This window comes from Ambystoma mexicanum, chromosome 2p (genome assembly GCF_040938575.1).
Source record: "Ambystoma mexicanum isolate Mex_15411 chromosome 2p, UKY_AmexF1_1, whole genome shotgun sequence".
In the NCBI taxonomy this organism is placed as follows: Eukaryota; Metazoa; Chordata; class Amphibia; order Caudata; family Ambystomatidae; genus Ambystoma; species Ambystoma mexicanum.
Window position 1 is genome coordinate 179,752,285 of NC_090923.1, and position 72,089 is coordinate 179,824,373.

Consider the following 72,089-nt stretch of genomic DNA (forward strand, 5'->3'; position numbering starts at 1 on the left):
CCCCACCATCGCTCCTCCCTAATCTCTCTGTTGAGTTAAACAGTGACCTTACTAGCAGAACGAACAGTAGTCCAGTTACAGGAGGCGAGTAAGCCACACACGATGGCTACACTGGACCAGTAATTGGCTCATTATATCCCCTTATGGCTTTGACATGGACGTTGGCCAGTATGTTCACTCCATGGTGGTCAGAGTTTAGGTTTATCACTACCCCCATTCAAAATGAAACGATTCCAAACAGTCGTTCACCACAGCAGACAGTTTCTCGTATGTAAATATGTCCCATAGTTTGTTCAACCAATCATTTTTGGAGGGTAGGGAAGCGCATTTCCATTTCTGGGCTAATGCCACTCTCCCCGCCCTCAGTATAGCTTCAATGAGTTTTGGGAACCTTAGCTTGTTCCTTTCTTCATCCGGAGCAGCCAGGAGCAGTTGGAGAGGTTCCAGATCTGGGGGTTATTCCCACTGTGTCTTTGATCCAACTGAGGACATCCGACTAGTAAAGCCTCGCCTTTGGGCAGGACCACCACATGTGGAACCATGAACCAGTCTGTCCACAGAGTCTGGAGCAGAGGGGGGAGGATCCCAGGAACATCTTGGGAGAGTCTAACGGGGGTAGGTGCCAGCAGTGTAGTATTTTAAAGTTGTGCACCATTGCTGAGGTGTAAAGATAGCCAGAAAACATTAGCTTATAAATTGTACCCCAGTATTCTTCAGGTATTTCCCGCCCTGCCTGTTCGGCCCAAAACTGCTTGAAATTCTGTCTCCCTTCCAAGTCAGACGTAATCATTACTTTATGCTTTTTGGACAGGATTCCCTTTCTTGATGTGGCTTCATTAATGAGTTTCTCAGAGGGAGTGAGGGGTCTAGATATCTTGTGGAGCAACCTCAGGTCGGAAAGGATACCCTTGAAGCGAAGGTACTCAAAAACGCTAATTATATTCGCCCCGAGAGACTCGGACAGGGGAGTGAACTCAGTAAATTGGCCTTCCGGGAATAGTTGACCAGCTCTCCAGGACGTTGTCGGACCATTTTTGGGAGTGGTGAAAGCACCTCCCACCAATCTCCAACAGGGAACCCCACACTTAGCTCAACGGAGAGGATTAGGAAGAGAGGAGGTTATTACCTCTGCCCTTTTTCCATAAACTGCATAGGAGTGGGATGCTTCCTAATGTGGTCAGGGATAGATTTTGTTGGGAACCACAGTAGGTCCTTGACTTTCTTTGGGTGAGTCCTCAGGTCTTCGATGTATGACCAGTATGTGTCTTAGTCGTCTCTAAGGTGTTCTAACATGACTCAAAGTAGGCCCACCTTGTAGAACAACCAAAAATTAGGGTGCCCAAAATCTCTAGGCAGGATTAGGTCATCATTTTAATTCCATATACATTTGTTTATCATCGCCTTTAGTTTGGCAAAACAGGGTTCAGGGAGAGGGGTCAGGAGGGTGGTAAAAAGGAATAGCAGCCAGGGAAGAACATTCATCTTAATTGTCACTATTTTCCCAAACAAAGAGTGCCAGGGGGCCGAGGGGGTTAAATTTGATTTGATCTTCGCCAACATCGGGGAGAAGTTGTGGTCTAAGAAACGTTGCGAAGTCCCTAGGGATTTTAATTCCCAGGTATGGGGTCGTTATGTTCTCAATTCTCATCCCACTTATGGTTCTCTTGTCTCTAAATGCAGAGTCGTCAGTTCCAATGGTCATTATGCTAGACTTGGGAATATTTATTTTCAGGCCTGAGAACCGACCAAACAGGTTTATTTGAGAGAGCAGTTCAGGCAAAGAGTTATCTACGTCTGTCAAGTATCATAGGATATCGTCTGCAAACAAGGAGAGTTTCAAGTCTAGAATACCATAGCAAATCCCAGTGATTTTTAGATTTTCCCTAATTGCAATGGCCAAGGTCTCCATCGTAAGAGCATATAGTAAAAGGGGACATGGGGCAGCCTTGCCTAGTACCTCTAAAGAGGTGGAAGGGGTCTGAGGTAGTGCCGTTAACTGCCACCCTAGCCAGCAGCTTGTCATAAAGGGCCAAGATCCATTGTCTAAAGTTGTTATCAAACCCCATTTTTTGCTGGACCATCCCCATATAGCTCCATTCTACTCGATCAAAGGCTTTCTCAGAATCAATTGAGACCAAGTAAGCACTCATCCCCTTATTTTGCGCCTCATGCATTAAATTGATCGATTTCCTAATATTGTCTGAACCCTGGCGGCCCGGGGTAAACACTACTTGGTCCCCATAGACGAGGTGGGGGGGGGGATTGCGTGGTGGAGTCTATTGGCTAAGACCTTTGCCATGATCTTTACGTTGGTATTCAAAAAAGAGATGGGGTGGTAAGATTGGCATAACGATGGATATTTGCCGTCCTTTGGTATAAAGACTATGAGGGCTGAGAGCATGGATCTCGGGGAGGGATCCAGGTACAAGGGCATTATTGAACAGCTTGTAGTGAACAGAGAGTGTGTCAGCGGAAACAAAATTCAAGTTAAAGTGGTGACCGGCAATGGGTTGGGGAGAGAGGGGGCCCCCGAAATTCGGAATCACAGATCAGGCCATATAAACCAAACAATAATTGAAAAACATGAATATTTTATTTAAATATCATTTGTTTTAAACATACATATTAAATTTTAAATTTTGTTACAAGCTCATCTCTAAATAGCAGCATATTGTTGTAGAATAAAGTGCATAGTGAAACAAAGTGCCAATATAAAACCAGACTGAAAATTCAGTCAGTATTAACTTCATGTTGCTCAGCTGTCTGAACCTCAAGTCGGCTGAAGCAGTGGTCGAAGTGGGGGAAAGATAGTAGTGGAGCTATGGATTTTGTAGTACAATTGGTATTTCCAGTGACGGCTGCTGAATTTTATAAATGGGTGGGACTGGAATACATTTTTTTTTAAATAATCGGTTAAACAGTGCTTTTTTGCAGCACATTTTCAGAGAAAATTGGGTAAAAAAATACAAAGTTTACAAACAGATTTCTAGGGTAAATTTGATGCAGTCACAAAAAGTCACAGGAGCATTTCCCAACACATTTTCGTGATACATTTTTGTTAACTTTAGAAGGATAAAAGTGTGCTAGTCATATTGGGAGGCTATCCTTTGTTTACATAACATTCTCTGCAGTCGCCACATTACCCTCCTTTGATCTATTTATAAAGATTGCATCCCCCACCCATTACATTTTCTCCCAAAGAATCAACCCCAGAAACTTTCTCTTCTCCCAGCAATCCACTCTGGAGCAACACAAAGCATGTAGTGCATTACAAAAAAACAAATAAATAAATGAAATAAGCATCTGCTGAAATCCCATATCTAAGCTTTACACGTAAATTACTTTTGACTGTGCAGGTCCCCAATAAAGTAACAAAAAGTTCAAGATTAAAGTGGGTGCCCAATAGCTTCCAGTTGGGGGTAGCTGTTAAGTAATGGGCTGCCCTGCTGCAATGGGGACTATGCAGTGTATTCCTCATGCACGTTGATCAGACTCACATCAGCACATTACGACATGCATCCATTTTAAATTATGTGTTCTTTCATTATTTCGGCAAGTACTCTGTTTTGTAGGCTGCTGTCCTTTTAGAACAGGTTGTGTGAGAGTGCTATAGGGGTGCACCCTTCAAATACTGGAAGAGGCCCTAACTTCAGAGACGGTAGAGGAGTGGCAAACTTATTTTTGTAGGGGAATCTAACTTCATTACTCATTGTAAGGAGACTAGTCTAGTGCAGCTTCAATGTTACAATCAGTTAACTCTCTCCTTTAAGTCTGAAAATACCCACTTCTTGCAGAACCTGACGGTCTTAGAAAGTGTGAGAATGGCAGATGGTGTGCAGTGAAAGACTCAATATATTAGCATAGCAGGACATAGCAGAGCTTGAGGTAGTACTCTGGATGAACCAAGAGACTTCAGTGGCTGGGAGCAACAGGGGAGAAAATGTAATGTTGGCTCAACCACAGTTAGTCTGCTATACTAGAATCTCTGGTGCGCTGATTGGCTGGTGGGACTATGTCTACCTGTCAAATCAAGTCCTATTGTACGGGTGTAAATGTAATCACTTTTCCCCAACTGGAAGCTATGGGGCACCCACTTTAATCTTGAACTTCTTGTTACTTTATTGGGGACCTGCAAAGTCAAAAGTAATTTACGTGTAAAACTTAGATATGGGATTTCAGCAGATGCTTATTTCATTTATTTATTTGTTTTTTTGTAATGCACTACATGCTTTGTGTTTGTGAATTCAGGGTGAGATTACATTATATGCCCAGGATCACACACTTATGCTAAACAGTGAACAGGGATTTTAACCCACTGTGTAATTTGGGCAGAGCCACCTTCTTCCACGCTTCACTTGGAACAAATATTTAAGTTTTGGGTGTCAATCAAGACCTACAATAATACTGTTCTATAGAGTTTACTTGCAAAATACACAAATTGCACAGTAAAGCATCATGACAACATGTAAATTCGTATAGCAGCATTTTGGGCCAAAATAATATCTGTGTACCTTTTATTTTCCACATCCAAAATGGGAAACAATAAGATGCAAAAGGCAAAATATCTATGTACCCACTTCATTTTCAGCGATTTTAGACACACTCACAATAAAATATGTTGTGTCATAAACTCACTTAGGTTTGGAGATTTGTCACAAACCTCTGGCGTGACGTGTTGTTATGTTGGTTTTAAGAATATTCAACTAAGGACATCAAAGCAAACTTTAGTTATTAGACATTATGGGTGGTCTGGCTGGACCCTGACCTCCCGCCAGCACCCTGCCTGGGCGAGGCTGTTCATCCCAGGAGATGGCGTTGGTGCTCTGACTTGGGGCGCCTTGGATCAGTGTCCTCGGGGGCAACATGAGCAAACTATCTCAACAACCCCACCCACGCCCTAAAAATTATTCTCATTCTAGCTGCATGGGACTGGATTAAGGTAAGAATCACTTCACATTTACAGAGGACTTTGAAAATGTGTAATCCATTTACTCCCATTATATTGTAAAAAAATAGGGGGCGGGGTGGGGTTGTTAGTATTACCCAGTATAATGCAGTTAAATTATTCGCCTGTGTGTTTGTTCGATTTTAGAAGCATGTTTATAGTGCCAGATTGATGGATAGCTTCTAGGCGCCTGGCTCTGCTTGCATAGGTAAGAAAAGCAATGGATGCCCTCAGTCTGCGAATGCTCTGGGTTCATGTGCTCTCCAGCTTCAGCCATCCGCTTTCAATTGTATTATCCCCCTGTCTGTTCTAGGCTCACCCACAGCCTAAACTGTTCTTGACAGCCGTGGTGTCCTGCTGTCCCACGCACGTCCATTCTCATGCGTGTTCTTTAGTCTCCAGCTTTGCCACTGGTTGCACTTGCCCAGCACACTCAATGTACACTTTTTGGGTCGCAATCTCACCACATCTAGGGGCCAATTCTGCAACAAAAGACAGAAGAACCGGTGAGATAGCACACCTGTCTCACTGCCGCAGAACTTTGGAAACATTCAGCTTTTGGGCGCTATCCTCTGAACTCAATAGTTCCCAATTTCCAGGGCAGATAACATTTCTGGTACCAACAGGAACTCCTAAAAGCTGCTCCACCACGCAGGCATCCCTGCAAGCGCTACGCAATACCCTTCAACACACAGGGTCGATTTCCGTAAAGTTCAAATACTTTTAATACTGCCCAGTGTCCGCAAAGCCTCAGGGCACAGACACTGGCAGCTGGCTGTGGTGAGGCAGTGTCTCGCGCGCTCTCACAGCGCCTACAGCATAGCACCGTCAGGCCTAGAAGCTGAGAAACTGAAATGCAACATAGCAACCTGCCCCCCCAGGTCACACTGGGTGTCAAATCAAGTAGCCAGGACCCAGACCCAGTTTCTGGCTTCAAACCTATCCAGCTCACAAAATGCAGCTCTCCTATGACTCTGAGTAACGTGAACATCGCCTTCTGCTTCCCCTGGGCCCCTAATGAGGACAGGGCTGCACCGCATCCACCACTTGATGGAGGTGAGCGGGCTCTCATTATACTGCAATTAATCCCATCATTTGATGGGGGTTCAAAGCTGCTCCACCACACAGGCACCCCGAGTCATAAACAGTGTGTCTGGGCAATAGCTGAGGGGTGGCCGAAAACAGTGACTGGATCCTGGTGAAACTTCCAAAAATGTGCCACAGTTTTAAAGACATGCAGATAACCTCGCTGGCGGGCATTAATATTATTTGCATTTCGTCTGTAAAGCTTGGTTTTCAAAGTGGTGTCTCCTTGGACCCATGGGTATGCATGTTGCTACATTAAATAAGGGCTCCAGCTCCACCCTTTTTGCCCCGGCCTTTTCGTGGCAATTGCTTAAATAGCGCTCGTGTTTGGGTGTGTCAATGTGCTGTGAAGTGAACAGAAACCGGGCCTTTATTCTCTTTAAAGCCATGTGCCTTTTATGATTTAGTTTCTGTGCTTTTTGCAAAAAACCCAAAGCTGCAAGGTAATACCGACCTGCGCAGTCCATGATATTTCCCCCCAGTATGGTATGGGGCGTTTGGAAAATAGAATGGGGTTGGAGGTGAAGGGAGAAAATGAAATGTGTTTTTATTGAATAAAAAAACTGTCCGCACAGCCGAGATTAGAACTGCATGCTGGGCCCTTATCTGTATGCCAGTAACCTGCGTGTAATATGCTCGGGAGAGAGGTACGCACTGAACCGTCCTTCTCTCCCAACCCCAGGCACCTGATCTGGCCCAGTGGCCCTGACCTCCCGCCCACAGCCTGCACTGCAGACTACAATATGGTCGGGTTGGGAGAGAGGGTCAGCACTGAACCGTCCTTCTCTCCCGAGCATATTACACGCAGCACCTGGCCTGCCTTGACCTCCCACCTGCACCAAATAAAATATGCTCGAGGTCGGATAGAGACTGACGGCACTGAACCAACCGTCCCTCTCTCACGACCCACTGCACTCACCTCTGTCTGTGTCCCCCTTTACCTACCTGTCTTTCAGCGCAGCCTACAGGTAACAAAATTCTAGGCCTGGTGCAGTCCAACTCCGACAGAGACTGCTGGTCACTGGCCCACGCTTGCGCATAGTGTTTATAGGCTTGCACCTCAATGCGCAGGCGTGGGCCAAGGCTCTGCCATCAGCCTACTGTCTGCAGTCTGCATCAGGCAGTGCAGTGCTGCGACCGTTCCTCTACTTTTACCTTAAAAAGGAACGCTCCGGAGCGGTTTCTGTTTACAATAAAAGTATAGGAATGGTAATGGAGAAAAAAAAGTATAGGAGCACCGCTCCCATCCGCTCCCCCTCACTTCCATCACTGGGCTGAAGAGGGTCACCCGGCTGGTGGTCAGAGGCTATGGCCACATTTTACAATGTAGAGAAAACCACAAAAATATATGGACAAGGCAATAGTAGTTCCTAATTAGAAAAAGGGGTGCCATACGTCGACTACTGTACTGTCATGACCTACTATATACTCTAGGTCTGACATATACACAGGAAGTAGTTTCGATGGTGCGGAGCATCTAAGCTGTTTCACGGTTGATGCCCATCTTCTTCAGGACGGCGCACTACCGTTGGAATATTTGCCACTTGAAGGTTTTAATGTAGCAATAAGGCAATAATACATACAGGAATATAGAATTATGCAAACTGAATCCATAATTTTACCTAAAAGAACCAAACAAAAAAGAGGGAAAAACAAATAATAAACAGTAAATACATAATCAAAACAACACCAAGGATACATTGTGTATCGACCTGCAAAGCTAATCAAATCAAGAAAACAGAGGGCATAATGATTAAAACATACTGATCTGTGATTGACGAACAGGTATAAAGACTATGAGGGCTGAGAGCATGGATCTCGGGAGGGATCCAGGTACAAGGGCATTATTGAACAGCTTGGTCATAGAGGGGGCCAGAGTAGAGCAGAATATTTTAAAGAATCACACCGTGAAGCCACCTTCCCCCGGCGCCGTGCCCTAAGGTATCAAGAACTTCCTCTTTGGGAAAAGGGGCTTCCAAAGTGGCTACTTTGTCTGGTGACAGGCAAGGGATGGGGAGGGCGTTTAAAATTGGTCAATGTGGGGACCTTCCTAATTATATTCAGTGGTATAGAGAGTTTCATAATATTTACAAAATTCTTCTGCTATCTGGGCGTTGTCTAAATGTTTTTCTTCTCTTGCTGGTTGTATTGCGGCTACCCTTCTAGAGTTTCTTTGCTCCCTCAACCTCTATGCCAAGTTGTTGTCGGCTCGCTCCCCCTTATCCATGTATTTTTGTTTTAGGAACGCCAATTTACGTTCCGTTTGGTGGATCAGGAGGGCCTTTAGTTCTGCATGGAGTTTCTGAAGCTTCTCCTGGTCTCCAGGAAGCATTTGAGACCTCACCTTTCCCCCTGGCTGCAGTTTTTCTATCTTGCCCCTAACTGCTGACTCTTGTGCTGCTCTTTCTATTTTCTTTTTGGCTCCCATTCCTATTAAGACTCCTCAGATAGTTGCCTTGAATCCCTCCCACACTCCCGGAACCCCCATCTCACCATTGTCATTGAAGTGAAAGAATTCTTTGATGGATTTCAACAGTGTTTGGGCTATCACCTTATCTTTTAACAGGTTGATGCATGACCATTTTGTACTATGTTTATCGGAGAACCATTCACCTAATCTGATTCTGACCATGTCGTGGTCCGACCATGGTATGGACTCTGGTTGATTCCAACACCCTGTTTTTAAGAGGGCTTTCGATTAGGAGGTAGTCTATCCTAGAGAGTGTGTTGTGTACTTTAGAGTAGTAAGTGAATGGGGGGTCTCGCCCACTCACATGGGAGAAGGAATCCACCAACCCCAATTCTACATTGGTTTGTTGAAAGCAGAGAGCTTTTGTGTACTGTGCATGGATGGCTGTATGTTTGGGCGTCCTTTTCCTATCTATGTCAGGATCCAGGACCATATTAAAGTCGCCCCTATAATCAATGTACAATCAACAAACAATTGAATCTTACCTTTCAGTGAATCCCAGAATTGGTCTTGTCCTCCTTTAGGGCAGTACACTGAGACCAGTGTAACAGCATTGCCTTTAATTTCACCCTTGACTTTTACGTAGTGACCATTGGGATTTTTGACTCTGACTTCAGGACAAAGTTTAGCTTGGTAGCCACCATAATTGCAACCCCCTTCTTTTTAGACTGGTTAGAAGCACAAAATACCTTACATATATCATTGGCTCTAAGGGCCGACTCCTTTCCTCTCTGCCAGTATGCTTCCTGCAGAAACATGATGTCTAACTTAGACCGGTGGGATTTGTGTGTTGTTAGGGATCTCTTGTTCGGGGAGTTTAAACCTCTGACATTCAATGAGCCCAGTATCAAAGTACAGAGTGCATTAGAAATTCAAATCTGAACTCGAGCCATATACCGTCCTCTTGTCAAGATTGCTTAACCTGTAGACTGGTGTCATGAACAACGCTCTGTTGTATTTTGAAAACCCAACCTTCTGTAGAAGAACAAGTTACTTACCAACTGGTAAAATTCTTTCGACTGGATGTAACTCCAACACATTCCACATCTTGGAAATGTAATGTCCACAGCTGTGCACTTCGGAAACTTTTTCAGCAGAGGGCGTCCTGCGTCAATGGCGTTGGGTCCATGTCCCACGAGGGCCTCCGCCGAGGACGACATCTCAGGATGTTATAAATAGGACGCACGGCGCCCGTAGCCTCAGTTTAAGTTTTTTCCCCAGAACGTGTGACACCAGTCTGATGCCTGCTGGACTGCACATAGCCTTGCGAAAACGGAAGCTGCAATGGAATAGGAAATTCTCCCGAGGGGCAGGCTGGGAGGGCGATGTGGAATGCGTTGGAGGAACATCCAGTCGAAAGAACGTTATCAATTGGTAAGTAACATGTTATTCAAATGGATTGTGTCCTCCAACGCATTCCACATCTTTGACAGACTCCCAAAGCAGTACCAGTAAATGGAGGAGGGAAAAGAATTTAGAGTACCCAAATAGATTGCGGAATAAAGAACCGCCTTCCCAAAGACCATATCCTGACCATGGATTGTATCCAGGGAATAATGTTTTACAAAGGTATGGATTGAAGCCTAAGTAGCGGCATCACAAATATTCCTAATAGGAACACTGCGCTGAAGGGCTGTGGAAGTAGCCACGCCCCTAGTGGAATGAGCTCTCAACCCATCAGGAGGGTCTTTACCTGCCAACCGGTAGCACTCCGTAATGGTAAGGATAATCCACCTGGACAAGGTCTGTTTGGTAACAGCCTGGTCCAATCGGTGTTCAGCATATCCTACAAAGAGTCGATCGTCCACTCTGACCCTGGACATTCTAGAAATGTAAAAGCTAAGAGCTCTCCTAGGATACAACCGATTTAGACGCTCCTCTTCCTTACCAGGATGAGGAAGAGGGTAGAAAGATGGAAGAACCACATTTTGACTCAAATGATATTCAGAGACTACCTTAGGTAGAAAAGAAGGACGTACTTGCAGTACAACCCTGTCCTTGTGAAACACAGTAAAGGATGGCTTAGCTGAAAGTGCCTGCAATTCACTCACTCTGCGAGCGGAAGTAACCGCAACCAAGAACACAGTCTTGAAGGACAGTAATCTCAAAGGACAAGAGTGCAAGGGTTCAAACGGAGCACCCATGAGAAATCTCAAAACCAAATTGAAATCCCAAACCGGCACCTGGAGATGGACGGCGGGAATACATTAGTCAGTCCTTTAAGAAACTGGGAAATCAAAGGAATCTTAAATCCCAAACCGGCACCTGGAGATGGACGGTGGGAATACATTAGTCAGTCCTTTAAGAAACTGGGAAATCAAAGGAATCTTAAAATAAGAACATTCTTCAGATGAGCGCTTAAAGATAGACAGCGCCGCCAGGTAACCTTTAATGGTACCCACTTGAAGGCCCCTGTGGGCCAAAGAAAGCAAGAAAGACAAAACCATAGGAATGGAGCTCTGGAAAGGATCAACATTGTGATCCCTGCACCAGTCGCAGAACTTACGGCAACAGTACAGGGATTTAGTTGCAGGCCGCCTGGCCGAAAGCGACACCTCTATCACGTCATCCGGGAGGTCCCAATCCTTATACCTCAACCTTTCAGATACCAAGCGTGAAGGTTGAGAGTCTTGACCTCTGGATGGAGAACCTGACCCCCCAATCCTCCGTCCCTCCTGTCCCCCATCGCGCGAAAGCAGATCCTCTCGGCAGGGAAGATGGCGTGGAGGGCAGATGGATATTTCCAGAAGGTCCGGGTACCACGCCCTCCTGGCCCAATCCGGAGCAATGAGGATCATGTGGGAACCGAACCTCCGTAACCTCCACAACACTTGAGGAATGACGGGGACTGAATGCATACAGCAGCGGGAATGACCACTCCACCACAAACACGTCTCCCAAGGCTCTTCTTAGAGGAAATTCCCTTGAGCAGAATCTCTCGCACTTTCGGTTGACGAAGAGATCCACTTGCAGGGTTTCCCAAAGGTCGAAGATCTCCTGAAGAACTTCCTGAGCCAACTCCCAGTTGTGGGAGACTGTGCTCTGCCTGCTTTCTGCCCGCCGCCGCATTTTCGGCACCGGCCAGATGAACTGCTGAGATTGAAATTTCCTGCTGGATAGCCCAGAACCGGAGCTGTGTTGTCCGTCGTGACAAGGACACTCTTCCCCTGTACCGAGGGCAGAAAAGCCTTCATGGCTAGCCTGATGGCTCTCAACTCTAACAGATTGATGTGGAGTCTGGACTCCGACAGAGACCAATGACCGCTGGTGGTCAAGTTGTTGGCATGAGCGCCCCATCCTGTGAGGGAAGCGTCCGTCACTACAGTCACCTCCGGCCACGGTTGCCAAAACGGTTCTCCCTTCATCAGGTTCCCTTCTTTCACCCACCACAGAAGGTCCCGGGAGACCGAACATGGGATCTGAACAGCATCCGTCATCTTGCCGGAGAACTGCGACCACTGAATCTTGAGGACCCATTGCAGGGATCTCATCCGCAGCCTGGCCTCTGGCACCAGAAAAATGCACAAAGCCATGAGGCCGAGCAACCTTAAGAATTCGAAAGCCGGGAAACTCTGGGCATGTGGAAACTTGTCCACCATCTGTGCAATGTGATGAGCCCTTATCTTGGGAGGCGAACACTTCCCCAAGGACGTGTCCAACACAGCCCCGATCTACTGGAGCTGTTGGGAAGGCATCAGGTGCGACTTCTTGAAATTCAGGGAGAGGCCCAGCCTGTGGAGGGTGCGGCAGGTGACACTGAGATGATCCACAGCTAGCTCGGGATAGCGCCCTGGATCAGCCAGTCGTCCAGGTAGGGGTAGACGTGAATCCCCCCTCGCCTGAGGTATGCTGCCACCACCACCATGAGCTTGGTGAAGACCCTCGGGGCGGAGGACAATCCGAACGGCAGGACCCGAAACTGAAAGTGCGAGTCGCCAGCCGCAAACCTCAGGTACTTCCTGTGCGCTGGATGGATTGGTACATGGAAGTATGCATCCTTGAGGTCTAGAGACATCAACCAATCCTGAAGTTGAAGGGCCTGGAGGACTTGAGAAAGAGTGACCATCTTGAACTTGTCCTTCATGAGGAGTTTGTTCAACCAACACAAGTCCATGATGGGTCTCAATCCCCCATCTGACTTTGGGATAAAAAAATAAGGGGAATACCATCCCTTGTTCCTTTCCACTACAGGCACCAGTTCTATTGCACCTTTCTCCAGCAGGGACAAGATTTCCTGCGCAAGGAGCGGATCCAGACTCTTCAAAAAGTGTTTCCCCGGTGGATTGTCGCAAGGCCGCTGAAGGAAGGGAAGGCAGTAGCCGTGGGCTATGGTATCCAGAACCCACGCATCTGAAGTAATGGCACGCCATTCTTCGAGATGCTGAGACAGTCTGGCCCCAACCGGCAAACCATGGGACATGGCCTCACGATTGTTTGGAAGCGGCTGCGGCAGTGCCTGAAGGCAAGGAGGCAGCTGCCTGAGCAGCTTTGGCCCCATGATTTCCCTGACCACCACGGGTACTCTTTCGCTGGCCCCTTTGACTGGCGGCCCCTCTAGAATCAAAAGGAACCTTCCCTCCACTGCTGTCCCCTAGAATGAAAAGGCAGAAGATGACGCAGCATGGCGCTTAAAGACTTCGCCGCAGATTTTAAGGTCTGCAACCTCTCAAGGCTCTCGTCAGTCTTGCTGCAAAATAAATGTGCGCCATCAAAGGGCATGTTCAGAAGACGGGCTTGCACATCCGGAGCAAACCATGACTTCCGCAACCACGCAAATCGAAGTATGACAGTGCTCGCAGCCATGGACCGGCTCACACTGTCAGTCGTATCCAAACCCGACTCAAGGGTCTCACACATGGCATCCTTGCCATCCTGCACGATAGAAAGGAAACCATCCCTTTCTTCCACCTCGGGAATACGCTCGGCCGCAAAAGCAACACAAGACCACAGAGTGTGTGTAAACCTTGCCAAGGCACACGTAGAGTTGGCCGATTTCAAGGTCATGCTCCCAGCAGAAAACACCTTCCGTGCCCAACCGTCAAAGCGATTGTCGTCTCTATCTGGAGGGATGGTAGGGTACACCGCCTGCCTCGAGGTGGCCGTAGCCGCCTGTACCACCAAACTCTCAGGAGTGGGGTGAGTAGACAAATAGCTGGGGTCGCTAACGGAAGGGCGGTATTTCTTAGTAAGATTTTTATTCACAGCCAGAAGAGATTCCGTGGACTGCCAAGCAGCTGCCATCCTTTTCTGCAAGGTAGAATGAAACGGCAAAACAGGGTCCGAGGACGGACCTTGGTCCAAGATGTCCATCAGATCATCTTGCACAAAGTCTTCTGGGGGACTAGACCAGCCCAGATACTCCGAGACTCCTGCCATGAGTCTCCTATAAGACTTGCATCATGGAGGGACTGTCTCACTCCTCCAACGGATTGCCACCAGAAAAAAATGGAGCATCATCAAGGTCACCAGGTTCCTCAACCTCAGACCGCTCCTCCTCTTCAAAAATATCATCCAGAGGGGGTTGAAACCCAGGTCTGGGGACAGAAGAGGGCCTGGAGCCCAAGACCGGCCTCACCAACTTCAATGTAGCCTTTCTTGGAGGATCCACGATATCCGGGAACTCCAAAGGCACGCTCCGAGAAAAATTCCCCGACGTCGAGGTTGTTGATGTCAAGAGCGTCGACAACCTTGACGTCGTGAGCGCCGAGGGTTTCGGCGTCAATGTCGACACAGGTGCCGGCAGCGCTGTGGGCTGGTATGAGGGCAAAGCGTCGACGTCCGAGTCCGACGGACACGGCGCCGACCGAGTTGACGCCGGCATCGAGCCCTCCAGAAGGTAGCTGCGGTCTTGCTGGAGACGAGGACCGAGACCTCGAGACACGACTCTTGCGACCCCTCAAATCCTTGTCTGTACGGGACCTTGACAGCTCCTGATGTGTTTCGCGTCGCAAACCCGAGCCTTAAGGCGTGCGAGCCACGGAACAATACCGATCCAGGCCGGCTTCGTCAGAAGGCGCGACCGGACCTGTGTAATGCGATTGAAAAATCACCATCATGGATTTTTTAAACGGCGCCCATTCCTCCGGAGTTGAGGACTTCGTAGGGCACGTAACCTTCCTCGAAGCACCATCCTCCGAGGAGAACGGCGACCGGTGAAGGCGCTTCCGTGAGTGCCGGGACGAGGACGAGTGGCGGGAACCACTCTGGGACCGAGATCCCCGGGATTCCTTCCGACGCGGAGAGTCGCCCCTCGAGTCATCGGTGGAAACCCCCTTGGATTTGGACTTGGAAGTCCAGGACTTAATAGGTTTCGAAACCCTACCTACCTGGAGCTTCCCCTTCCACTCCCGCAAGGCCTTTGCAGTCAGCGACTGGCATTTCGAGCAGTCATCGGTGTCATGCGACTCGTCGAGGCACCACAAACAAATGCGGTGGGGGCTTGTGAGCGACATTTTAGGCTTTCAGTCCCGACAGGTCTTGAAACCAGACCGCGGAGTCGAAGAGAAAGACATCTTCAATGAAGAAAACACACGAGGCACGCAAGTCTCACGAAGTGAACACGTTCGCGGAAAAAAACGGAACTGAGGCTACGGGCGCCGTGCGTCCTATATATAACATCATGTGACGTCCTTGACGGAGGCCCTCGAGGGACATGGACCCAACGCCATTGATGCAGGACGCCCTCTGACGAAAAAGTTTCAGAAGTGCACAGCTGTGGACATTACATGTCAAATATGTGGAATGCGTTGATGGACACAATCCATTTGAATGGTCATAACTGAAACATTGAACATGTTAATCCCTGTGCAAACAACCCCCACAACTTCGCCCCCTACACCACCCCTGGAGCCTGGACTCCTGACGACATCCTGGACATCGAAGGGCCAGACCACCATTAAGAACCCCACCCATGGGCCCTCCAACACATTTCCACCATTGAGCCCCCGTCAGTAAGCCCCCTTCTTGTGTCCTTGACATGGCATTAAAACGTCTTAAACTTTGTGGAATCAATGCTGAAAAAAAAAGAGATGAAAAGAAAACATCAGACTTTTGCGGCTAGGGGCGTCCCCCAGCGCTCATCAGGTCAGTGAGGACATGGACGTCTCCATAAGCTTAGGTAGATCAACAGTCTTCTACCGCACGCCGCAGAGGTATACACCATCCCCTCAAGATTGTGGTGGGGATGCCGGGTTCATCTTCTTAAATTTGCAGAGCCCTTTGACCCTGCGCCTGTCTCTAGGGTCTTTTCTTTTCTTTTTTGGTTTAACCAGATCTTTATTGATTCAACAGTGTTCACATTGTAAACAGCATATAAGAGATTCATCATAACAGATTCCTAATCTACATTATATATATCAGATTTACCATCATTTCCCCCTGTCCTCCCTCCCCCTGCCCCCACCAGTACTTACAGGTGGCCCCTTGAGTTCCTTGAACTGCTGCTCAGTCCTCTCCCCCGTCTAAGATTCCCAATGCCTGCAGTCTCTTCGAGATGCACAGGTGTACTGTATCTTTAATTGCATAATTTATGAAGGGTGACCACATCTTACTAAACTTCCTCAGAGAGCCTTGTATTGTCGCCGTCATTTTTTCCACATCGATCGTTTCCCATACTGCGTAGTACAATTGTATAATGGAAGGTGGTTCTTTCTGTTTACATTGCTTAACTATGCACCTTTTTGCAGCCATCATTAACTTAGCCCATAATCTTCCCCCTTCACCCACCAAGTCACGCTGCTCACTTAGTGTTGTGCCTAAAAGCAGCTCTGTTGCAGTGAATTCCCTCTTTACTCCCAGTATGTCAAGCACTTTTGTTTTCACCTCTTGCCAAAAATACCTGAGCCATTCGCCTCACCATCAGATATGTTCCATCGTTCCCACTTCTCCGAACCCCCTCCAACACTCTGCTGACACAGAGGGCAACATTCTATGAAGCCTTTCCGGGTTGTAATGCTACTGGTGTAGCACCTTGTATTGTAGCTCCCGTTGTTGTACCGAAGTGTATGATGTGTGCCAGTTCTTTAATGCTGCCTCCCATTTCTTGTCAGTGACCCCTTTCCCCCTCAGTCTCACCCATTTGTCCCACAGTCCCGTTCCATCCTCCTCCTCCCCCTTTAGTATTATCTTATATATTGCTGATATTAATCCCCAGTTGTCTTCTGCGGATGATGTCAGCTTTTCCCACTCTGTGCGTTCCCTTGTGGCCCCTTCCATCATGGTAGTGGGGCCCGCTCAATGTCTTAGCTGCTGATACGCAAACAAGTCCCCCTGTTTTAAGCCCAGTTCTCTTCAGCATTCTGTGAATGACTTGAAGTGCGATCCCTCATATAGGTCCCGTATCTCCCTTATCCCTCCGTCCATCCACCGTTTAAAACTACCATATTCCCTACCTGGGGGGGAAGGCGGGGTTACCAAAGATGGGTGTCTTCGGGGATGACCAGGGGGAAAGTCTACACTTCTTGTTTAGCTGGTCCCAGACCCTCACCGTGTTCCTTGTAATCGGGTTCTCCCCTAGTCCCTATGGCCTATACACCACTCTCATCCCTGCTATTTTCCATAGATGCTCGACAGCCACTGCCTGCTCCATACACACCAGTGTTTCTTATTATTCGCCCTTCCGCACTCTGCCATTGCTCTCAATTCTGCAGCCTGTTAGTATTTCATTATGTTGGGCAGGACACGCCGCCCTATGCTGTACCCTTGAACAGTGTCTTTGTCCCAATCCTTGGCTTTTTCCCTCCCCATATCAATCCCATAATGCTTTTCTGAATGTCCTTCATCATTTTCCCCAGGACCACCAGCAGGATTGCCTGGAAGAGATACAGGAGCTGGGGAAGTATGTTCATTTTGACTACGGCTATCCTTCCGAACCATGATATGTATAGCCCTCTCCATATCCTTAGATTTGCCTTGATTTGTTTTATCAGCGCCGGGTAGTTTGCCCCTACAATTTGTCGTATAGATGCGGCTAGGTTGACCCCCCAGGTATCTAACTAGTCCCGGCGCACATCTGAACGGGATGAGAACTATCGGAGCAGGTGAGTGCAGTGCCCATTTGACCTCCTTTAAGTAAAAAATTGGCCTGTGTTTTTGTGAGAAAAGGTTTCTCTGAGCCCCTGTGTGCCGCACACATCCCCTTGCCGCTTTGCTTCCTGGTTCCCTCTCCCTGCCAGCCCACCGTCCCTGATTGTCTTATTCCTGTTGTGCTCCGAGTCTAGCGACCCGTGTTTGTCAGCCTGCTCCCTCTTGAGAACCATCGGAGCAGGAGAGTGCAGTGCCCCTTTGACCTCCTTTAAGAAAAACATTGGCCTGTGATTTTGTGAATAAGGGCTTCTCTGAGACCCCGTGTTCTGCATCCCCTTGACGGTTTGCTTCCTGATTCCCTCTCCCTCCCGTTAATCCCACCCGCCCTCCGTCCCTGATTGGCTTATTCATCTGGTCTTAACTGACTCCCTTGGGCAGCCCACTGCCCGACAGCCCCGCTGATGGATATTTGCCGTCCTTTGGTATAAAGACTATGAGGGCTGAGAGCATGGATCTCGGGAGGGATCCAGGTACAAAGGCATTATTGAACAGCTTGGTCATAGAGGGGGCCAGAGTAGAGCAGAACATTTTAAAGAATCACACTGTGAAGCCACCTTCCCCCGGTGCCGTGCCCTAAGGTATCAAGAACTTCCTCTTTGGGAAAAGGGGCTTCCAAAGTGGCTACTTTGTCTGGTGACAGGCAAGGGATGGGGAGAGCGTTTAAAATTTGTCAATGTGGGGACCTTCCTAATTATATTCAGTGGTATAGAGAGTTTCATAATATTTACAAAATTCTTCTGCTATCTGGGCGTTGTCTAAATGTTTTTCTTCTCTCGCTGGTTGTATTGCGGCTACCCTTCTAGAGTTTCTTTGCTCCCTCAACCTCTATGCCAAGATTTTGTCGGCTCGCTCCCCCTTATCCATGTATTTTTGTTTTAGGAACGCCAATTTACGTTCCGGTTGGTGGATCAGGAGGGCCTTTAGTTCTGCATGGAGTTTCTGAAGCTTCTCCTGGTCTCCAGGAAGCATTTGAGACCTCACCTTTCCCCCTGGCTGCAGTTTTTCTAGCTTGTCCCTAACTGCTGACTCTTGTGCTGCTCTTTCTCATTTCTTTTTGGCTCCCATTCCTATTAAGACTCCTCAGATAGTTGCCTTGAATCCCTCCCACAGTCCCGGAACCCCCACCTCACCATTGTCATTGAAGTGAAAGAATTCTTTGATGGATTTCAACAGTGTTTGGGCTATCACCTTATCTTTTAACAGGTTGATGCATGACCATTTTGTACTATGTTTATCTGAGAACCATTCACCTAATCTGATTCTGACCATGTCGTGGTCCGACCATGGGACTCTGTGGTTGATTCCAACACCCTGTTTTTAAGAGGGCTTTCGATTAGGAGGTAGTCTATCCTAGAGAGTGTCTTGTGTACTTTAGAGTAGTAAGTGAATGGGGGGGTCCCGCCCACTCACATGGGTGAAGGCATCCACCAACCCCAATTCTACATTGGTTTGTTGAAAGCAGAGAGCTTTTTTGTACTGCGCATGGATGGCTGTATGTTTGGGTGTCCTTTTCCTATGTATGTTAGGATCCAGGACCATATTAAAGTCGCCCCTATAATCAATGTACAATCAACAAACAATTGAATCTTACCTTTCAGTGAATCCCAGAATTGGTCTTGACCTTATTTAGGGCAGTACACTGAGACCAGCGTAACAGCATTGCCTTTAATTTCACCCTTGACTATTAAGTAGTGACCATTGGGATTTTTGACTCTGACTTCAGGACAAAGTTTATCTTGGTAGCCACCATAATTGCAACCCCCTTCTTTTTAGACTGGTTAGAAGCACAAAAGACCTTACATATATCTTTGGCTCTACGGGCCGGCTCCTTTCCTCTCTGCCAGTATGCTTCCTGCAGAAACATGATGTCTAACTTAGACCGGTGGGATTTGTGTGTTGTTAGGGATCTCTTGTTCGGAGAGTTTAAACCTCTGACATTCAATGAGCCCAGTATCAAAGTACAGAGTGCATTAGCAATTCAAATCTGAATTCGAGCCATATACCGTCCTCTTGTCAAGATTGCTTAACCTGTAGACTGGTGTCATGAACAACGCTTTGTTGTATTTTGAAAACCCAACCTTCTGTAGTAGAACAAGTTACTTGCCAACTGGTAAAATTCTTTCGACTGGATGTAACTCCAACGCATTCCACATCTTGGAAATGTAATGTCCACAGCTGTGCACTTCGGAAACCTTTTCAGCAGAGGGCGTCCCGCGTCAATGGCGTTGGGTCCATGTCCCTCAAGGGCCTCCGTCGAGGACGACATCTCAGGATGTTATAAATAGGACGCACGGCGCCCGTAGCCTCAGTTTAAGTTTTTTCCCCTAGAGCGTGTGACACCAGTCTGATGCCTACTGGACTGCACATAGCCTTGCGGAAACGGAAGCTGCAATCGAATAGGAAATTCTCCCGAGGGGCAGGCTGGGAGGGCGATGTGGAATGCGTTGGAGGAACATCCAGTCGCAAGAACGTTATCAGTTGGTAAGTAACTTGTTATTCGAAAGCATTGTGTCCTCCAACGCATTCCACATCTTTGACAGACTCCCAAAGCAGTACCAGTAAATGGAGGAGGGAAAAAAATTTAGAGTACCCAAATAGATTGCGGAATAAAGAACCGCCTTCCCAAAGGCCACATCCTGACCATGGATTGTATCCAGGGAATAATGTTTTACAAAGGTATGGATTGAAGCCTAAGTAGCGGCATCACAAATATTCCTAATAGGAACACTGCGCTGAAGGGCTGTGGAAGTAGCCACGCCCCTAGTGGAATGAGCTCTCTCAACCTATCAGGAGGGTCTTTACCCGCCAACCGGTATCACTCCGTAATGGTAAGGATAATCCACCTGGACAAGGTCTGTTTGGTAACAGCCTGGTCCAATCGGTGTTCAGCATATCCTACAAAGAGTCGATCGTCCACTTTGACCCTGGACATTCTAGAAATGTAAAAGCTAAGAGCTCTCCTAGGATACAACCAAATTAGACGCTCCTCTTCCTTACCAGGATGAGGAAGAGGGTAGAAAGATGGAAGAACCACATTTTGACTCAAATGATATTCAGAGACTACCTTAGGTAGAAAAGAAGGACGTACTTGCAGTACAACCCTGTCCTTGTGAAACACAGTAAAGGGTGGCTTAGATGAAAGTGCCTGCAATTCACTCACTCTGCGAGCGGAAGTAACCGCAACCAAGAACACAGTCTTGAAGGACAGTAATCTCAAAGGACAAGAGTGCAAGGGTTCAAACGGAGCACCCATGAGAAATCTCAAAACCAAATTGAAATCCCAAACCGGCACCTGGAGATGGACGGCGGGAATACATTAGTCAGTCCTTTAAGAAACTGGGAAATCAAAGGAATCTTAAAATAAGAACATTCTTCAGATGAGCGCTTAAAGATAGACAGCGCCGCCAGGTAACCTTTAATGGTACCCACTTGACGGCCCCTGTGGGCCAAAGAAAGCAAGAAAGACAAAACCATAGGAATGGAGCACTGGAAAGGATCAACATTGTGATCCCTGCACCAGTCGCAGAACTTACGGCAACAGTACAGGGATTTAGTTGCAGGCCGCCTGGCCGAAAGCGACACCTCTATCACGTCATCCGGGAGGTCCCAATCCTTATACCTCAACCTTTCAGATACCAAGCGTGAAGGTTGAGAGTCTTGACCTCTGGATGGAGAACCTGACCCCCCAATCCTCCGTCCCCCCTGTCCCCCATCGCGCGAAAGCAGATCCTCTCGGCAGGGAAGATGGCGTGGAGGGCAGATGGATATTTCCAGAAGGTCCGGGTACCACGCCCTCCTGGCCCAATCCGGAGCAATGAGGATCATGTGGGAACCGAACCTCCGTAACCTCCACAACACTTGAGGAATGACGGGGACTGAATGCATACAGCAGCGGGAATGACCACTCCACCACAAACACGTCTCCCAAGGCTCTTCTTAGAGGAAATTCCCTTGAGCAGAATCTCTCGCACTTTCGGTTGACGAAGAGATCCACTTGCAGGGTTTTCCAAAGGTCGAACATCTCCTGAAGAACTTCCTGAGCCAACTCCCAGTTGTGGGAGACTGTGCTCTGCCTGCTTTCCGCCCGCCGCCGCATTTTCGTCACCGGCCAGATGAACTGCTGAGATCGAAATTTTCTGCTGGATAGCCCAGAACCAGAGCTGTGTTGTCCGTCGTGACCAGGACACTCTTCCCCCGTACCGAGGGCAGAAAAGCCTTCATGGCTAGCCTGATGGCTCTCAACTCTAACAGATTGATGTGGAGTCTGGACTCTGACAGAGACCAATGACCGCTGGTGGTCAAGTTGTTGGCATGAGCGCCCCATCCTGTGAGGGAAGCGTCCGTCACTACAGTCACCTCCGGCCACGGTTGCCAAAACGGTTCTCCCTTCATCAGGTTCCCTTCTTTCACCCACCACAGAAGGTCCCGGGAGACCGAGCATGGGATCTGAACAGCATCCGTCATCTTGCCGGAGAACTGCGACCACTGAATCTTGAGGACCCATTGCAGGGATCTCATCCGCAGCCTGGCCTCTGGCACCAGAAAAATGCACGAAGCCAGGAGGCTGAGCAACCTTAAGAATTCGAAAGCCGGGAAACTCTGGGCATGTGGAAACTTGTCCACCATCTGCGCAATGTGATGAGCCCTTATCTTGGGGGGCGAACACTTCCCCAAGGACGTGTCCAACACAGCCCCGATCTACTGGAGCTGTTGGGAAGGCATCAGGTGCGACTTCTTGAAATTCAGGGAGAGGCCCAGCCTGTGGAGGGTGCGGCAGGTGACACTGAGATGATCCACAGCTAGCTCGGGATAGCGCCCTGGATCAGCCAGTCGTCCAGGTAGGGGTAGACGTGAATCCCCCCTCGCTGAGGTATGCTGCCACCACCACCATGAGCTTGGTGAAGACCCTCGGGGCGGAGGACAATCTGAACGGCAGGACCCGAAACTGAAAGTGCGAGTCGCCAGCCGCAAACCTCAGGTACTTCCTGTGCGCTGGATGGATTGGTACATGGAAGTATGCATCCTTGAGGTCTAGAGACATCAACCAATCCTGAAGTTGAAGGGCCTGGAGGACTTGAGAAAGAGTGACCATCTTGAACTTGTCCTTCATGAGGAGTTTGTTCAACCAACACAAGTCCATGATGGGTCTCAATCCCCCATCTGACTTTGGGATAAAAAAATAAGGGGAATACCATCCCTTGTTCCTCTCCACTACAGGCACCAGTTCTATTGCACCTTTCTCCAGCAGGGACAAGATTTCCTGCGCAAGGAGCGGATCCAGACTCTTCCACAGAGTGTTTCCCCGGTCGATTGTCGCGAGGCCGCTGAAGGAAGGGAAGGCAGTAGCCGTGGGCTATGGTATCCAGAACCCACGCATCTGAAGTAATGGCACGCCATTCTTCGAGATGCTGAGACAGTCTGGCCCCAACCGGCAAACCATGGGACATGGCCTCACGATTGTTTGGAAGCGGCTGCGGCAGTGCCTGAAGGCAAAGAGGCTCCTACCTGAGCAGCTTTGGCCCCATGATTTCCCTGACCACCATGGGTACTCTTTCGCTGGCCCCTTTGACTGGCGGCCCCTCTAGAATCGAAAGGAACCTCCCCTCCACTGCTGTCCCCTAGGATGAAAAGGCGGAGGATGACGCACCACGGCGCTTAAAGACTTTGCCGCAGCTTTTAAGCTCTGCAACCTCTCAAGGCTCTCGTCAGTCTTGCTGCAAAATAAATGTGCGCCATCAAAGGGCATGTTCAGAAGACGGGCTTGCACATCCGGAGCAAACCCTGACTTCCGCAACCACGCAAATCGAAGTATGACAGTGCTCGCAGCATGGACCGGCTCACACTGTCAGCCGTATCCAAACCCGACTGAAGGGTCTCACACATGGCATCCTTGCCATCCTGCACGATAGAAAGGAAACCATCCCTTTCTTCCACCTCGGGAATACGCTCGGCCGCAAAAGCAACACAAGACCACAGAGTGTGTGTAAACCTTGCCAAGGCACACGTAGAGTTGGCCGATTTCAAGGTCATGCTCCCAGCAGAAAACACCTTCCGTGCCCAACCGTCAAAGCGATTGTCGTCTCTATCTGGAGGGATGGTAGGGTACGCCGCCTGCCTCGAGGAGGCCGTAGCCGCCTGAACCACCACACTCTCAGGAGTGGGGTGAGTAGACAAATAGCTGGGGTCGCTAACGGAAGGTCGGTATTTCTTAGTAAGATTTTTATTCACAGCCAGAAGAGATTCCGTGGACTGCCAAGCAGCTGCCATCCTTTTCTGCAAGGTAGAATGAAACGGCAAAATTGGGTCCGAGGACGGACCTTGATCCAAGATGTCCATCAGATCATCTTGCACAAAGTCTTCTGGAGGACTAGACCAGCCCAGATACTCCGAGACTCCTGCCATGAGTCTCCTATAAGACTTGCATCATGGAGGGACTGTCTCACTCCTCCAACGGATTGTCACCAGAAAAAATTGGAGCATCATCAAGGTCACCAGGTTCCTCAACCTCAGACCGCTCCCCTCCTCTTCAAAAATATCATCCAGAGGGGGTTGAAACCCAGGTCTGGGGACAGAAGAGGGCCTGAAGCCCAAAACCGGCCTCACCGACTTCAATGTAGCCTTTCTTTGAGGATCCACGATGTCCGGGAACTCCAAAGGCACGCTCTGAGAAAAATTCCCCGATGTCGAGGTTGTTGATGTCAAGAGCGTCGACAACCTTGACGTCGTGAGCGCCGAGGGTTTCGGCGTCAATGCCGACACAGGTGCACACTCAACCCCCACGGCTCACCACCCGAACTCTAGCACCTACCCTCTCGAGCCCCCCCCACCATTCCTTCTCTGAGCACAACCGTAGAAAACCCCCCACCCTCCTCACTTCAGCATAACGCCACTCGCCCAATCTCCTACCACCACCCTGCATCCAACTCTAAAATCAGAGCTGCACTCTAGCGCGCCAACCTCCCCCCTCCTCTGAAGCCTATTCCCCCCCCTTCCAACCCAAACTCATTGCTCCCCTTCCTCCCTGTGACCGCTGTTAAGAACTCTGTAATACACCACGCCAAGACACCACATCCCCTATTAAACTCAAAAATCAGAGCTGCACTCTGGCGCGCCAACCACCTCCCTCCTCAGAAGCCCATCCCCCCTCCCCACCCACTCCCATCGCTCCCCACCCTCCTTTTGACCCCTATTGAGAACTCCCTAATACCCCTTGCCACGACACCCGGCCCCCTATCAAACTCCCAAGCCAGAGGAGCCTGTTGGCACTCCAAACAGCTCAAACCCTCACCTTCTTCCACCCCTTCCTTTTACCCTCCAGCAATCATCCCTCCCTTCTTTTCGCCCCCCATATCTCAGAGTCCCTCTCCCCTAACAACACAGAACTGCCCACCCTCTTGCCCACACCTCCCCCTACCCCCTCCCCAACCCCTCTCGACACCTGCCAACAACCCCCCACCATACACCTTCCCTTCTCTAAAAGCAGCACATTTCTCGCTCACAAGAACAGTAGCTTCATCTCCATCACCCTCCGACCCCCCACCGTCTTTCACACCCCTACTGCACAGAAACTCTCGAAAAGTACAAAACAAGCCTGGTCCTCCTCCACATCTGTCTACCCCTCACCACCCAATCTCTCCCTCCCTTCCCCATGACACTTCCCCCTGGCCTCGCCCTGCTTTCACCCCATCTCGCTCGACTTCTCACCCTGCACACCGGACTCCCCGAATCCTTCGAGACTCACTCGAGACTACCCCCAAACCCCCACCTCACCCACTGACCATCTGTCATCTCACCTGCCCCTCCTTGACTCTACCCACACCCCTCACATATCCTCCTCCACCCACCTACTCTTCCCAGCCTCCACACACTGGCCCCCATCCCTCGGCACCCAGAGCCTGCTGGCACCTGACCTCCCCACTACTCCTCCTCACCCTGCCTCAATGCCCTGAAGCATCCCACCCCCCCACCCATCCCCCCACTAGCCCCCACACACCCCCTGCCCACACCCCGATAACCTCCTTGACCACACACCCCTCCAAAGTCAAGTGCATCCTTTTTAATGCCCGCTCTGTAGCGAAAAACAGACACAACATCTTCGACCTCCTCTCATCCGACAAACCTGACCTAGTCTTTATCACTGAAACCTGGTTCTCTGACAACTTTGCCCCTGTTGCACATGAGGCATTCCCCCCCGGCTACTCACTCATCCCGTTCAACAGACCCTCATGAGGGGGCAGCGTGGCAGTCCTCTTCAAATCTCATTTCTCTGTCTCGTTCAATCTCAGACATGCATTCCATCATGCAAATCCCTTCTTGTTAAAGTCTCACTACCTCCGAATTTCACCAAAAGGTTCCTACTCATTTACAGAACCCCTGTTTATGACAGACATTTCTCAACCAACCTCTGTGACTCTGTAGCCACCATTCAAGTAATCCACCCCTCCCTGACACTCCTAGGAGACTTCAATATCTGGCTGGACATTCCCATCAAACCCATTACCCATCCACTGGTCAACAGTCTTGATGCGCTCAACCTCTCCCTTCATATTAACGGTCTAACCCCACTCTAAATGGCACACCCTAGATGCTATCTTCAGCTCCCATGACCTGAGCCATCTAACCCCCCCTTACCACTCATCTGGTCCGACCACTTTCTCGTCCCTTTCTCCATCCTCTCCCCTGCCCCTCCCCCTACTCCCCACCGACCTCCCCCATCCCTGCAAATGCTGGAACAAAATAAAGCTTGTTCCAGACCTGGCCGAAGCCCTACTTTTCAGACCCCCTACAACACCACCCCCCTGAAAGATCCTTAACCATCGACTCCTTCGGCTAATGGCTCAATAAATCAATATTTCCTCTCAAGCCCCTCTTCCTCTTGCAATGGACCACTTCCCAAATGGTTTACTCCAGAGCTGAGGAATGGCAAAAAACTAAATAAATCTCTGGAACGCAAATGGGGAGCAGAAAAAAACAATCTCAGCAGATCAACTTTCGCCTTGCACCATCGCAACTACAAAGCTCAAATCCGGAAAGCCAAAAAAGCTTACTACAACAATCGGATTCTCAACTGTGGAAACCGCAGCAAAGAACTCCACAGAATCATATCTGAATTAGTCAAACCTAATTGCACTTCTTCCCAATCTGCCCCATCACAATCGCTCTGCGACTCTCTCCCCCTCCACTTCTACACCACCGCTCTTGACAGGACGACCTTCCCTAACAACAAACTGTCCCTCCTCCAGCAAACTACTGACCAACACAAAAAAAACTCCCCCCTCCGCCCCAAACCCCAACTTATCCACCTTTGACTCCTTCAGACCGATCTCCAGAGATGAATTTCTTTACCTTCTATCCGCTAGAAAACTATCTGGCTCCCCCCTAGATCCCTGCCCTGCCTCAGTCCTTAAAGAAATATTCCCGTCCACCTGTGCAGGAGAACATGCAAGAACCCTTCTAAATGACTCCCTCAGCTCTGGAATCTTCCCCGATGCCTTCAAAATTGTGCATGTCAAGCCTCTTCTTAAAAAACCATCTCTCGACCCCCTTAACCCCAAAGACTACAGACCCATCTCGAACACCAGATTCCTTGCAAAACTCATCGACCGATCAGCATTCTCCCAACTAAACGCCTTTGTTGAATCCATCAACTTCCTCGACCCCGCACAATCAGGCTTCGAACACGACATGGAACCAAAACCACTCTGGCCTCAATCTGGGACGACCTTAAGATCACTGCAGACTCTTAAGGATGCGCGGCCCTAATTCTCCTCGTCCTGTCTTCAGCCTTCGACACGATTAACCACTCAATCCTCCTTGACCATCTCCACTCCCTTGGAATCCGTGGCACCGCTCTCAAATTGATCGCCTCCTTCCTCAACAACAGGAAACAAATAACCCTCCTCCTCCCTTTTGTCTCTGCTGCTCGCTCGGTTAATACCACAAGGCTGCTCTCTTATTCAACCTCTATATGTCCACCCTTCCTCGAATCATCCGCCTGCACAATATCTTGTTCTACAACTAGGCTGACAATACCCAAATCATCTTTAAAATCCACAACTCAGACTCCAACCCTCAGCCCGACCTCACAGCCTGCCTCCTAGATATCGAATGTTGGATGACTATAAACCACCTCCTCTTAAACCCCTCTAAAACCGGAATCCTGGTGTGTGGCAACATTGAGCTTCTACCTCGTCCTCTCCCTTGGCCCCCTTCCATGGGCCACCCTCCGTCACAGTAAAAAACCTAGAATGCACTATGGACTCTGGCCTAACCCTCTCCCGACAGATCAACAACGTGTCTAAATGTTGTCACTACGATCTCAAACCTCTCAGGTGCATTTTTCCCTACCTCCCCTTCCCGAACAGACTTGTCGCTGTTATGTCTATTGTAATGTCGAGACTGGACTATGCCAACTCCCTATACCTAGGGGTTCCGGCATACCACCTTAATAAACTCTGAAGAGCGCAAAATGCTGCTGATAAACTACTTCTCGCACTGGGTCCAAGAGACCACACCTCCCCAGCGCTCCAAACCCTCCACTGGCTCCCAGTCGGATGACAGGGCCACTTTCAAGACCCTGGGCATCACTCATCGTGCAGTGCACAAGACCGGCCTACTATATCTGCAAGATAAGCTAAAACCTTACTTACCAGCCTGCATCCTAAAATCAAGCACTGCCCTCCTTTTAGTGATCCCAACCATTAGCTCCGACAGGATCGGAGGATCATCTTTCTCAGCATTGGCCCGATTCTTTGGAACTCGCTTTCACCACACATTTGACACACCCATAACTATATGACATTCCGCAAAGCAGTAAAAACATGACTCTTTCCATAACACCATCACAAAAAGTTCAATTGTCAATTGACAGGTACAGCCCTCTTTTCAATTGTATTGTTCAATCACAGAACAAGGGAACAATTTCCCTAAGGCTCTGTCCTCAGACCCTTCTTATTCTCTCTTTACACTTCACTCCTCACCCCTATCATCTCCTCCTTTGAGATTTCTCACCATTTCTACGCCGATGATACCCAACTGTTCCTCTCCTTTTCTTCATTCACCTCTTACTTACATCTCAATCTCTCTTCTTGTCTTACTGCCATTAAAAACTGGATGTCATCTCACTACTCTCTCTTAACACTGACAAGATTGAAGTCTTATTCTTTCCTTCTAGCACACTTCCTCCTCCCTCTCCCCCTCCTTCTATTCAATTTCCCCCTTCTAATCTTCCTATTTCCAACCATGCTTGTAACCTTGGCATTTACTTTAACTCTTCCCTCTCCTTTTCTCATCATATCTCCCTCACCTCTCTGGCATGTCGCTACCATCTCTTTAACATCCGTAAAATCCGTCCCTCTTTCACCTTCCATGCTACCAAACTTTTCATCTCCTCCCTCATCTTTTCTCGCCTTTTCTATTGTTCTTCTCTCTTCTTCGGTCTCCCTGCTTCCCATCTTGCCCCCCTCAAATCCCTTCACCACTCTGCCATCCGCACCCTCTGTCTTCTCTCTCCTCACGACTCCATTTCCAACTCACTTTCTCACCTAGAATGGCTTCCTTTCCACTCCCAACTTAAATTTAACTTCCTTTGTCTCGTCTTTAAATCTCTTCACAACCTTACTCCTCCTTACCTCTCCTCTCTTCTCTCATTCTACACCCCCTCTCGCTCCCTACATTCTGCTGACCTCTTCTTACTTTCAGTTCTCCCACCCCCTTGTGCCTCTTCTCGTTTCCGCTCTTTTTAGCTCCTTGCCCCCTTACACTGGAACTCCATACCTTTTGCTATCTGTTCTTCCCCCACCTATTCCTCCTTCTGCTCCTTATTGAAATCACTACTTTATTCCCCTCCCTGACACCTTTCCCCCACTCACCCTTCTCTTCCTCCTTCTAGTACCATTCTCTTCGTTCTCTTTATCTTTCCCCTTCTCTCCTAAAATATCCTTTCTTCCTACAACTCACTTTACTCACTACTCTCTCTCCCTCCTCCTTCCCCACCCCCCTCCTCTTCCTTCTCATATGCAAATTGTTCTACATGCTGATTTTCTGGTTTGATTCATGTATACTGTTATTGCTTCTACTGTTCCATGTTAATGTGTTTTCGTTGTTAACTGTAAAGCGCCTTGGATTAAGGCGCTATATAAAACAAATACAAATACAGACAATGGGCCTCACTCCGACCCTGGCGGTAAGGGGTTAGCGGAGGATGCTGTTGCCGTTAACCCCTTACCGCCCTATTACAAGGTGCCATAGCGGGACCCGCTTAGAACGTCTGGTCAGACCAGATGTGCTTAGCGGGTCCCGCTAGTGGACCAGGGAGCTAATAACGGGCCCGTTATTACCTCCCTCCCCATTCCCATTGAGCCCTATGACTTACCGGGTCCTCCAAGGTTGGAATGACCCAGTTAGTCCCCATTCAAGGAACCCGGACCGATTTTGGAGGCAGCCATGGCGCTAATAGCACCATAGCTACCTCCAAACTCGGAATGAGGCCCAATACCTTCTGTTAGAGAGAAACTACTTAAACAACCAAAGTGTAATCAAAAATATATTTATTATTTTCTGATTTTTCGTATTTATATATTGTAATCATCATCTTGAAAAATATGTACTAAGACAGTCGATCATACACAGTCGTTAAAATCTGTTTGTAGAAAAAACACCACATCAACCCGTGTCATCATATGTCAATGCATTCATCTCATACTCTTTCATGCCCATTCGTACTAATACCAGTCATACTTGTGGAAACAACGCAATACCTAGTGTCTGTTCAAAAATAAGAACAACTGGTCTATCCCATAAACCTTGAGATGCTGGATAGTATTTGTCATCCAAACAAGTGCTTCAACACATATTCTAAAAGTATATTATCAAATTGCTTAGAATATATTCGATTGCTGCAATGTGTTTTGTGTGAAACCAAGTACAATCCAACTCCTGTGTGTAGCTAGAACTATAATTGTGTCGACTGGAGTTTTGGGCAACTAGTTAGTTACACAACTCCAACCAGTGCACCTCGTCAGGACATATAGATAAAAGAGAACCAAGTTTGTAGATAGCTCGACGTGGTGTAGGTACAATTCATTTGTCAGGTAGTCAACTATTTTTGTTCTCGTGTATTTTCACATTTCCATCCTTCGGTGAGTACCAACAATTGCTGCAGAGGAAGGAAAAGGGAGAGAAAGAACACATATATCAATCAATTTCCAAAATAACAGTTTAACAGTACATGTCAACAATTTTTCAGCATCATCAACATTTAAGTTAACATTAATAGGAAGAAGAGAAATGTTCCTATATATTTCAGAAGGGTTGTGCTGGTACCACTGCCACACTCGGGATGGACTCCCCCACCTCGCACGCACATACTGGAAACAGTGGGCATGGGAAGAGCACATTTCGACACTCAGACATAGGCCACTCATTGATACATATTTCCATGTCTAACGGTCTAATCCCGCTTCCTGACACCTGCGGAGGTGATTTTTTAGTTATAGTAAATTGTGCCATATTTTGCATTTATAAGATAACTGTGCTAACCTGTTTGGTCCCCAAGAAATGATATCTTACCCAGAACGTGGAGAGCAAACAGGAATTTGTTTAAAAAGAGCCCTCCATTTTGGGTGGATATTTATGCCTTTTCCCCTCGGGGTCGGCCATACATCAAACGTTTTTCTCCGTTATGAGCCAATCTTGGGCTCCACTCTCTTTCACATGGATTTTGCTAGTGATGTTCCTATTTCATATGCAAAAATACAATACACAGCACCAATTAGTTGTGCTAAATACAGCCCAATTTTATTGGAAGACAGCCAAACTCTCGCCCCTAGAATGGGTCCAAAACTCACCAGTGTGACAAGTCTCCTGCAGGGTGAACCGTGACTCGTGTCCTGCACGTGTGTTTCGGAGACCGCAAAACCGGTTGCTGGCCCCGAAACACACAGTGCCATGGATCAAGTCCGGCTAGCGCTCCCCTCCAAGATAGTATGGCGTTCAAATAAATGATTCAGCAATCTCTCCCAGAGGCTGTTCTCTAAGCAGGAGGGCATGTGTAACCGGAAAACCTCCAACTGGGCGATGTCGGAAAATCCGCCGTCAACATCAGTTCCACTTTTAAGCTCACTTAAATGCTGGTGATCAAAGATCAGAAGGAGGAGCAATCCCAACTGAACGTGCATGTACGCATCACGTGAGATGAATGTAGTGATCCGTTTAAAGTGCATGTAGATGATTCCAGCGATGCATGGAACACTCCAAGATGTAGAAAAACGGGTTGTAAGCCAGAAAATTCCAACTATACAAGCCTAAGAATGTAATTATTTAAAACACAGAAAAAATATGGAATGCATAGCTATTTGTTCTTTACAAAGGTTGGTTCCTTATTTTAATGCAGCCTCTAAAGGAGGCCCACCAGAGCGGAACTAATTTTAAACAAACATCAGTTCAACGCCCTTTGTGATCACACCTTAGAGACACTGCACAATGGCGGAAGGAGATTTTTGAGCCAAGCTGTCAATTGCGAGTAACTAAAATGCATGTATTTAAAGCACAGAACACATTTACAGAGCATGGTTTTTTTGTTCTTATAATAGTTGATTCCATATTATCGTGCAGCCCATGTACAACTGGCCACCAAGCGGAGCCAACTTGTACAAAAAGGGGCATCACTTCAATGTTGCAGGAAAAATGGCCATTGAATGTCTTCATTCAGGCCAATGGCGTGTGTTTTCAATCTGTGAATCCATCGTTGTTCCAATTTTGTAAGTCTGTATTGAATAGAATATTGAACCAAGTGATTTAGTAGTTGGTCGACAACTATCCAGTGTTGATCCTCCTCAGTGTGATTCTCGGCTAAAAAATGTTGAACCAGTGGTGCACCGACACTCTTTGTTCGAGTTTGCGATCTATGTTCGCTAATGCATATAGAGATTTTTCTTGTCGTCATTCTCACATATAATAAATCACATGGGCACTGGATGATGTAAATGACATTGCTCGATAGGCTGTTTGTAAATTGCCGAAGTTGCCAACTAAAAACCCCATGGCTAAACATGGTGCTTTTGGAGGTCAAGTGGCAAACGCTGCATTTACCACATGGATAGTGACCCCCCCCCCCAATCGTTCTTTTTCATGGCTCTAAGACTGTTCTGTGAAAAATTGGTTCCAACAGGATGTAATCTGGATTGCACTAGACGTTCGTGCAAGTTCTTAGATGGCTTCAAGGCGAATAATGGAAGTCCGTTTGTACAACCTGTGTTGGTGACCAAGACCAATACCTCTTCATTAGTTTTTTAATCTGTGCAGTTTTGGGATAAAAAGTGGTGACACATACCAGCCTGTCTGTGTCAGTGTTCTTCTCCTTGGGGCTCAAGAGATGTTCTCAAGGTGTCCAACGTGCTCTTTTTGCTGATCTCTTAATATGTTTCCGGGGATAACCTCTTTCCAAGAGTCTATTTTCAAGTATGTTAGCGTGTCTTTCGAAATCAGCAATGTTGGTACAATTGTGTCAAAGACGTAAAAATTGCTATAGGGCAGGTTATTGTTTTGAGAGTGGGGATGTTGACTGGAATACTCCAATAAAGTATTGCGGTTGGTCTTCTTTCTATAAAGAGATGTATATATGTGGCCTTCATAATATGTAATGATAAGATCCAAAAAGGGTAGCTGTGTGGTATCCAAATGGCCAGTAAAGGTTAGGTTATGATTACACTCATTCAACCAAACCAAAAAAGCTGCCAGATGTTCTCCCTAACACCGGCCTTAAAGATGCAACTGAACCTCCATCAACACAATGACTAAATACACAATGTGACTCCAATCCTTGTCCACAATGAATACACTAATGAATGTGACTCTTTACAAGAATGACTAGAATAAGGGATACATGATTTGCCCGAATCGGCAGATGGAATGGATGGGGTGAATGGATAGTATGCGATGGATAGGCGGCATGGATGTATGGATGGAATGAACGAATGAATAGATGGAAGGAATGGAATGTAAAGATGGAACATATGGATGGAATATATGGATGGGATGGATGGATGGAGGGTGTGGAATGGTTGGAACGTATGGATGGAATGTACAGTTGGAACGTACGGATGGAATAGGATGGATAGATGGAATAGATGGATGGAGGGGATGGAATAGATTATGTGGAATGGATAGATGGAATGGGTGGAATGGTTGATGGATAGATCGATGTTTAGATCGATGGATGGATTGATGGAATGGAGGGAACTGATGGATGAAATTAAGGGAACGGATAGATGGAATAGATAGAATAGATGGATGGGATTATTAATGAAGGGATCGATGGATGGATGGAATGGATGGAATGGCGAGAACGAATGGATGGAATGAAGAGAACGGGTATATAGAATAGATAAAATAGATGGATGGACGGATGGAATTCGATGGATGGATAGATGGAATGGACATATGGAATGGATGTATGTGGAATGGAGGAATGGAATGGATGTATGTGGAATGGATGGACAGAAGGGATGGAAGAGATGGGACGGATGCGACGGATAAGATGGGATGGAACGGAAGGGATAGAAGTGACGGAATGGATAGAAGTGACGGAATGGATAGAAGTGACGGAATGGATGGAAGTGACAGAATGGATGGAACTGACGGAATGGAGGCATGGAAGGGATGGATGGGATAAAAGGGATGGATGGATGGGATGGGATGGGATGGGATGGTTGAATGGAATCATAAACTCACGCAAACGCACCCATCTCACGCAAACGCACCCATCCCATATCATTATGTTTACTTTCAACTCTACACAATCACACCATTAGACTCCAGCTATACCCCTGATCAAATCGGCTTAGCTGTTCACATACGAACATTAGCCCAAGAACACCTATCACTCTAATAAAACGCAGCTATCCTTTGACATTCCGGCCTAGCTGCTCACATAAGCATCCTACAGGCCTAACACAGCCAGAACCCAGATTAGGTGTCCACCCACCAGTCTGGACACATTCAGCTGATGCCTTCACCACCTAATGCTAGGATGCAGCTACCATCTAGCATTTACATCAACTGCACACATAACTGGTGCACCCACGCACCCTACGACACTTTCCCTCTCTACTGACCAGGACTGCGGTACCCGAGTGCGTTCAACCTAGCAGCGCTTTGAGATCATACCAATGATATATAGAGCGCTATATAAATGCCAAATAACATAGCATTATTTTCCAACTGTCTCCTTTCCCTTTCCCCTATGGATATGTTCAAGGTCTCTGATTTCCCGAAGTTTACTTTAAAACCTGATACTGCAGAGAAGGCCTTTATCTCCTCCATTATTGCTTGTAGCGATTTCTCTGGTTCGGTGATCATGAGTATCACGTCGTCTGCAAACAAGCCTATTTTATGGTGTGCGCCTGCCCATCCCACTTTACAGATATCCCTATTCTCCCTGATCCGATGCGCAAAGGGCACCATCACCAGCACGAAAAGGAGTGGGGATAGAGGGCCCCCCTGCTTTGTCCCTCTCCTTATCAAGAAAGGATCAGTAAGCCCCCCGTTCACCTTACTCTTAACCAGAGGGTGCCAATAGTTGGCTTGTATCATCTTCATGAAGTTAGGCCCCAGTACCACCCTCCACAGAGTTTGTTGCATGAACGCCCAGTTGACACAGTCAAATGCCTTCTCGGCATCTAACATCATCAGACAGGTGGGTGTAGCACCCCCCACGCCCCTACCTGCCTTATCTATGATATGTGGCACCATTCTTATGTTATCAAATGTGCTCTTTCCTTTAATAAACTCTGATTGGTCCTGCTGCACCAGGCCTGGAAATATCCCTTCTAATCTCGCCGCCAGTACCCTTGTGTACAATTTAGCATCCACGTTGATAAGCGCTATTGGGCGGTACAAGGAGCACAAGTGTGGGTCCTTCCCCGGTTTCGGAATAAGAGTGATGTGTGCCATGTTCATTGACTTGGTTATCTCACCCATCTTCTGAAAATAATTAAATACCTCAGTGAGGATCTTGGATAGTAGTTCCTTAAATGTGGTGTAGTACACCACTGTTAGCCCATCCTCCCCAGGACTTTTGTTTCCCTGCAGTCGCTCTTTAACCTCATCGCAAGTTATGGGTTCCTCCAACTGGTCAATTTGCTCAGGGGTTAGCCACGGCCCATCCCACTCTGCTAGATATGCCTCCTGTCTTCCCCCTTCTGCTGGTTCCTCCCGATATAGGTCCTCGTAGAACTCTCTCACAACCCTGCGTTTTGCACCCTCTGCTCCCACTTGCGTGCTCCCCCTGTCTACCAGGGTGTCTATAAACGCCTTCTGTTCCTTGGCCCTTTGTTTGCCGGCCCACTGCTGTCCCCACCTTGTTTCCGTGCTCGTAGAACCTCTGCCTGCTTCTAAGTAGTGTTCTCTCTACCGTCCTATTAGTCATCTGTTTTAGTTGCCCTCTCGCGTGTGCTAGCCTCATGGCCAATTGATTTCAACCCTTCTCCTTATGCAACTTATCTAGCTCCCATATCTCTGCCTCCAATCTCCCCTCTGCCTCCCTCCTTGCCTTGTGCTTCTCTTTCGCAATCCTTATGAAGTGCCCTTTAAAGTGTTCCTTGAAGATGTCTCATCTCTCCCTTCTATGCAACCCCTCCGTCATCCATGGATTTGCATATGTCGTCCTCTATTTGTTGCCTCACTCCACTGCCTCTGATAATGTATTCTTCTAGTCTCCATCCCCCAGTCCCCTTCCACTCATGACCTCCCTCCCATTCCAACAAGACCGGTGCATGGTCTGATATTGTCATATTTCCTATCTGTATTCTACTGGTTGATTGAACTATGCCTCGATTTGCCATGATGTAATCAATTTGTGAATATGGCTTATCGGCATGTGAATAGAAGGAGTAATCCCTCTCTTGCGGGTGTTGTGTCCTCCATACATTGTTTTCCCCCTCCTCTTGGAATCTTCTTAGTAAACAGCTGGACATTGTCCCCGTTCCATGCTCCGTCAGACCCCCTGATCTATCCCACACAGGGTCGGCTGCTAAATTAAAATATCCAGACAAAATGATTTCCGCCTCTCCGAATTTACTAAGCTTCTCCAGGAATCTGGTAAAGAACCCCTCCTGCCCCTGGCTGGGGGCGTACACAGACGCCATTGTGTATGTTTGGACCCTCATTTTATCTTTCAGCAGCACATACCTCCCCCTGCATCCCATTTTATCTTGATCACTTCCATCCGCACAGTATTATGCAGAAGGATTGCCACCCCTGCTCGCTTGGTCTCAGCAGTGGCATGATATTGCAATGGGTACTTCCTATTAGGTAGATGTCCCTCATCTCCCTTTGTCAAGTGCGTTTCCTGCAAGCAAACTGTTTCTGGCCCCTCTTTGTCGGGCTGTTTAGTCCCCTTACATTACATGACATTAGCTTATACATCCATTCTCATCATAACCATTTTCCCTCTGTTGCCCTGGCACCATCCGCTCCCTCTGAGCAGTTGAGCTTCCTTCCTGTAATATCTTGCCGCCTCCCGAACTGGCTATTCCCCCCTAATTTGCAACTATCCATGGATCCATTGTCCAGGTTCTCGACGTGGACCCCTTCAGTGAACCATGGATTAATTTGCCCCCACCCTCCATAGATCCCTACATTTTACCCCTATCATGCTATATTCTCTTCATTGTGTTTCTTGTAGTGAGCTTCTTCCCGGGTCCCTGTGGTCACTTTCACTTATTCTTGGGTTTCTTCGTAGTCAACTTTTGAGGCCCAGCTTGCGCCTCATCTGATTTCTCTCCCGGGTGGTTAATCGCACTGTGCCCCCCCCTTATCTCTCCATGCACCATCCCAGAGCTCTCAGACCATCTTCCACCTGGGACACAGTTATTTCCTTGTTGCCCATACGAAATTGCAGCCTCGTCAGGTAGAGCTAGCGATATCGCATTTCCTCTTGTTCAGTTCCTCTGTAAGTGGTTTAAATGATCGTCTCTTTGCCAGCATGGTCTGGGATAGATCATCAAACAGCTGAACTTAAAATCCCCGCACAGATATCTTCCCCTTCTTCCTGGCCACCCCCATTAACTGCGCTTTATCCTTGTAGCTATGCATTTTTACTAATATGTCCTGTGGTCTCGCTCCCGGGTCCATTCTCCGGCTGTCCACTCTGTGCACTCTTTCTATCCCCATGCTTCGACCCTGCTCATCTTCTACTAGATTTTTGAACATTTCCTGAATGCAGACTTCAAGGTTCGGACCCTCTACTCCCGCCCCCAGATCTTCAATTGGAACGTTGTCCCTCAGCAATCTGTTTTCTAAGTCCTCGCATTTCTCCTCAAGTGCCCTTATTCTCTCCTCCGTCTCCTTCGTCTGCCGTGTCCTTTTCGTGTCCCCTTGTATCTAGCTCTGTCAGTCGCTGCTCCATTTCAATTACCCGCTCCCTTAGGGAGTCAATGTCCTTCCGGTTGCTTGTGATGGCTTGCGAAAGTTCTTCTCTAATGCTTGCCCCTTCTGCCTTGACAGTTTCTGTGAGCTCGCCTTTGAATTGAGCCAGGGCAGCCAGTAGGTCTTCTTTGGTGAGCGCCATTCCTCCCTCGCTGTTTTCTGTCGAATTCCCAAAGGGGAGCTTCGTTTGAATGTGCCCCTTATGGTGCCCTTCTCCTTCCTGCTGTCCTGTATTATTATTCCTCTTCTTTGGTCCCATCGACTTTACCATCATTCCATTCCTGGAATGATCCGCCCGCCGACTCCCCAGTTTTCTGCTTTATCCTCCTGTCGCTTATTTGTCTTCCCCTTTCTGATCTCTCATAACCAGCTCTTTGCCTGCTCTTGGAGGGTGGCCTCCTCAATCTTTCCTCTGTCCCTCCTCTTCTGCGGAATCCCCTTTAAGCATGCTCCGGGACTGCTCTCCTGGTGTAGTTTGCACCTGATGACACCGTGGACTTGAGGCCCCTTTGCTGCCCCTCTTGCTCTGCTATTACGTCTCTGAGGGTCTTGCACCTCCTCAGCTCAAGGTCCAGTTGGCCCCTGCTGCCTCTGTTCCTCTTAAGCTTTCCTGGCCTGAGCAGAGTTATTACTGGCCTCCTGCGCCAGTCCTCACCTCCTCTCACCTCCGGCCTTCCCTGAGTCCTTTGGAAGGTAGGCTATATGCTGCCCCCCGGGGAGTAGTGCGTTCCACTCTGTGCGGGGTGTTTTGAACCCTGACTTACACTGGGATTCAAAATGATGTGGCTGTTTGTTACTTGTGGCAAACCCAAAGTGGGGACACAATGTCAGAAGGGTTAACCCAGCCAGTCACTTTCAGCTTCCCCCAGCTCCTCTGGGTTTCTTAGGGTTTGTTCGTAGGGGTTCCATCTGTCCCCCATGGTGGCCGTGCCCAGGCTTTCCTCCACCCTCCTCCTTTCCGTGCTTTTATGAGGCTGGATACCAGGGCTGCACCCTCTTGCAGCATCTCATGCTCGTTGGCCCAGGCTCCTTCTCACCTGCTCTCCCGCGGTCTTGCCGGGCCTCTGTCATCCTCCACTCTGTCCTTGCGGCACCCTATCAGCTCCTTTCCGCTCCGTTGATCTTCCCTTACCTCCTGGGCGGCTCCACTTCTGTCCAGATGCCTTCTCCCTCGCTGTGCCATGCCTTCTTCTCCGTCTCGTTCCGCTCCTTAGGAGTCCCCAGCTTCTCTGCTCCCAGCTGGCTGGGGCACTGTCCTGGCGATCTCCTCCACCACCACTCTGCTTCCCGCTGATCTCGCTGCACACCGGCCGCGTCTCCGACCAGGCTGCACTTCCGGCACTGTTGGGCTCCTCCGGCATTGCTGGTGATCACTGCTGCTGCTCACCCTCTCTATTCGTCTCTCACCTTACCGTACGGCTGTGCCCAGCGTTGCTGGAGCTCACCGGAGTCTTAAGTGGGACAACCCCTCTCTGACTGCCTCCCTTGCCAGCCTATGGAACCCTCCAACTGCGGGTCCCTGCTCGCCTGGGTCCGCCTCCCTCTCGGTGCTAGTGAGAGCTGCCCGCCATTTCCACTTCAGGGCATTCACTGGTCGGAGCCTCGTCTGTCCTTCACTGCTCCTCTTTGCCACGAGGTCGGAATGGTTTTCTCCCTCTCCTCTATACTTGCTCACTCTCTCCTTTGCCTTGTATGTGAGCCTGATGTTGGGTTAATACTTATTTCCTCGGGCCGGGACGCAGCTCCTTCATTCCACGTCCACTTAGCCTGCCATCTTGACCACACCCCCCATACTCCCAGGGTCTTTTCTTTTTGAGCCTGTGCTCTGTGATCCCTTCGGATCCCCGAGGGCAGCCACCGGAGCCTCCTCTCCAAGCACCTTGTGCGTCACTCTATTAACGTCGTCCTCTGTGACCAAGTTATATTTGTACCCTCTAACTCGAAGACAAGGGCGAAGGGGTATCCCCATCTGTATCACACACACTTTGTTGTTAGCCATTTGGTTAGGGAGGAGCAGAGTCTTCCGCGGGACAGGGTGAAGCCTGAAAGGTCTTGGAATATTGAAATTTGTGAGGTTCCCCAGGCCACCGGTCCTTTTTTTCTCACCATGTCCAGTATTTCTGCTTTTAGTAGTAATGGAATTTCACTAAAACTGATTGCGGTCCCCTGGCGCTCCCTCCTGCTCTGTGTGCTCTGTCAATGTTGGGGTCAGTGGTGTTATAGTTATTGAAGATTTCCGTAACAACTTCGTTCATGGCTTTAATTATGTCCCCTTGCGTTTCTCCATCCTTTTCTGGGAAGCCACAAAAACCCAGATTGCACCGGCGGTCTTGATTTTCGAAGTCGTCCATATTGAAAGCCGTCTTTGACTCCCTCCTTTCCAATTCCAAGATTCTCATGTCAATCTGGGTCTCCAGGATGTCGATCGAGGATAGATTTGCCTCACGGCCCTGGATTCTGTAGTCCATACTGTCCACCTTCTTGTCCAGCGCATCAAGCCTTTTGCCAATGTCTGATCAGAAGCCCCTTATTTCCCCGAGCAGTGCTGCCATATCCTTCTTCAAGGACTGGGGGTCCTCCATGCTTGGGGACGGCAAGGTGTAGTCACCTGGGGTTGCCCGGGTTCTGCTTCGTATTGGAATTTTTGGAGCGTGGTGGATCACCTCATGAATGATGGGTCGCGCAGGGGAAACTGGAAGGGCAGGGTGTCGGTTTAACTGGGGATGATCAGGCTTCCGCTTCAATCATGGACATCAATGCAGGGCTGTAAGGCAGCTGTGCGGTCAAGGGCCCCGATCTGAAAGGGCGGGAGGGCCCCCTTTATGTGGTGCAGGAGACAATGGGGACACAAAGCCCTCCCGGGAGCGGAAATCCAGTCTGGGTCACTCAAGCTGGTGTGGGGGGAGGGAGCCTGCAAGGGGGGGCAAACCTCAGGTGGACCAGCTTCTTCTGGGTTCCCCCAGGGTCCAGTGGTAAGCTGGTAGTAGGCCGAAGTGTTGGGGAGGATGCCCCAGCCTGCTTGTGTTCCAGATATGTGGCCAAGACCTCCAGCCTGCTACAGTTGGGGCGAGCTAAATAGGGGCAAGGGCTTAGCCAAGGTCCGGACGGCTTCAGCTCCGGGGCCCCCCCACGCGGGGCCCACGACAGGGCAGCCACAGGGAGTGGGTGTCTCAGGATGGTCTGTAGGCCTCTGTCTGGGGGAGACTCCCCTCCACCGCACTTCTTCCGTGGTCAAACGGCCCACAGTGAGTCTCTAGCTGAGATATCCCCCTCCTTGGGACAGTGCAAGGTAAACTGTGCTTAATTTCCCCCTGCGGTGGCCTGCGGCTACATCAGAGTCCGCCCCTCCTGTGTCAGGGGCTTTTCTCCCCCAGAAGTAAACTGTTGCCCTCAGGGAAAGTGTGGATTTGAGGGGGGCAGGGGGCATTCAGGGCCTTTGGGCGCATGTCGTGGCCTCTCTCCTCTCTGGGCCCACTTGAGGCCCGGGTCTGTTGGAATCAGAGATCGGATTGGGCACAGAGCTCTCCCACAGTCCTTCTTCAACTGTGTCAAACTATGTTTTTCTCTTTCCCCGGAGTTCGGGTTAACGACTCGAAGGGGGGAGGGGGAGGAGATTCCCGTGCGGCACACACATGGGAGTGGGCTGCTTCAGTCAGTGGGGGCTCTAATCCCAGAACAGACCCGCTTGTGTGGAGCTGCTAGCTCAGTGGTCCCCAACGTGTAGCTCGGGAGCAACATGTTGCTCGCGACATCCTAAATTGTTGCTCGCCAGTTGATGGTGTGGAGGCCTAGAAAGAGATACTTAAGAGAAGAGACCTCGGTGAGTAGCAGTATAGCCAGGACTGAGTCCTGGACTGTGCGAGAATGTTGGCCAACGAGCCTGCTGTGGTACAAGTTGGCTTTTATTTGTACATGCAAGTTTTGAGTTTGTTGTCACAGTGCAAATTATTTTTCAGTGAATGTCCTTTCTTATTAAAGCAGCGTCATTGTTCAAACCCTGTCACTTTCAGATACCTTACTCAGCTGACAAATGTATTAATGATCAAAACTTTTGAACTATGTGTGTCCCCTGGAGAAAATGGTCTTATTCTGTTCCTTTGTACAGCTAGTAGGAGCATAATGGACAAATAAGTGGCATGCATACCCAACGTTCCTTTATTAAATAATTTGACGTTCCTTTATTAAATAATTTGTATGCACTCGTTTTTGTATGAATAAGGTTTGTGTTTGATGCTACCATGCATTACATTTATCGGAAATATTGCTTTTAGTGTCACCTATATTTATTATTACAGTGTCCAGTGGAAAAATTGTCATAGTTTGAAACTCTGCCCATCTGGCACATGGATAACGGGAAGATAAGGCACCTGCATGCCACTTTAACTAATTTGTCCTATATTCAAATGCAATTAAATTAATCCAAATACCTAGTTAAAACCACACCTCTCTATGAAATAGTGCTCAAATGCTCAATGTTTTGACCAATGTGTGACACTAGGTTTTGTGTAAAATCCCTTTTGGGCAGAAAAAAAAGAGGCTCCAAATCCTTCAGAAAAGTTAAATTCCTAACCACATTTTCACCACTGTAACAGGCCCCAGGTGTTTTAGAATGCAGTTTTTGCCACCCCGCCAAAACTGAATTATTAGATCATCAGACCCCTATTAGTGATCTAGTGAAAACTGACTTCCCATGCAATACGCAAACAAGAAATCAGAAACTCTGCTGTAAACTAACCAGACTCCATGAGCGATTAGCTAACGTGAGGAAGACCAGCAGACCCCCAAGAGAAGACGTATGTGATAAGCATAACACCAAGAATATAAACAAACCCCAATTCACCCTACGTTCACCATCGGCCAAGAACAGCTCACTTATAAAACAACCAGCTCCACACAACCTTTAGACTCCAACCAGCCAACCGCTAACCAAGTCAATTGACTGACCCTCCAGACTATCCATAATGCTCCGGACATCAAGTGCGCTCTTATCAACGCTAGATCTTTGGCGGCACACACCACACAAATAGCTGATTTAATCTGACTAAGATTTTCTGGCCATTACAGAGTCAGGGCTCCACACATCTGCAGGCCCTACCCCTTTGCTCGCAGTCCCTGATTATTATACTTAGAGCTGATAGGGCTAACACCTTACTGCAAAACTCTCCCTCTCTGACTCTCAAACACTCACTATCCATCTTATCTATAGGCCACCAGGCACCCTCGGCACTGTTAAGGAGGACATTTCTATAATCCGATCAAACAACCTGAAAACTACATCTCAAATATTAGTATTAGGAGATTGTAATCTGGGACACAATGACTCCAATGACCAGCAAGCCTCCATTATATCCAACATGTTCACTGAACTTGGTTTCATTCAAAGATTTACATCGCCTACACACAATAAAGGCAGGATCTTAGACTGGGCCGATGAACTTAACTGCACTGCCTCTATTACCTCTATAACCCCTCAATTTTTGACCACCCATGCCCTCCTCTACTTTACCTTGGCAGGCAAAACCATTACCACCAGTAGCTCCACTCATCCTCACCAGGAACAAAAAGAACATTACAGCGGACAAATTTATGCCACTGATTATACCCACTCTTAATTCTCTTCCGGATAACTTTGGCCCAGCTACCTTGGTAAAAAAATACAACAATGCGATGAGCAAAGCCTTGGACAGGAACGCTCCACTAAAAATGAGGAAGAGTAAACCAAGAGCTCTCCTGAACTCCTGGTTCACTCCCCATCTCAAAATATTGAGAGCTGAAAAAAGAAAATGTAACGTCATATGGAAACACCTACCCAACGAGGAAAACAAAATCACTCTGGCTACCATATCAGCCCAATATAAAAAAGAAATAATTAAAACTAAACAGGAAACCTACAACAATAGAATACTTCAGGCCAAATCAAGCACAAAGGAGCTTTTTGTTATACTAAAAGAGTTGAAAGCCCCCATCCCTCTCGCAGACAATTCCATGAAATATAACCTCTGGCGTGCAGATATTCAGAACACACTAATGAATAAAATCACTTTGCTCCAAACCAAGATTGCTAAGAAAAAGGCAAATTTACCCAATTTAGCCACATGTGCCAGGACCCCTACTCTGGGCACTAAGCCCGCAAAATGCTTTAGCTTCTCCAAAGTCACCACCCTTGGGGTTGAAAAAATCATACTCTCCCATAAACCGTCTAACTGCTAGGGTGATAAATGCCTGGCCCAAATTATCAAAGACACTGCGAGAGACCTCTCACCCTCCATAACAAAACTAATTAATGCCTATTTTGCAACAGGTACCATGCCAAATAACCTAGAGGAGTCCTGGGTCCTTCCCCCTCCTTAAAAAACAATCACTTGATCCCTCCATCTCCACGAACTAGAGGCCTATTACGACAGTGCCTTTTTTGCTTCAAATACTAGACTGTGTGGCCGATCTCCAGTTTCAGGATTACTTAGAGTCTAATCAGCTCTTGGGAACCCGCCAATCTTGATTCATGCCTCAACACAGGACCGAAACAGCGCTGACTGATCTCAAAACACAAATTGATGAACTCAGGGACAAGGGGAACACAGCACTGTTACTCTTCCTTGATCTATCAGTTGCTTTGGACTTGGTTCTATGCAACCACCTCAACTCAGCAGCCCATTTTGCCCAGGAAGCCATTCTCTGGATTGAATCCTTTCTGAGTAATAGGACGATGAGTCTTTTCACCTACTGCGGCAGCAGACTCCATCCCTATCACATGGGGTATGCCACGGGGATCCTGCGTCTCACCTACATTGTATAACATCTTTACTAAGCCTCTATTCGGACCACCTGGGTGTCACATACACTAATTATGCCGATGACACCCAGATCCGCATACCACTTTCCTGGGATCGTGATAAGGATATGGCCAGAGTAAATTAAATCTACCTCATCATTCAGGCATGGATGGCCGCCCACGTACTATGCCTGAATGATTACAAAACTGAGCTCCTCATCCTAGGGACTACAGCTAACCTCAATAAACTTGGCCCCAACTACTCATCCTTCAACATAGATGGTAACATCATACAAGTTGCCAAAGAGGTAAAAACCCTAGGTTTCTACATCGATTCAACCCTAACCTTGGCCAAGCAGGTCAATGCCATGGCTTCGGACAAGGCATATACCTGCAAGCTAATTAGAGCCGGTAAACCTTTCTTATCTAAAGAAAGCTGTATTACTCTTGCCCGAGCTTTAATTCTGTCCAAGCTGGATTACTGCAATGCCTTATATCTGGGTGCCAGTAAACACATTCTAAATGAGATTCAAATCTTACAGAATAATGCCTTGAGAACGGCCTTGGGCATTGCCAGAAGAGATCATAGCTTGGCAGCAAGGTGTCACACCAGATGGCTAAGCATTAACACCAAAATCCACCTGAAAACAGTGTTGCTTATCCACAAATTCCTCAACAACGCTGCCCCTCATTACCTTGTGGAGAAAATGATCAGAAAAACATCTGATCGTCTCACCAGAACTGTCAATGCCAGCTGTCTAATCGTACCCAGATTCAAATTAACGAAAGCAGGTGGGGGTAGCTTCCCTGTCAAAGCAGCGCAGCTATGGAACTCCCTCCCTCCTACCTTGAGGGCAGACCAAACATTTCTTAAACTCAGATATAATACCATTAACTGGCTCAGGGAAAATGACCACTAACCACATTAGTGCCCATCCTGTACCAGTCCTTATTTTGTTTCAACGTCAGATCTGACTGGATTGCATAACCGTTCAATTGCTTACTATCTCAGTTTCGTGCCATCTACTGTAAATATGTAACTACTGATTGACTCTATCTAAATATATATATGATTTGTAATTAATGTAATTTGCCTGTATGTTTAGCACGTTTACCAACCCTAAATGGTTCTGTATTAGGGGGCGGTGCATAGCCTTTGTTTATGTAACCTTGTAACCTCTTACCTTTAAGCTGAAAGTAATCTTGTAACCTTCTCTGTACCTTGCGCCCGATACCCCCGGGACTGGCACGCATTACAAATAAATAAACAAACAAACAAACAAACAAATACATGCTAAAAATAATTCTTAGAATGTGACCTCCAAAGCTCGAGTGAAGTGATCTTTAAAGCCTACCATGCAATGACCAGTATTACTCACTCAATATTTATTTAATCATATTTCTCCATTAGGTTATCATATTTCATAGAATTCACGTAGAACAGGTCCAGAATAATAAAGCAGCTTTAACATATTCACACAAGCTATATATAAAAACCTGATCATTACAATTAATTATATAAAACATAGCTTCCATGCATGTCCACGCTTACGCAAAACCGAGAAACAATGATAAATTAACAGAAAATGAACCAAATCTTCATCAACTCCCATTTTGCAGGCAGACTTTGTGCTTCTGCCTGCACACCTTCTTTATGTATTGAAGGGTGGGTACATTTAAACGTACATTAGCATCAGCCTCCATCATTCTGGGAATCTTATTTCACAGAGTTCTCCTTGCCAGCTTGTGTGTATGTAAGTCTGCATATAAAGCTAAACAGGTCAGCTTATTTATATTTTGGACATCTGCCTCTCCCCCCATCGGACAAACTCTTGCTTTTAAGAGCTATTTTGGATTAAATTAATGTGCCATATTTAGTTCTGTCCCAACCCTCACCCCCATCCAAATGAACAGTGCCCTATAACCCCCTGTACCACAAGATTTCTTTTTTTTTTTTATCAGGGGAGATGGCAATCACACTTACACTGAAATTCACTTTATGATTAGCAGAACATTCCATATGTCCTTTTTAAAAAATAAGTTACAAATCTTAACTGGTCAGACAACTTCAAACTGAACACCCCTAATTCAGATCATAAAGTGCTACCAGGTTTACCCAAAGGAACACCTGCTATTTGGCACAGGAATTTATCTTATAACCCCTCCATGGCATGACAGTTTGAGCCACCCCAGATCTTGCTGCCATAAAGAATCATGGAATAGACTTTTGCCTTATATACCTGCAGGGACTTGTCCAACCTGAATGCCCAAGCTTGAAATAAAAATGTAAAACGCCATTTAATCCTTAATGGTGCCCTTTCAGCTGTCTTCTCAAAAAAAAATTATTGACCCAACCACTGCTATTTCACTATTTTCCCGAACACCATAATTTTTGTTTTGATCATATTGAATTTCAAACTACTGCTGGGGTTTAGTCCAACATTGATGTGTCATCGGCATAAAGAAAGATGCTATAAAAGGTAACCTTCAGAGAGGGTGGGCTAACTTTCCTAAGAGAAGTACTAGAGCCAAAGTCTGAAAGGAATAAATTGGGGCCACCTGACATCCCTGCTTTTCACATTTATTGGTGGGAAAAAACAATGTATAATTCTCTGATCGTCTATATCTAACATATGCTGAGATGTTTGTGTATCACAGTTGGATAAGATTTAATAAACCATTAGGGACACCAATAACATTTAAATCACAATATGTTTCTATTAATCAAATAAAGAGTTGTCTCAAAATCTGAAAAAAAAACACAAATAATCTCCTTCCGTTAACCTTATCGTATTTCTCCATTATGGTGCACAGAGTGAAGCAGTGGTCGACTGTACTAAGCTCTCCCCTGAAACACCTTTGGGAGGGCTTCAAGATATTGTTACTTTTAGCTCACTCCTCCAGTATGAGGCACAAACATTTGGAAACTCTTGCTGGCAATACCCAATAAGGAAATTGGCCTATAACCGTGAGGGACTGGTGCCCCACGGACTACTTGGCCAATATGATGGCATAATGCCTGTCTCGACAATTGAATTACACATAAAACAATTTGGTGTCCTTCAAAAAATCTCCCATTGTTTCTCAATAATTGTTTTTTTTTGTCTTTTGGCTATTTTTATGACATTTGAAATTATAAATCTGACCAGCCATGTACACTCCACTCATTTAATCATGGTACAAGGTTCTTTTGGAGATTCTACATTATGCATGGAACCATGGGGCATCCCTTACTATGACCTGGACTTCCTAAACTTGGGAATGCTATTTGCCAACAGCTCTGTCCTGGACAGTTTCAACCAAAAACTCAAACAGACACTTTCCTTTGTGGCTTCTGAACTGTTTAACATTTTTAAGAGAATATCTTATTTTTTAGGAATTAGTGATTCTTTCCAATACCTCCTTGACAAACTTAGGAATCGATAACCAGCATCTCTGGCTTTCGGGCATTTCATTTGTGATGCCTACCCCTGGCCATTGGAAAATGAACTCAAAAGGATAGTGATCACTCTCTGCTCAATCAGAAATACAGACATTTATAACATTCCTGAAGAAAGAAAACCAGTCTACAATAGAGTAATCAATGACTGAGGAACAGTATTGCTGGTCTTGTATGTGTAGGAATGTACAATTTGCCACTAAAGATCCTGGAAAATCCCCAGGCAGAATCCCAAAGTACACCGTAAAATCAGTGCTCCATTTGTGATCATTTTACTGTCCAAACATTTGCATTACATGTCTAATATTTAGCTCAAGAAACTAAAGCCACATATAATCTTTATTTAATCCTACTATATTTCTGAACAACTTGACTGGTCCTATCCGTCTAAAAATGTCCTACTGACCACTCTATTTCCTCAACATTTCTTGTAAATAACTACTTAATGTCAAAGGATTTGCACATTTCCTTTACTAGACTTGCACATGGTCTGGATAACTATTAAGTACTGCAAATTAAAATTTTCATTAGCAGTTTTAAGTTTATTACATTCTAATTTGTGTTGAAATCATTTTTCCACCAACTCAGTACGAATATGTTACATAGGAAAATGGACGTTGCTCACCATTTCATTTGCTATGCACATTTTTCTCATTGCGCACAAAAGGTTGGGGACCCCTGTGCTAGCTCATCTCTGCGCCCCCTGGTGGCCAATCTAATATATGTTTTTGGAATATGTTTTTCTTAAACATGCGTAAGGTTTGTCTTCTTAACCAATTACACAACACAACAAGCATCGGCAATGCCAACATGTTGGCTTTTGTGTAGGCAAGGGATACGCATGTGCTAGGTTCTCCTGCAATGGTGCCAACTAGCCATTAATGGAAGCAGCTGCAAAATGAAGTATCTGGCAATGTCCATCTATTACCTATACATAAGCAAACATTGTTGGCTTTGCCGATGCTTGGTTTTAGATTTCTGTTAATAAATCAAGTGGCTGAAGGTCTAAAGGTACACTTGGTCAAGGCATTTCCATTACATCAGTAGTGCATTCACAGCTCCAAATAAACCATTAACTCTCAGAAGACCGCTTTGAAATAACTATGGCAGGCACTTTGAACACAATGTTTGATGGTACTCCTTGATAAAGGTAGCTCAAAGAGTTTCCAGGAGGATTGGGTTCTGGGCAGGAAATGCGTGGGAGTGGCAAAAGGGATTAACATGGCAATGGTCAGTCAATGGCTGGGTAAATAATCAAACGGCATCAAGCTGTGTGTCCCTCATACCCCATCTCCCTTCTAGTTGTACCCCAAGGTAAAATGTTCATCTTATAGGTGGTGCTTCATCGTCACCTAATAGCCAAAACTAAAAATGCGTCTAACTACCAAGATTTCACAGGACACATTAACCTGCAGAAAGAATGAACAAAACCAACAGTTGGCCTCATTAATGACGTTAGTAATGAATGTCATCAGTTTCTGCCTGCGTCTCTTGCTGTTTCTTATTTTTCTGAATTTCTTTTGCCGGTTATGATCACCAATTTGTCTTAGAGGATGAGCTGACGAGTTTACCACATTTGCCTATTTGATTCAAGTAAATCTGCTGCTTCAGATAATATGGATCGATTTGTATTTTCTATTTTATTCATTTATAGAGCGTAACTCTCGACATTGCTGGCATTATGGCACTGACCAAGCTTTCTTAAAATGAAGTAGGCCAGGGAAAAGACGCATAGAAATAGGCAAAGTATTCCAGAGACAGGCAGATTGGATGGAAAAAGTGCAGAGAAGCCCCTCAATGCTCACACTAGAAAACATACAACCCACCAGGCGAAAAGGCCCAGCACACCTTTTACAAGGTAGAACAACGCTTTATTCACAAAAATAGAGAAGCAACAGCAAAGCACTCTGCTGCCACGGAACGTTCTGCCAAATTTAGTACAAGCAGCACATTAAAAAGGCACACAGTGTCAGCCATGATGCAAGTTACAAATGTGAATGACTGGTTGGCGCAACCCTATACATAGGCTACCTGCTCCATAGGGGATACCAGACCATTGATCCCAGCACCTTCTGTCCATCTTCTTCCACATGCGCTACTCTTTGCACATCATCAAACACAAAGCTACAATGAATTGCTCATTATAAAAAGAAAAACAATTACATTCTTTATCTCTAACCTAATGTGCCCCTGGTACTACAAGCACGGGCTAAGAAGATACTCCGAGGTCATTGCAGCTAACAAACCCCAACTCGATTCCAGACATGTTGGCGCCCTTTCACAACGGCAATGCACTATACATGTACTCCAACGGAGTTAGCACCCCCATGTTGACAATTGTTAAGTTTGCAACAAGGATACCTTTTAGTTATGCGTTGCACACAAGCTATTATGAATGTCGCTACCAGTCCTCTGTTTCCACCTATCAGTTGCCCCCTATTTGCACCCTCACCCCCCACACACACACACCCTCACTCTGCATAACGTGAAACACCCGCAACACTTCCGCAGGCCCTCCCTTGGCCTCCACCTAATACACAATAATAGTTCAACATAACAAAACAACAAACTAAAACAATATGCAAAAATAACAACCACTACTTATCTCCTTGCACCCAAAATATATTGGGTACAGGAATCCGAGCTCTCCAATTATATGGAGCTCCTACTTTGTTATCCCCTTATCACAATAAAAATTTGGCACCACTTTCTCTCCTTACTCAGAAAGGATCCCACACTCCTGTTCTCCTCCTCGTTATCTCCTCAATAATAACAATAATATAAAATACACAAAACTCGCCACGTGGCCTTTCCCGCTCTCCCTTTACACTCACACACACACACACATACGTCTCCCCACTCACAATTGCCCCCGTTGTTGTCGCTCGCAAGAGATGTACTTACATTTGTGTGTTCACCCGAGCTCCACTGTCACAGGGTCCCAATAACGGCCTGCACGCTCCTGGGAGTCACGCCTGTCTTAAAACAGCTTCTGTACACCACTACAGGTTGCGCGCTTGGGACTCGCCACTGCAGGTGGGCGCAGCCCCTCCAGAAATGCGCCCATGAAGCTTCAGTCTTCACGGGGGTGGCTGGGATCACGTTGGCGACACCAAAAATGTATAGAAGCCCCTCAATGCCCACACCAGAAAAAATGCTATCCGCTAGGAAAAAAGGCCCAGCACACCTCTTACAAAGAGAACAAAGTTTATTTCCACAAAAATAGAGATGCACCAGCAAAGCACTCTGCTGCAGCGGAAAGCTCAGCCAAATTTAGTATAAGCAGCACATTAAAAAAGCACACAGCGTCATCAGTTATGTATATGGTACAAATCTGAATGGCTGGTTGGCGCGACCCTATGCATAGGCTACCTGCTCCATAGGGGATGCCAGGCCAAGGTCCATCTTCCTCCACGTGAGTTCCTCCTTGCACGTCATCAAACACAAAGCTACAATGAATTGCTCATTATAAAAAGAAAAACAATACATTCTGTATCTCTAACCTAATGTGGACCTGGCACTGCAGATAAGGGCTAAGAAGATACTTTGAGATCATTGTGGCTAACAAACCCCAACGCTATTCCAGACACGTCGGTGCCCTTCCAAAGCTTTGAACCCTCATTTTAGGTTTGTTGTTTTGCCCCTCACAGCACACATCACATGACCCTTGGTGAAGACAGCCTGTCCTGGCTTTCTGATCTTTTCTGATCGAATGGAGGATCTAGCAGCTTTAAGGTCGGTGATCTGGATCTGACTGGTACATTGGAATGCTGGGGTCCTGGGGCGGGGAGCATCTGAGTGCTATTATTTAGTGCTGGGACGGGGAAGGTCAGAGGCTCGTGCCCTCCTTCTCGCTTTTTGAAGGGAGCTCTCAACCCACTTGTGGCCTTGCAGAGCTCATTTCTCCTGGGATAGAAAATGCTGGCAACATGAGACAACGAAAGGTTTATGCATCTCTACAGCTCTGGGCATTCTCACTGGGGCCCATCATACAACCTATTTCCACAAGCATACACCTATTACCATGTTTGTGGCCTGGGATTGCAGTCCCGGCTGCAGCGCAGCGTTAGGTTTAGATTTCAATATGGCTGCTATTATCTAAAATGCCTTTTGATTCCCAGTGGGCTCTAAACCCACGGCATGCACTACCATCCCGCACAATAACCCTGTCACCAACCACCTCCCCCTGTACCCTCTCCTTCCCAACAAAAGCATGGCTGCCTAAATGTGCATTTGGTGAGGAGGTTGTAAAGCTGCCAACTAAGACTATAGGCGCTTGGCCAATATCATTCTAGAACCTTAGCTAGGTTAGGAAGATAGAAAATCAGGCCAAAATTACTTAATTCCAGTTGCATTTATTTAATATAGGGAGGAAGATGGCTTTTAGTTTTTTTTAGGCCTATAGTTACTCTTCCAGGAGTAGGAAAATGATCAGTTTATGAAAAGTGTCATAATGCCCAAAGTAGACCTGCAATTGTAATCGGGTAAGCGACTCCACACCTGTATTTTGTCCCAAGATTCACATGCTGACCTCTATTAACAGGACAAGGTAACTGCCCATATCTAGAAGCATATCCCTTTATTCTGCAGATTAACACCCAGAAGTCCTGCTTCACACACCACTCTCACCATACACAATGTTCCTAACAGGCTTCAGAACTTCCAGGAAACCCGCTCCAAAGCTTTGCTCCCAGATGAGCCATGGTTCTAAACCAACCTTATTTAAAAGTACCCATATTTGCGTCTACCTTTCCTGTCTATAGAACGTGGCCATTCATGGTCATTCGGGGGTTTAAGGGCTAAGTAAAAGAGTTGGTAGTGTGGGGGGGCTTAAAACCCTAACCACTGCTGAGCCAAAGACTGTGGCTCAACGTCCTTAAGCATTTTGCATAAATGACAAGCCTTTGTGCTGCAAGTCTACTGTGGTGGGAGGCAACTTCCCCAAAAGGCATCAACCACCTAGCATGCACTACATGGGGAGGGTGGGCATTAGGAGTGCGACATGTGTGGACTGCATTTGGAGTGCTGGCAAATTTATTTGGACCCACAGCCTGCCTGGACACAAGGTGCCTGATCTACAGGGTAGGCGGGCGGCGGATTGGAGTGCAGCCTTATATGCCTACGTGGGAGGACACAACCCACTCCAGTGGTGCATAGGTTGCTCAAAGACTCTCTTTGCGTGGCCTGCCCGGGCCCTGGCTGTAATAGCTACCTGGTCCCACTGAAGCAGGCCAGTGGCGAAGCTTGCCCACGAATCGCCGGCAAGACGCAATGTCCAGCAAACCCTTGAGAACAAAGGGTAAGCAACCCAATCTAGACGACTACACCAGGACACCAATGGGCCCGGAAGAAGCCAGAAGTAAGGACAAAACCCCGACTGGAAGCGCAGTCACCCTGGGCACTAATGAGGAGGTCCTTCCGGCGATCGCGGACCTGGAAGTGGCTTGGGAGACCAAATTGGGACTGGCTATGGCCGAACTGAAGGCGGCACTGGAGCTTAAAGTAGGCGCAGTGCAAGAGAAAGTGAACCCCCTCCGGCAAGATGTTAGGTCACTGGGGGAACAAACGGAAAACTTGGAAAAAGATGTGGGCCCGAACACAGCGGACTGTAAAACTCATAAGGCAGAGCTTCACGTCCTAGTGCAACATGTGGGCAACCTGGAGAGCAGGGCAGAAGAGGCGGAGGGACGCATCAGAAGGAACAATATCCGCATAGTTGGCTGGCCAGAGGGAGCTGAGGGACCCAACCCTACGGAGTTCTTTCAATCCATGCTACTGCAGGAAATAACTGGAGGAGTGCTATCCCAGGGGTTTGCGGTGGAAAGAGCGCACAGGGCCCTGACGAAGAAGCTGGCCCCGTGTAATCCGCCTAGGCCAGTGATTGCCAAGATCTTGAACTACAGAGACTGCAAAAGGATCCTTGAACACGTTCGGAAGGGCGGCACAATACAGAGAGGAACGGCAAATATAACTGCATACCCAGATTATACCCTGTTGGTACAACGCAGCCGCATGAACTTTGGGACTGTGAAGAGGAGATTGCGCAAAGCAGGTCTCAAGTATATGTTGCTCTACCCGGCAAAGTTGAAGGTGTTCCACAAAAACAGGACCTTGTTTTTCGAGTCTCCGGAAGAGGCGATGGGGTGGCTCGACACGCAGAGCTGTCCCCAGGAATCGGGCATCCAGACAGGAGAAGGTGATGGAAGAGATAAGTAAATGGTGTATGCTGCACTGTGATGGTCGCAGCCTAAGACTATGGGACTTGATGATTTTGCTAGTTGTAGCACATGGGCGGGCTAGATAGTTTGTAATTGGACATGATCCGTGGACACTCAGATTGCGCACACATTGTGAGAGCTTCGCATAGCTATTCCTCAAACCCCCATTTAGATTAGTTTAGTTAGGTCACTGGTAGTCCTGTAACACCCTGCCGTGTTTCTGTCCTCGGCACACCAAGGCAGAACCAAACGCGGGGTCGCCTGAGATCCAGGGATGGAGCTGGGCATTTGTTGGGGAAGCAAAGGGGAAGTGATGGGGAGTTTTGTTGGGGTTTGTGGTTGGGAAGTTGGGGAAAGGGATGGTTGTTGTGAGGGAAGGGGTTACGAGCCAAATTGCAAATTTAAGTAGGCTGATGGTAGTGAGGAGATGGAGGGCGGGACATCGTATCCATGGCGTCGGGGTGCCTTAGAGTGGCTACCTGGAACGTCAGGGGCCTCAACAGTTATTTGAAGCGTAACAAGGTGATGATGTACCTGAAAAGGATGAGGATTGATGTTGCACTATTGCAGGAGACCCGCCTCACCAGGGAGAAACTGGAGGTGGTCAGGAGGAAGTGGAGGGGGTGCATGGTGGGAGCCACATATTCGGCATATGCTAGAGGTGTTATCACGTGGGTGGCACCGCATGTGCCATTTCAGCTGCTTCAAGCTATGGGAGACCCGGAAGGCAGGTTGATCGTTATGAGAGGCATGTTGGAAAACTGGGAAGTGTGTATCGTAAACTTATATGCCCCCAATCAGGATACAGCGGCTTATTTTCGGACTCTATATGGCAACATTGGTCCCCTTTTAGGAGGCGGGATCCTGTGGGGCGGAGACTTTAATTGTGTGCTTAATCCCAAGGTTGACAGATCAGATAACAAGTTAGATAAACCCACTCCGGCTGCAAGGGTGTTACAGGCCCTCCTGAGAGACTTCGACCTAGTTGATGTCTGGAGGCGGCTGCACCCTGCAGATAGGCAATATTCGCACTACACAGCACCACACGATTTGCACACGAGGCTGGACTATGTGTTCGCCACTACAGAAATGGCTGAAGAGATGGGAAGCGCGGAATATAAGGCCAGGGTGCTCTCGGATCATTCTCCCCTGATCCTGGAGTGGCAACACCAACCTCCTAGGGCGCGGATTCCTACCTGGAAGCTTAGAGCCGAGGCTCTGCAGGACCCGGGATTCTGGGAGGAGTTAAGGGAGGCGATCTCGGAGTACTTCGAGATCAATACCGGCAGTGTTCCATCTATGGGAACCGTGTGGGAGGAATTCAAAGTGGTAGAGCGGGGGATTGCCATATCGAAATCTAGAGGGCTCCAGGGGGACATAGAGTGGGAACTGCGGGAAATGGAGGAGGAGTTAGAGGACATCATGCGCAGGGGAGGCACCTCTAGTGAAGATGGGGTCAGGATAAAACAGCTGCAACAAGCCAGTGATGAGCTCTGGGACAGGCTTTGTAAAATAAGCTATAAGAAATATGTGGAGACAGCATGTGGGGGGAGACAAGCCAGGCAGGTTGCTGGCCTGGTTATATGAGAGTGAGGCGCCACAGCGGTGATCAGGGAAATTAAGGGAGATGGAGGCCGGATCCGGAACACCCAGGAGGGTGTGAATGATGAATTTCTGGGATACTATAGACGCCTCTATGAGGACCTTGGCGGATCGAGGGACCACGAAATCCTGGATACGCTGGAGGATATAGGCCTACCCACCTTGGATGATGTGGAACGGGCGGACCTACATGCCCCAATTACATTAGAGGAACTGGAGCTAGTGATTCAGCACCTGCCCACCTGTGAGGCTCCGGGGTCAGATGGGCTCCCTTGTGAATTTTACAAAACCTACAAGCAGGAGCTGCTCCCCCCGCTGCTGGCTATGCTCAATGAGGCGTATGAGAGTGGTGGGTTGCCGGACTCCTTGAGAGAAGCAGTGATCATTCCGCTCCTAAAACCAGGTAAACCTAGCACGGATTGTGGGTCATACAGATCCCTATCGATAGCAAAATCCTCACGGCAGTGCTAGCAAACAGGCTTAAGCGAGTCATCGGTAAACTGATACATTCTGACCAAACGGGCTATGTCCCAGGCAGGAACATAACGGATAACCATAGAAGATTGCACCATATTATAGATCAAACTAAGGGGGACCCGGGTGAACTGGCGATCGTCTTGCTTGATGCGGTTAAAGCCTTCGATTCAGTTACATGGCCCTGGCTGTTGGAGACTCTGGGAGGCTATGGAATGGGGCCAGGGTACCTTAGGTGGGTTAAAATGTTATCTAGCTCCCCAATTGCTAGGGTTAAAACGGGTGCTACTATATCGGACAAATGGCAATTTAGCAGCGGCACTAGACAGCGCTGCCCTTGGTTGCCCATGTTATATATACTAGCGTTGGAACCATTGGCCGTCTGTCTGAGACAACAGTACGAGGAGACAGGGATACACACTGCCGGGGGTCTGCATCTTGTCTCATTATATGCTGAGGATATACTATTGTATCTGCGCTTCCCAAAAGAGAAAATACAATATATTCTGTAAGTAATGGAGCAGTACGCAACTCTCTCCGGCATAGCGGTTAACCCCAAGAAATCCAGCATGTTCCCCCTGGGGAGATACAGGTTTGTCCCACTCAGGGACTTGCCGACATTAACAATACCCTGGCACGCCAAGTCGTTCCGATATCTCAGAATTGATATATACCACATGGCAATAGAAGAACATAAACATAACATGGAAAAGGCAATAGAAGGCATTAAAATAGCATGGTATTTTGGTCTAGACTACCCTTGGCCATGATGGGGAAAGCTGCTCTACTTAAGATGGTAGTCTTGCCCAGACTGCTAAATTTTTTTGTAAATATCCCGCATGTGATCCCCAGGCGCTTTTTTGCTAGTCTCCACAGCTTGTGCAGGAGCTTTATTTGGCATAATTCCAGGAACAGGGTGGCTCTCTGGAAATTACAGAATTCGTGCAACAGTGGAGGAATTAACCTGCCTAATATTGAGCTATATTATTTGGCGGGACAGCTGCAATATGTGGCGAGGTGGCTGTCTGAGGAGGAGACGGCTGAAACCAGGCTGTTGTGCATGGATCCGGTTCCTTTCTTCCTCAGAAAAGTAGTATGGCTATCCAAACCAAGGGTTCTAAGGATGGTGAGGCTGTTGGTGCTTGGCTAGGAGATGTGGCACAGGGCATGGCAGTTGGTGGGATACCCAGCCCCGTTTTCTATGCAGGTGCCACTGGCGGCACTATGTAAAGAGGACCCTCAATTGATACACAGGGTCCGGAAGTACTGGGAACCGATAGGCCTGGCCACCCTGGGAGACATATAGCAAGATGGGGAGGCACTGGAATTCCAGAAACTGATAGAAGATACCGGGGTGCATAAGGGGCAGTATATAACCCACTCCAAAATGGTTAAACGAGTGCGAGAGAAGTGGCCGGCGGTAGTGTTATCTGAACAACCGGATGCCGCCATGGAGACAATATACGACATCTCGGAGGGAGGGCATGAGATATCCCGGATATATGAGTTGCTGGAATCCAAAGTGGGGAGGGAATTGCTCCATTTGAGACTACTCTAGGGAAGAAGAGGTGGGGGAGCCCATGTCGGATGGGCTCTGGGATAGGGCCCAAAGATACCACAAAAAGGTGTCCCGGAACGCAAGGCTCCAGCAGATTCAATTATATGTCACACATAGAGCATACCTCACCCCCAGGAAGATCGCCAGGTTCGGTGGTCAGACGACTCAAAGATGCCCCAGGTGTGGGGAAGAGGAAGCCGGGATGTAACATATGTTCTGGGCCTGTCCGGAGGGGGGAAGATTTTGGTCAGAATTGAAAACACGCCTGGCCGGAAAAGGCATCATGCTGGAGGTGGAATGGGCCTGGGCATGCATGCTGGTGAGTTTCCCTAGGCCACGCAATTTAAGGCACATTAGCAAAATTAAAGAGCTGGCATACATCCTTGCCAAACAGAGGATTGCGATGTGCTGGAAGGCTGCTTAGAGGTGGGCGGACCTCTTGTATGGGCAGAGGCAGAAAAGGCTGCTTGGTTTGACACGGTCTGTAGGGGAGGGGAGGAAGAGGTAGGACCTCTAATAGAATGGAGGCAGTTGGTGGCAACTATGATGGGCTCCCCCCTGCCCGAACGCAGTGATGACGACACAGATACTGTGATAACGATAGGCCCGCCGGTTGATGAGCAGGCTGTGGACATAGACACATTGGCTCAAGTTAAGGGGGTGGGTGGGAGCGGGACCAAAAAATGCAATTTGTAAACGTTTTTGCTGCTGAACGTGACTTAATGTATTGCAATGTTTGGTGCGTTGATAACATAATAAATAAAAAATTGTTTAAAAAATAAAAGTCTACTGCGGTGGTGATTTGACAAATTTGGCGCAGTATAAAAACCTTGCAACATAAAGGGGGGGATACAAAACTGACCATTTTGCCATTTATTTTTAGGGAGTTGCGAAGATTTCTGAAATACAACCAATCCCAAATGTTTTTATTAAAAGGATTTCCATGTGAAGAAGTTGTGCAAATCTCCATTCCTCTTGTCTGGAAGTCCGTTTTGGAGAAAATTCTCTTCTGTTTCATGCCAATTGTCTCCACTTTGACCCTCTGTACTGATCTTTACGTGCACTGGTGTTCACGTTGTTGACTTGTACCTGAAAGATTCCCTCCCTTTCCCCATTCCCCAGTACTGTGAGGTGGCCTTATTGTGGCAAAAAGTGTCATGCAAGCAACAAAGCGTGCCATAGCCTTGTGGCAGCGGCCTACAACATTTGGCTCTGCAGATGTTTTGGACTACAACTCCCATTGGCCCTAACAAGCATTGTTGACGGTTACAGATCATAGGAGTCACAGTACAGAACATCTGAGGAGCCACGGGTTGCAGACTTCTGCCTTATGGTAACAGTCAAAGCATAGAAACAGAATATGACACTGTCACTGCATACAAAAGGAAAGGAATCTGGTCCTTCACTCCATATTGACCATGTTTGTTGTACAACCACCCCAGCCGTTCACTAGTCTAATTAACACGGCCTGCATAGCTCTGGCTAAAATTTCTCATATCAGATGCCATGTATTACTATTCTCTTATAGCCTACTGTCTCACTGTGAACTAAACTAAAGTCGAGCATGACCGGACACAGAATAAACTTTTAATAATCACCTTTTCACATCATGGTTCCAGTCTGTTATCAATTGTGACATACTTAATGACCACTCCATTCCCTCAACTTATGCTACCAACTTCTTCTGAGTCCAGGTCATGATTATTTTTCAATATTTCTAGCCCAGACAATCCTGATCCTCTAGTAACTGTTTCAAGAGGGAACCTTGGGGCATTTCCAGGAGATTGCCATCCATCGTTTTGATAAGACAAACATAAATGGTGCTATTTATTTTTGTCTTATTCGTTTTCTTCCCCGGTATTGCCCCTCTAAGCATACATTTGGAGTACACATATAATTGGCTTGTTGTAACCCATTGATCCAAGTCATGACTTCCGTTGTATAAGTTCCTATAGTTGGGCAACTCCATACCAGGTGCAAAAAGCCTGCAGGGCCAAAACCCACAACGTGATCAGTCATGGGGGTATCGCAGTTGTAATGGCGTGATATTTCGCCAGAGGCATATATTCTCTATGGAGGACATGAAATTGAATATGTTGTAACCTTGCATTATGGGATACTTTCTTTACTTGTTCCCATGCTTTAGCCCACTCTTCCTCCGAGATCTGCGATCCAATATCCCCTCCCTACTTTTCCTTTATTGCCAGGGTCCCCTGGGGTTTTGCTCCCTGTAACACCCCATTAACTCTTGAGATTCTCCCCATCGCTCCCCCCTATGACAATAACACTTGCATCACCGGGCTTCCTACCGGTTCCTCTGTGATAGTGTCCCATACATTGGCCAACTTGTGAACCACTTTTGCATATGACAAAAATGATGTATGATGATGTTTGCCATTGCTCAAACATCAATTTCCCATCTTTAAACAGGTTCCCCAACGCTCTATAATTTCTTCCTGCAAGGGTAGAAAACCCCACCCCTCTCATGGCTGTATAGATGGTTGCATCAACCCCCCACCATAAATCTCGGTCATACAACCCCTTCACATGCAATTTGGTCAATAATTCTTTCCATATGTAAGGAAGGCATGGCATGGTATCATGAGCAGACACCGACACAGACACAATGGATTCAAGTTTCAAAAAACTTTATTTTGTATTTGATAAGGTTGGGAGAATTCCTAACTGGCCCCAACTCTTGAATGACAACAATGTGCAACGGGAATATAAAAATGAATAATAGTTTATTTTTATTTTTTTTATTGATTTAATTGCATTGCAATTTTTACAATAAATTCATTCATTTATCCCTCCCTCCATCCAAAATACTTCAGTTACATGCCTTTTATTTCATTACCGTCCCTTCCAAATCCTTAAAGGCTATCTTTAGATCTGTAGTTCTTAAAGTCTTTCACGTGGCTTTCTTTCCCCATCAATTCGCTGCAGTGGGGCATTTATCAGCACAACCATGCTGATTTATGGTAATGTGCAGAACCCCCAATTTAAGCATCCCTCCAAACAGAAGCCACCTTTATTTATTTATTTATTTAACTCTATTTGGGGGGCATCTCTAATCATCCATCAGTGGAATTCTGTCACGTACCTTCTTTTATCCTTCTGATGGGAATATCATTGTTATGAATGAGATCGCAGCGATGACCCAGGTTGTGTTATCACCATTAATCAGGGCCGCCCATCTGCTCTCTGTAGCCAGTGTACTAAGGTTGCGCAACAGCGGTGTAAAAAAAAGAGTTCATACTCCGCTTTCAACCCCTTGCAAGAAGTCATTACATGTCATATGGTTTCCACTTGTCCATGGCTTTGACAAATCTACATTTGTCTGTAGGGCTGTCTCCACGAATTGCCTTGAGCTAGTTTGTCAGGATTTGATTTAGCCGTATCCTCATAAATGTTTCCCTGTACTTTCTGTTTGGAAATTTTACGAGATAAGCCTGGGGCTGGTAACATTTTCTGATATTAGGTGGTAAATCCCCAACAAGTTTGTAGGCTCCCGCTTTCTATTCTGTGCGGATCCAGTCCAGGTCAAAGTGTTTCTTTTTCATCTCATCGTGTTGACCTTGAGGTCTTCCTCTGTACAAGCTAATTCCATTAATTTCTTTGTTGCGATACGGTCATTTTGTCAGCATTGGGCAAGTTTCTTTTAGTGTCTCCTGATTCACAAGTTTCAGTATCTTTGGCCTAGTTGGAAATAATTTTTTCCTATACCAAGCCAGTTCTTTCCATTCCACAGCCATTTAAATGAATATAGAGGCCTAATTCTCTGCGAATTACAGAGATTGGAGTGGTACTTGGCAAGTTCAGGATTCTTTCCATATGATGGATTCAAGTCTGGACCAAAACCTCTGGGGCATATCTGGTGTTGCTTCCGCGCCATACTTGAGTGTAGGTATGATCTTTTCTTTATAGAACATTGGGATTGAAACTGGTGCCGAGACACGGAAACAGCTGCCCGGTCATTCCCCCATACTAATCATTATACACCCCAATGTGCAGAAGGGTAGCCGAGGAGTCAGCACACCCGGAGGAGGGGTGTATAACATTACGGTCCGCAAGGCCAGAAACCCCTCCCCCAATGACAATGAGCTTGCTGTGATCCCGAACGCGAGTACCCAGAGCAGTTCATAACCACCCGGGGTGCAGAGAACTTAAAAACACGCAAGTGGGTGCGGGGTGCGGCCTCCCCTACCCCCCCGCAGCCACTGTGTGCGCTACCCATCCTGCTCCCTAACAAGGGGGGAAAAATAAACTGAGGCACGTACGGGGGACACAGACGGTGACAGGTCCTTAGCAGCAACAATGTGGGCCCCCCTTTGCCTGGGCGGGAAGTGCTTGCGCGGCTGCCAACCCCTCCCCATCTACAAGGGGCTGACTATAACCCGAATCGCCCGCTACAGTCGCATATCACCCAGAGAGAGACTGCGGGCGTGTGAGCGCAAGCCGCCCGCAGGCACCAGCCGTAGGGTGGACGGGATCATCCATGAGCAGGGACGGGCGTGGGCTAACCCTCCCCGGCGGCCGCCGTGTGTGCTGTGGGCGAGCGGCAGGCCAGCCGGGTCGCGGGCTATCTCCCCTGCCCACTCAAAACCGCCCGACAGGTACGTGAACAGACCCTCCGACAGCTAGAGTTCAGAGCCCACAGAAACAGGCACAAGAGGAGGAAGAGGAGGGGTATTCTGAGCGGGGGAAGCCACATTGGGATTGAAACTGGTGCCGAGAAACAATAACAGTTGCCCGGTCATTCCCCCATACTAATCACTATACACCCCAATGTGCAGAAGGGTAGCCGAGGAGTCAGCACACCCGGAGGAGGGATGTATAACATTACGGTCCGCAAGGCCAGAAACCCCTCCCCCAATGACAACGAGCTTGCTGTGACCCAAACGCGAGTACCCGGAGCAGTTCATAACCACCCGGGGTGCAGAGGACTTAAAAACCTGCAAGTGGGCACGGGGGTTGGGAATCCCCCACCCCTGGCGGCCACTGTGTGCGCTACCCCTCCCTCTCCCCAACAAGGGGGGAAAAATAAACTGAGGCACGTACGGAGGACACAGGCGGTGACAGGTCCTTAGCAGCAACAACGTGGGCCCCCCTCCCCAACATTGCCTCCCCTCTTGCAACCTGCAGAGACACACCCCGGGGAACGGAGGGAAGCCTTGCAGCGCGTTGTGGCAGGCGGGAAACCGAGGAGCCAGCGCACGTGGACTGCAACACAGTGAAAAAGAGCCCCTCAGCACGATAGTGTGAGAAACGCTAAACGAAAAGATTACCCCTAACAAGGGCGGGAAGAACTGCATTAAGGCACAGCTCAACTCACGCTCAGTATGCCCAGAGGCAATAATCAGCATAAAAGGGGCCTATGGACGCATACACCAATGTCAATATGGGAGACCAAACTACTGGAACGTCATGGGCAGCCACCCCAGAACCACAGAGCCCAAGAGGAGGCTCACCAGACCCCTATATGGTGGCACTGCAAAATGGATTCACTGCAGTAAACTCCAAACTGGACGAGATTGGTACCACCATTTCATCCATCAAAGCGGATCTCCACCAGGTAAACACAAGAGTACTAGAAACAGAGAACCGGATAAGCGCAGTCGAGGACACTGTAACCACCCATGGCAAGGATATGGAAACCATTAAGAAACACTTGAAAGTAGTCCAGATGAAATGCGAAGATTTGGAATCAAGGTCCCGCCGTAACAACATCAGGGTGGTAGGGCTGGCGGAAAAACAAATTAATGTCCCTAGGGAGGTTTAAATGAAAGAAGTAATCCGGGCAGTACTCCCCGACGCACAGTTCTCAAAGCAGTTCCTTATCGAGAGGGCCCACAGAGTCCTAACACCATCCCCTCCCCGAAACCCGGAGCACCGCCACTCACAGTCATAGCCCGCATCCTCAACTACCAAGACAGGGATACAATCCTGCGTCTATCCCGAGAAAAAGGCACCCTAACATATGACTCTGCAAGGATACACATCTATCCCGACTTTTCAAATGGGGTGCAAGCTGCTCGTCGCAACTTCGACCATGTCAAAAGAGCACTAAGAGCATGAGATATCCCCTATGCAATGATGTACCCTGCCAAGTTGCGCCTAAAACACGCCGGAAAGACGCACTTTTTTCAATCCCCCGACGAGGCCATGGGGTATATCGAACGGAACATCCCGCAAGCAACTAATGTCAAGGATCCAGTACCCGGACGCAGCAAATGAGACCACACCGGGAGCATGAGAAGACAGAAGAATTCACAAATTCTGGATACATGAAGATACAGGTACGGCGGCCCTTAAGGCGGTCTGGTTAGCAGACGGAAAGGGGTAGTATGACCGTACAGAGCCACCCATCAGTTCAAAGGTTGAAAAGTTTTGAGGGTTACACACCGTCCAGTTGGGGAAATGGTGAGGGAGGGGGGCGGGAAGGGAGTTGGGCCAGTTGCCCATGGGGAGAAGCAAAAGAAGCAATGGTGTGTACACGAACCAGGAATATGCATCCTGCTAAGAATGCAGGAAGTAGACAAAAGTGGAGACAGAGTACAACAAACAAAAACACTGATGAGTACGGCACAAGCAACAAGATACTACCACAATGGAGACAGAGGCAGCAACATACCTACAACAACATAACCAAAGACACAGGAGATGCAGGAGGTTAGGCTACTCACTTGGAATGTGCGGGGTTTGGCACACCCGATAAAAGCAACAAAGATACTAGCATATGCAACCTGGCATAAGATCGACATATTATTCTTACAAGAGATGCACGCGACCAGGAAGGTTATTGATGCATTCGCACGAAACTGGGGTCACATAAAGGCGGCAACGAACTACTCTCAGATGGTGAGAGGGGTCCTCAAAATAGTACTCAAGAGGGTGAACTTCCAGATGGCCAAAGTACTAGCTGACAAAGAGGGCTGCTATGTAATAATCTGGGGATAGCTACATAACAGTGAAGTCATATTGGTCAATACTTATGGCCCAAACACAGACAGTCCCGAGATCTATCTTCGCATTTTGGAACGAATATCGCCAATTGGTACGCCGAATGTGATATGGGGCGGTGACTTCAATCTGACCCTAGACCCGGAGATGGACCGATCAACGGGAAACCGTAGACCAAATACCAAAGCAGCACTCACTCTCAAACAAGCAATGGTCACCTTGCCCCTGGCAGACAAATGGATGGAGCTACACCCCCTCGAACAGGACTATACATTCTATTCAGGGGTACACGGTACCAGCTCACAAATTGATTATTGGTTGTGCTCCCCCGAGCTGGTGCCACAGATGGAACAGAGCTCATTCCTACCACGCACAATGTCAGACCACTCCCCGGTCCTCCTGAGAATGACACCCAAAAATATGGAACGTACAACTCACACATGGCGCATGCCACCAGAGTGGCTCAAGGACGAATCGGTGATCGAACCACTTAGAATAGAGATTGAGGACCTTTTTTGACGCAATGCTGACACAGTACAGACCCAGAGCTCTATGTGGGAGACGTTAAAGGTGTGGCTGAGAGGCCAGTTGATGGGGACAGCATATGGAACCCTAACGGAAATAAGGAAAAGCTTGTCCCAGACAGAACAGGAATTGAAGGATCTTGAGACCCAGCAAACAATGCCCGTAGGGAAGGAGCAGCTACAAAAAATTCAAGAACACTTAGAAAAATTCAAGACGCTGGCAGAAAAAGACGTTTTCTAAATGACCCAACCTATGAGAGCAAGGAAATATGGTGAGGGGAATAAGGCAAGCAAGGCAATGGCAATCCTTATCAGCACCGAACAGGGATCAAGACATATTACCAGTATCCACGAAGCGGAAGGGAACATAAATGAAATAAACGAAGAATTCCAATGATTTTATTCCAAATGGTATGCAAATGCAGACACAGTGACCCCGAGCGACCTCATAACATACATGGACTCATTCCTGTTACCCAAATAGGGGGATGAAGAAAGATCACTGCTAGAACTCCCACTGACAGCAGTGGAAATCGAACAAGCCATTTCGGATCTACATGCTGATAAAGCCCCTTGGTCGGACGGTATCCCGCTCGATTTCTACAAGGTATTTAAGACTGAGCTAGGGGGGGGCGTGGCCAGGAGCGCCAGCGATACGGCTGCTTCCTTGATGGCCTCCGCCCCAAGCCCGTGGCCAGCAGCTACCAACCGATAGTTTCGGGTCGGATCGCGTTGCCCGGCGGATCAATGGCATCCTGAAGCACTAGGGCTCCTGATGAGCGCCGGTGGGGCCTCGTTTCCCCTTATTCGCCCCTGAATCAGCCTGGTTTCACTTTCGCACAGGGACGTGGCCGGCGCATTCAAGATGGCAGACGGGACGGGCTTCTCGCTGTGACGAGGAGCGAGTGGGAAAGTTTCCCTGCCCAGTCCCGGTCGCCGAAGCGGAGGCTTGCAGCGGCCAGAGACATCCAGAGACAGCGGCTGCGACGTGGGAGTCTGGCCCGCTGATCCGTGGAGGAGGGGAGGCAGCGAGCGGCGTACGGCCTTCTTCCCGTTCTGGTGCCCCCTCCCCCGTCCCCCTACTCCGGCCTTCGGAGGTGTCTCCGGCATAGGAGAGACGGGAACACCCGCGCTCAGAGGCGGTGATACTCGGTAGGCAGGCGAGGAGTCCATGACGGCCTGCTACGGCCCGCCCTCACCTTGGGGATCCCTGTGAGCAGCGGTTGGCGGTCGGGGTCCCCCGGGCCCTGAATAAGGTGAGGGTGCAGCAGCAGGGTTCAGGAGGCTGCTGGCTGCTTGAGCCCACCTGAAGCGGTCGTGGCTGCTTGGCCTCCCGGGCTGTGCACTTTCAGGCCCTCCCTCTCCTCAACTTCCTTGGGCGCCCCTGCCCACCGACCCCTGATCTGTGCACGGCCTGGGGCCTTTCATCAGCAACGGCACCCCCCCCCCCCCACTTTTTTTTTTCTTTCTCCTGGATCTAACAAAATCACCTGGCTTCCTGTCTGGCTTTGCTGCACCGAGGTGCTGAATTGGGGATTCCAGCGCTACTTGGACCTGACCATCATAAGCCCCTTCAATCACGATCCTCGCAGCACTCCGCCACCCGGTGGCCTCCTGGGGCGCCCCGGCCCACTGGTCCTCATTGCCCCATGAGTGTCCTGGTCTTCCATCGCTACGACAATAGAGCCCCTCTGGCCAGTGATCGGCACCTCAGGTTCGCCCTTGGGACCCCAGCCTACTGCCGACGCTCGGCCTTGAAGCCTCTGCCTCTTGGGGTCGCCCCGGCATCGCAACTGACCTGGGCTGTCCCTAACACCACTGCCCCAGGTGATTCGGACCCATAAATCACACAGGATGTCGAGATTGCCTAAAGCAACCAAATCCTCTGACATCTCCGCCATGCTGCTGGCTGCAGACAAAACGAAGAGGTCAACCCCTTCCCCGAAGCCAACCCCAGAGAATGCCCCAGAGGAACAGGGAAAGCTAGCTACTAGGGACGACATCCAGGCCTTCTTGCAAGACATCAAAGACGAGTTCCGGTCTTGCATGGCTGCACTGTCTACACGGATGGATCAAACAGACCACCGACTTACAGAAGTGGAGCAGAGACTGGGAGAGGTGGAGGACCTAACCCAGAGTCATGACGCTGCATTAATCGAGCTGAGAAGCGACCTCCAGGTGTTACAGAGTAGGAATGAGGTACTCGAGTTTAAACAGGAGGATCTGGAAAATAGAGCTCGAAGAAATAATCTGTGCATCCGGGGGGTCCCTACATCGGTCTCAGACAAAGAACTACCTGAGTACATAGGCAACGTCTTCCAAGTCCTCCTCCCACACATGGACAAATCCCAGCTTATCCTAGAAGGCACTCATAGATTGCGCCCGAGACGTGGCGTGGACTCGGACGGTCCTCCGGATATAATCACCAGAGTCCACTTATACACCACTAAAGAAGCCCTCTCGGTTATAAGCCGTACTAAAGATGAGCTCTCGTTCATGAGCACTCAGCTTGAGATTTTCCAAGACCTCTCGCTGATGACCCTACAGAAAAGAAGAGCCCTGAAGCCCCAAATGGGGTTCCTGCAGTCCCAGCAAATACGCTATCGATGGCTGTACCCGTCTACGCTTCAATTCACGTACCAAGGAGTTTAGCGTAAGATAAGTCGCCTGGAAGACGCGGAATCCATCTTACACGCAAACTCCCCGGAGTCCTCTGAGCCCCATAGCCCCCTGCTCCCCTCAGGAGAGGCGGAGCAACTGCTCCAGAGACAGCAACAGCAACCCTGGTCTAAAGCACAGAGACGCCGGAAAGTAAAGTAATCCTACCACCCATCGCGATCATGAAAGTCCCGATCTGATAAGCTCAAGGAAACGTCAGTGGTGCCGCGGGCCCCGAGCTGCCCATGCACCACTCCAAGGAGTATGTCATCGCTCCACCCTTGGAGTCGAACCCAACTACGTGGTTTGGTCCTAGCCCTGTTGGCTGGGAGTACAGTTTTGGCCCCGTTGGCCGTGGATGGGCTGGCGATGGAAATTCCAGCCCCCCACCCGACTAAACGTTTACCCTCCCCTTGGAGGATATATAAAATGCAGCCACAGGAATCACAAGCTGAGTTCAAGTCTCTGGATGGCGACTGAGCAGTGCCGTCCCTATCGCTCGGGCCAGCTCCCTCTACCAGGGGAGACTTGGGAGGCCCTGCCACCACACCAGAAACTGAAATTCCTGACAATGAATGTCAGAGGCCTCAACGCCCCGCAGAAGAGAAAAGCGATCCTGAGGCGCCTACAGAATGACAGGGCCTCCGTCGTCTTCCTCCAAGAGACCCATCTGATCCCAAACGACTCCACGCGGCTACGTGACCGGCAATTCCCCGCTGCAATTCTTTGCCTCGAAACGAACAAAGAAGGGTGGTACGGCGATCGTGTTTGCTAAGGGCCTCACACCACAAATTCTAGACTCTCTGCTCTGCCCAGATGGCCGCTTTGTGGCGATCAAATGCCGAATCTTCGGCCAACTCTATACACTGATCTGAGTGTACGCTCCTAATGAGGGGCAAGAGGAATTCTACTAGAGGGGCAAACTATCATCGGGGATGATTTCAACTGAGTCACTCATCCATTAACAGACCGGTCACACCCTTTGGCTCGTAGAGACTTTGCCCTGGCTACAGCAATTCTCAAGCTATTCAGAACTTTGGAGGTAGTCGACTCCTGGAGAGTCCTCCATCCCGAGGAGCGGGACTACTCATTTTATTCTTACGTACAAAAAACGTACTCACATATCGACCTCCTCCAGGCCTCCCCCCAGGTCTTGGCATTCACAGACGAAGTCTCCATCGGGCCGAGAATCCTCACAGACCATAGCCCAATAATCCTTGCGCTCAGAGCCCACGATCCTGATCCGGCTCCGCGACGCAGATGGTCCCTCTATGACCCTATATTAGGCGATATGGCAACTAGAGACGTGGTGGCCAAAGCCATAAAGGAGTTCTTTGAAGTGAACAGGAACGAGGATACCTCTCCAGCTAATACGTAGGATGCAATGAAGGCGGTGGTGAGGGGGATCCTGATCTCCCGTGGGGAAGCCTACCATAAACAAAAGCAGCAGCTCCGTCAGGACTTAGAAGCCAAGGTGCAAAAGGCGGAGACGGCATGTAAGGCTAAAAATTGGTCCCCACGAACCTATCGGATCTTGCAAGCAGCTCGGAAGAAGTTGGAGGTCCACTATGCGGAAGATACCGCCCAGCTTCTGGCTAAAACAAAGCAAAGCTACTATGCCAACGGTAATAAAGCCAACAAATTCCTGGTGGATAAGCTAGCGAGAGTCAAGAGAATGAACACGATTGTAGGCTTGCGGGACTCCCAGAACATTGTACAGTTTGCTGACTGGGAGAAACTGCGAGTGGCGGAAACCCACCTCGCAGAGACAATGTCGGCGACCCCGAGATCCAAGGAGGAACAGCAGGCCTACTTGCAGGAAGCGGCCATACCACACATCACCATCACCCCTGCAAAAAGGGAAGAACTGGAGGCCCCGATCACCAGCGAGGAAGTTGAGGAGGCTATTAAAAGCCTGAAATCCAGGGCCCCAGGCCCGGATGGATTCTCCACACGCTTTTTCAAACTTTTCTGGCTCCAGCTGTTGGCCCCCATGACGACACTCTTTAATTCCTTTGCGACTTCAGGCACCATTACGGCATCAATGCAAGAATCAATTACGGTGCTAGCTCTCAAGCCAGAAAAGGACCCCAGAGACATCACAGCATACAGGCCTATTTCGCTACTAAACCTGGATGCAAACATTTACTCGAAGGTCCTGGCGAACCGCCTGGCGAAGATTCTCCCGGACATCGTCGACCCGGATCGGACGAGCTTTGTGGTGAATAGAGCGACCACGGATAACTCCCGTAGGGTCCTGAATCTGATCGAAGTGGCTAAGCGAGACTCACGGAAGCTGGCCCCGCTAGCCTTGGGCGCAACCAAGGCTTTTGATAAAGTGGATTGGTCATTCCTCTGCCTCGCCTTGGAATCCTTCCATCTGGGACCGCTCTTCTCGAAGCTCATCCTGGCGAATTACCAAGCTCCGAATACTCTCCTCCGAGTGAACGGCCTGTTGTCCGGCTCGATCCCCCTAATGTGCGGCACGAGACACGGATGTCCTCTCTCCCTGCCGCTCTTCGCGCTGGTGATGGAACCTCTGGCCCGGCGGATTCGTCGTAACCTCAGAATTAAAGGCCTCCAAGTAGGCCCCACCCAACATAAAATTGCGCTATATGCGGACGATGTGATGTTGACCATAACAGACGCCTCCCAGTCGTTGAGGGCCGCCCTGGCAGAAATCCATAGGTTTGGCAGGGTCTCGGGATTCTCAATAAACCTTACCAAATCAGCAGCCTTGGGAATAGGCCTGGAGCAGGCGGACAAGGAGTCCTTCAGAGCCCACTGTCCGATCCCATTAAGCAATAAATCTATCCCCTACTTGGGAGTCCAGATCCCTGCCCGCCCCGAAGACACCTACCGGGTAAATTTCCCGACCCTGTTTAAGACCCTGGAGAACGACCTGGATCGCTGGCTCTCACGGGAAATTTCGTTAATAGGTTGCATCGCGGCCTGTAAAATGAATCTCCTACTGTGCTCCCTATACGCCTGCTCCGCCCTCCCAACCATCATCCCCAGCCCCCCATTGCAACGGCTACAGAGGAAGATCTCTAGCTTCATCTGGAAGGGGAAAAAGCCACGCATTCCGCGGAGCACTATGATGCACACCCCAATCCAGGGAGGCCTGGGGTCCCTGATCTGCAGAGATACCAGATGGCGGCGCAGATAGCTCACACTAGAGCCTGGACCATCTCGTCAGGGCGACCCAAGTGGATGGAAGTGGAACAAACCCGAACACCTCTTCCTCTCCATTTCTTGCTGCACCTGCCAGCCTCATTGCGACGGACATGGCCATCTCTCCTATCGTCGACCAAGCAAACTCTAAAGGCATGGGATTGGGCACGTAGATCCAGAGGCATCCCAAGTGACCTAAGCCCAGAGGCCCCAGTGTTTCACAACCCAGCCTTTTCGCCGGGATCCACTCCGTCGAACTTCAAAAACTGGATCGCAGGGGGCCTCAGCTCCTTAAGCCAGCTATTTGAAAGATCCCAGCCTCTGACGTTTGCCCAATGTGAGAGCACTTTCGACCTGACGGAGTCCGATCAATTCTCTTATATCCAGATCAGACACTGGTGTTCGCAACCCCAGACCTGCTCGGCAGCCACACGAGATCTGGATGCCCTCGAACTAACGGTCGCTGATCCACCGAGCCGAGGTCGAATTTCCACGCTGTACAGATTATTGCAGACGAATCTGCTTGCAGCCAAAGCAACTTATATGTCGCAGTGGGAAGAGGAACTAGGACATCCAATTTCAGACCAGTCGTGGTCTGACATCTGGGCCCGCATGCAATCGTCCTCTTTCTTCGTGACCAATCGAGAATGTGCGCATAAACTACTGCTCAGATGGTACTACCCACCCCTGCGACT